Source organism: Aplidium turbinatum, chromosome 10 (genome assembly GCF_918807975.1).
Source record: "Aplidium turbinatum chromosome 10, kaAplTurb1.1, whole genome shotgun sequence".
Taxonomy (NCBI): domain Eukaryota; kingdom Metazoa; phylum Chordata; class Ascidiacea; order Aplousobranchia; family Polyclinidae; genus Aplidium; species Aplidium turbinatum.
The window spans coordinates 18,512,893-18,584,981 of NC_137481.1; the positions used below are offsets into that span (position 1 = coordinate 18,512,893).

The 72,089-nt window shown below is 37.7% G+C and overlaps 1 protein-coding gene across 1 annotated transcript; it reads left to right on the forward strand.

The window, feature by feature from the left end:
• Window positions 1-2,103: 2,103 nt before the first annotated feature.
• Window positions 2,104-38,816, forward strand: LOC145779032 (uncharacterized). The gene is made up of 23 exons (XM_082590613.1): window positions 2,104-2,252; window positions 11,533-11,590; window positions 18,852-19,033; window positions 19,508-19,598; window positions 19,907-20,092; window positions 20,689-20,820; window positions 22,546-22,662; window positions 23,021-23,212; window positions 23,512-23,586; window positions 23,992-24,209; window positions 24,872-24,965; window positions 25,433-25,490; window positions 27,402-27,509; window positions 28,045-28,259; window positions 28,840-29,008; window positions 29,905-29,968; window positions 30,515-30,609; window positions 31,135-31,200; window positions 31,322-31,546; window positions 32,016-32,247; window positions 35,593-35,773; window positions 36,378-36,494; window positions 37,837-38,816. The coding sequence occupies exons 1-23, from the start codon at window positions 2,104-2,106 to the stop codon at window positions 38,317-38,319; spliced, it is 3,507 nt and encodes a 1,168-aa protein (XP_082446739.1). The 3' UTR covers window positions 38,320-38,816.
• Window positions 38,817-72,089: the final 33,273 nt, after the last annotated feature.

Consider the following 72,089-nt stretch of genomic DNA (forward strand, 5'->3'; position numbering starts at 1 on the left):
TTTATCTAAATCGCATTGCAAGGACAGGCAGTCATTTATGGACTTAACGTTTTTATAGATTTTTGTGTCATCTGCAAACATCTTCACAGTGGTTTTCATGTCATTTGGCAGGTCATTAATATAGCACAGAAATAAAATGCCATCTTCAGCAGAACTCGGTTAATCCGGATCTTTGCCTAATCCGGATAAAACTGGAAGTACAAATGATTTGTAATCTTTTTCTTGAGAAACATCTTTGGATTATCCGGATTATTTAATCTGGATCTTCGCCTACTTCGGACAAAAGTTGCGCTTTATCCGGATTTGCCCAATTTTTTGTAAGTTTTCCTTAGAAACTTGTCTTCGGTAACTGTTTTCAAAAGTTTTGAGTGATTACAGATTATTCCGACACGCATGTCTGAAAATATAACTTTTGCCAGTGTGTTCTTGCGTTAGACGCAGAGTCTACAAATACATTCATTTTACATGCATATTGCATTTCAAAAGAACTCTATCACCGGGTCGCTAATGTGGTAATCGCGCGTCTCGGAATTGGCAGATTACCACACTAATGTGTTCAATTTCGGTGATTTTTACCGATACCCTCCTATCTAGGTAACGTCAGGCTTGATAGAACCGTCATCGGTTACTCCGGACCTTCGCCTAATCTGGATGGAATTGCCGGTCAAATCAAATCCGGATTAACCGAGTTCTACTGTAGCCTACTTTATCTTTGGATTGGGAAAGCTTTTTTGACTTTTGAGAGAGAGCTTTATCCTGGCAGTTTCGCATACTTGCAGAGTCTTTGACTCACTGACGCAGGCCAGGTCACCGAGATTGACAGAGTGAAGTTTCCGATTGTTAAGTGCTGTAACTGGGGATTTTTCCATCCATTAGCGGCTGCTGAATGGAAAGCTGTTGTTAACGTGTGTTACTCAAGCGCACATGCTGAGACCTACACCGGCGCCATGTGATCTTGAAGCTTCTATGTTCACCAAGTCACACGCTAACCAGCTGAGCAATCAAGGCAGAAAATTGATTATTGCGGAATCTTTATCGGAGAGAAAATAATTTTGAGAAAACTTTTTTGAGAGCTCTATCCTGGCAGTTTTGCATACTTGTGGAGGCTTTGAACCACTGATGCATACCTGGTCACTTTATTTGACAGAGTGAAGTTTCTTGTTGTTGTCTGTCAATTTTTCCATCCACTCAGTACCGCTTGAAAATGCATTGCTTAACACTAAAAGCCCTGAAATATTTCCCTATCTATAAAGACAATTGCGGTCATTTTTGACCGGTTGTATAAAATGCGTTTTTTTACCGTTTTTTCTTTATTTTAGTTCAAACATTGATATGAAACAACCAGGCAATCATTTTTTTGTGTTTTCTAGACGGACAAATACAAAGAAAACGCTATAATAAAACACTAGAAGCCCTGAAATATTTCCCTACCTATAAGGACGATTGTGGTCATTTTTGACCGGTTATATGAAACGTGTTTTTTTACCATTTTTTCTTTATTTTAGTTCAAACATTGATATTCGTGCAAAGATATACAAAGATGTACCGAAGTAGTACCGATACAAGATATACAAACAAACATTGTTCAAACATTAGAAATCTTCTTATCACGCACCGGTCATTTTTGACCGGTTGGGGCTTATAGGTAGATGCGTGAAATGTTCTGTTTGCAAAAGTTCTAGTGAAAAATTATTACAGCTACTAAAACTTCATCAAAAGTAGGGAAAACTTAAGGAGTATGACCAAGAAAATCGCAAGAATGCCCAAAATATGAAGCATCAAAACTCAAAACCGGTCAAAAACGACCGGTCAGGGTTTCTAGTGTTAATTGCACACCCCGAGAGTCGAACTAGCACAGCTTGATCTTGCACTTTCTGTGCTTGTATAGTCAGGTTCTTAACCAACTGAGCAACCAGGGCGTGTGAATTGTGTTCTTGTGTACTGTAGGTTTGTTATTTCTTAATTATGTTGCATTTTTTGCAAACAGCGGTAGCCTAGGCTATGGATTGTGGATATTACAGTAAAAATTAGCAGAAGTTTTAATTTGCACTTGCACAGCAGGTTTGTCAGTTAACAAGGTGTAAGTGTGTTGCAGACCTAAACATGTTACTCACCATTGAAGTAGATCATTCATATTCAAAGCATTGGTCAGAAAGCTATCTGACCAATACAAGTAATGTGCTTTCCTTAAAACGGCTTTTAGAGGTAGATGAACATAACGAATCTAAAGCAGGGAATCTTCCGTACACAAGGTACGAGCTAGTTTACCATAGATTATTTTTGTTGTTTGTAATAGTCAAAAATGAAAACAAAACTTAAATTTCTACTCTGTCTGTATAACTGTACATGATGCAATGTGATTGTGAATAATATTATGACATCTTACAGGCTATAATAAGCTATTTTTACACAATTAGCGTTGTCAGTACTTACCTATCCTACTTTTAGTTTGGCTGAAACAGAACACGGCCATCTCATTAACAGTAGTTAGTGTGTTCTCTAGTTGTTAATTGATGAATCTGGCATATTCTTTGATGTTACAAATGGCTAATGTAACATTTTCTGTTTTATGAATTGTTCTTATTTCATTCATGTATTGTTGAGACCAGTGGCACACGGTGGCCATTTTTTGGATGTGCCCCTTTTTTCAGCAGGATTCAAACATACACTAGGTTTGCAGTAAATAGTTTTTCAGATCATATCAAAATTAACTGGTGTGATATGATATAAGAGTCAACTGTGCAAATCAAGCATGTGTTTAAAGCTTTCTGAAAAATGTAAACACCCAAAAAAATGGTCACTGTACGGCGTACGCCACCAGTTGAAGCACAAATAACACCACTTATATAACAGATAGGCTGAGCAATATACCATACAACAAGTCAGCACAAAGATTAAATCAAATAGTCTACAAAATAGAAAAAGATGAAATCGCTAAAACAGTTTCAACAATTGTTGTGTGATAATAAACACAACATGTAGGTTATTGTGAAGAAAGGGGCGTTCTTCCCGGCTATCAGCACAAGGCTGAGCACTCACTAGTTCAGCGAGCAGCTGCGATTCGCCAACCATAACGGTGTAGCTTCCACGCTAAGCCATTCAGACCATCCAATCAACAATATGTTTCTTGGCAGCCGATTTGTAGCAAGAATTGACAGCGATAGACACGTGTTTCGCCCATGAGGCTGGGCTCATCAGTATCGCACCGTATTCTGCCACAAATTTATTCGACCACCGCTTTACCAGTCAGTTTAACTCTTATCTTTGTGGAAACAAAGAAAGAGCCAACAAAACCAGCAGGCGCCAGGGCAGAGGACATTGTGAAGAAAGGGGCGTTCTTCCCGGCTATCAGCACAAGGCTGAGCACTCACTAGTTCAGCGAGCAGCTGCGATTCGCCAACCATAACGGTGTAGCTTCCACGCTAAGCCATTCAGACCATCCAATCAACAATATGTTTCTCGGCAGCCGATTTGTAGCAAGAATTGACAGCGATAGACACGTGTTTCGCCCATGAGGCTGGTTTTTTTTTTTTTTTTTTTTTTTTTTTTTTTTTATTATTGAAAAGTAAAAACAGTTGTACAGTAAACAATACAAAAGAAGCAATTGGTGAATGCAATCATATCACTGATACCAATCTGTTGCACAGTATAAGTTATACCTGTAATAAGAGATCAAAGGCATGCGATAGATTTGGAAATTCATTGTAGCTATGATATCACTTTTATGTTTGAGGCTAGTGTTTTATCTCCACAATAACGGTCATCTAACAAGTACGTTCATACAATAGTAGCCCAAAAGATATTCTTATCATGCATATGCCAAAAGGCGTTGTTGTGTTCGACATTAAATCAGATGCATTGCGCAGGCAGGTAGGTAACACGTTACCAGTCACAATAAAAGTGTCTATGTTACTGTGCGTCCCACAACGCTCATTTGTAGCCAAAAATAAACAAATCAATAAGTAGGAATATAATGTAATGCATGCAATTGCATAAACGAAGAAAGATCTGCATGTTGCCTCATTGCTCTCTTGTAGTGCAATGATGCTACATGCAGATGGTATGTGTGAATAAGTATCATTTACTATGGCGCATTTCATAAAATTCACAAGTCAGGTACATACACTGCAAATGATAACAATTAATAGCAGAATTCTTTCGAGAACAGTGGGTTCTTGGTTGTCATGTTCGACTTATGCTACAGTGTGGGGAGTTTGTAAGGGGCGTCGGTATTACAGAGGTGTCACTTTGAAGATATTCTTTAATTTTTGTTTTAATAACCCAGAGGGTTGTTTTGGTAAATTTTTTGTTGTCCCACATATATTTATCTCCAATGTCTAGTGAAATTTTCTTTTTAATTATGGTACTCTTAACTGTATTTAGGATCAGCAGAATCAGTAGGTTGTCTGTCTGTCTGCTTGGAAAATGGTTGTATAGGATTATATCAGTTGTAAGCTTAATCTTTTGTTTTGTTATTGAATGATATAGCTTTTCTATTTTTTTCCAAATTGATTTCGTGAAGGTACATTCAGTTAACAGGTGTTTTATATTGTCGACAGCCATTTTGCAAAATTTGCACTGAGTAATTTTGTTCTGGCTGCAACGCCATGAGTTAGATTGTTTGTAAAAATCGCCCCATTTAAAAGCTGAATGTGCTATTCGATAGCAGATCGATATGTCAGAGTTTGAAAAGTATGGTTTGATATTTTTCTTCATAAGGAGCGTTTCTGACCAGCTTATTGGTTCATTGTTTTGGCTCTTAATTTCAGTTTTAGTTTCTTTTTGTGTTTTTAGGGTTGTGTATATTGTATTATATGATATATCAGTCCAGTCAAGATTGTGTTTTCGGAGTTGGAGAAAAGTGCGGAAAATATCAGAATAAAACGAATTTGGGCAATCAGAGTGTGGTTCACTTAGGTTATATAATTTTTGGTTGATGTGCCTTATTTTATAGTTTAGATTGTACTTTGCCCACTCATGCCATAGTTCTGTAGCTTTATTGAGTGTGGACAGGTGTCTAATTCTGTCAGCTCTACTGGTTTGAAATTTTGTTTCTATGTCAATCATTCTTAATCCTCCGTTTTTAACTTCTGCAATGATTTTTGTTCTGCTTAATTGCTCAATTGGAGATGGATACCATAGAAAATTGTATAAGATTTTGTTTAAGGATTGGATATGCTTTTTTTGTGGGTAAAGAACCCTTCCCATGTGAAGAGATATAGGCACGAGGAGAGTATTTATTATGGTGATTTTTCCTAGAAGGGAAAGTGGTCGAAATTTATGAATGTTGGCAGTCGTTTCAGTTTGTTTTATCACTTTTTCCCAGTTAAGAGTGTCTAGTTTTTTGTTGTTGTTTCCTAGCCAGATTCCAAGGATTTTTATTTCATTTTGAATTTGAATATGTGGGTAATGTTGCTGTACTTCACTTTGTAACTCAGGTTGTGATACAAGCATTTGTGTTTTGTTTTCGTTAATTTTTTGTCCTGACATTTGTTGGTAAAGTTTTAATTCTTTAAGTATTTCAGTAATAGAATTAAGGTTATTTGTGATAAACGTTGTGTCGTCTGCGTATTGTTCGATTTTTACTGCTTTTTTATTTATGGAGAAGCCTTTTATTGATGCATTGCTCTCTATGCGGCGTGTGAGTACATCGGCGCATATTATAAAAAAGAGCATGCTCAGAGGGCATCCTTGTCGGATGCCTCGCCTAATGTCGATTTTTTTTGTTAGTGCTCCATTCATTTCAACTCGACTAGAGATGTTTGAGTATATAAGAGTTAAGTATGAAATCATCACTGGCTAAATCCAATTTTTTGCAGTATTTTGTACAGAAAAGAATGTTCCACTCTGTCAAACGCTTTTTCAAAGTCTGTTACCATTATATATAATTTTCTGTTTTTTAGTTTTGCTGCTTCGATGGCTGCTTGAATATTCATTGTAGCGTGTTCAATTCGTCTGTTCGGTAGACCACATTTTTGGTTGGGTTGAATCAGTGTTTTCATTAAGGGGGTGATTCTATTGGCTAGGATTTTGCTTAAAATTTTGTAATCCGTGTTCAATAATGAGATTGGTCTCCAATTTTTCAGCGATGATTTATCTCCTTTTTTGTGAAAAAGTTTAACTATGGCTTCTCTCATCGTTACTGTCATAGTGTTTTTTAGAAAACAGTTAGTATACATTTCAAGCAAATCATATTTCAAAATGTGCCAACATTTTTGATAAAAGATTGCGCTGAGGCCATCCGAGCCGGGGGCTGAATTTTTATTTAATGTATCAATTGCGATCTTAATTTCATCTTTTGTTATTAGTCTTTCATTTTCTTGTGCTTCATCTGCATGTATTGTGGTGTGGTTCAAAATGTTTAGATATTCATCTTGTTCAGTTGGATCAATTTTTCCATCAATTCCCCATAACTTATGGTAAAAATTGTGTGTTTCTGTTAAGATGTCATTTTTGTTGGTTACAACTTTATTGTCCTCTGTATGTAGTTCGGTGATAGTATTGTTTTTACCTCTTTTCCTTTCAAGATGAAAGAATCCTTTGCTTGTTTTCTCTGAATCGTTTTGAGGTATTTTACAGCGAATTTGTGCTCCTCTTTGCGTGTTATTGTGAAATTGTTCAATAACATCGGTAAATTTTGCTCGATCAGATACCGGTACTAGGTTTGGATGAAATTCGTCTTCAATCTTAGAGTTTAAGATCTGGAGTTGTTGGTTTGCTGTGTCATATGCTTCTCGTTGCATCGTTGCAAGTTGCTGTGAGAGCTCTATCAGCTTATTTTTAAGTATTTCTTTTCCTTTATCCCACCATTCAAGAGTATTTTGAAAGTTTGGTTTTCTTATTGTCCAATTGGTCCATGTTGTTTCTATTTCGGATATTACATGTTGATGTTGAAAGATGGAGTTATTTACTTTATATGTGTGTTGATCCCATTTTATGTGTGTGTGATAGCTTAATGATAAGGTTGGTGCATTATTATGGTCTGAGTACAAATTTGTGTGATGTGTAATGTTTTCAAAGTGCTTCAAGGTATTGTTGTTTATATATATTCTATCTATTCTTGTTTTTGCTTTTGGGTGTGAATATGTATAGATTGCTTTGTGTGGATGTTTGTATCGAAATATGTCTATTAGTTGAAAATTATTTACTAGTGTTTTAAATGTCTTTTTGTCGTAGGTGTTTGAGAAGGATTGAGGGTTTGCAGTATCTAGAGGGTCTGTGATCAGGTTAAAGTCACCAAGTAGTATTATTTTGTCATCATTCCATTTTTGTAAGTTTGTGGATAGTATTTCTGATAGTGATGTTTTGTCTTTATGATTTTGTGGAAAGTATGCATTGATAATATGCATATTTTCACCATTAATATTGATATGTAGTTGGTGAAGGTGGTTGTTCTTTAAAATAGTATGTCTGGGTTGACCCTTTTGATATATTTCATTTTTTAGTATTATCATAGTTCCTGCACGAAAGCTTGGAGAATCAGGGAATATGTTTGAGAAAAGTTTTATGTTATAAAATTTTTCCCAATTTTCTAATTGTTTAGGTGAAAGTCGATGAGTTTCCTGAATAGCTAAGGCAGAGAGTCTATGAAGCTTAAAGAATTTTATAATGTTGGTAAATTTTTTGGAAATTCCATTTATATTGATTGAGCAAATTTTAAGCTTTTTAACTTGCATGTGACAAGTTTGACTCTCTGCCTCAGAAAGCATTTCACTAGGTGTCAAAAGTATGATGCACAATCACATTAGGCTATATTATAGGCTATTTAACACTATGATTATTATTACCTTTTGTTTTTTTCGGTTTTTAGGCGATAAAAGTATTCAATAAAAATTCGTTTTAAATATTATAGTTAGTAAGTATTTTCGTTGTCTCTTGGCAGCTCTTCTTCTTTGTTTGGTTCAAGGGTAGATTTTTCATCGTTTTCTGATGGCGTGAGAGGGTTTTCATCTGTCTGATTCTGGGATGATGTGTCAATCATCAGAGGCATTATGCTTTGTTCTGAATCGGAGGATGAGTTTTTTGAGTAGTTTGGATCTATTTTTTGGGTCTTGTTTTCTAAGGGCGGACTATCTTCAAGAGGTCGCTTATTAGGTCTGATGTAGGTGGATGTTGGTGAATGGTGACTTTCAGGTGCATTTCTTGTTTTAGATATCGGATGTCTTGGTTGATTGTGTGTTGTTTTCTTTTTCTTTTTCTTCCTTCGTGTGCTTTTCTTTTCCCATGGGTTTGATGCTATGTCAGTGGACTCTCTATCTGAGGATAGTCCTTCTGTGTTAGGGCTTGTAGTACCACTTTCTGTTTCGGCGTTTCTTTGTTGAGTTAGGAGGGCACGTTTTGGGCATTCCGTACCTTGATGTCCTCGGTGTTGGCAATATCCACACAATATTCTCATGGGACATGTTGCATCGAGGTGGCCCAGTCCTTTGCAGAAGCGACAAAGATGACGTTGGGGTGTATTGTTCATTTTTTGTGTCGTTCGGCATTGTTGGGTTGTGTGCCCCTTCTTTTTGCATATATCGCACTGGGCGCAATCTGCTGCCCAATGACCTCGCTTTTTACATATTCTACACAGGGGGAGATGCTCCTCTCCTGGCTTTGTTATATATATCCATATACCGTGTACTTTGATTTTGTCTGGGATGTTTTCCAGGTTTATATCCCTCAGGTGGATATGAACATATTCGTTTTTTATGTTTGGGAACTTTTTAAATCTCCCAAAGAAGATTTTTTCGGGTTTTCCCCACTTACAGTCGTTCGCAATGTCTCTTGAAAGTTCTACCGGCCACTCTACTGGAACTGGATACAGTGTGATAATGTCACAGGGTGGTTTTGGCTTCCACGCTGTGATTGTTATTGTAGTTCCTTGGAATTGGTAAGCAGTGGGAGTTTGGTGGTCTTTTGCTAGTTGTTCCAGGTTTTCTTTTTCCTCTTTAGTGTGTGTAATCACAAATTGATGTTCTTTTAGGTTCAACGTGCGCACTCCTTCAAGTCCTTTAGAATATTTTCTTAGAAAGCCATCTTCCATGAAGAAGCTAATAAAATTGTCTATGCTCAGCCAACCTTGGCATTCAGCTTTCACTATCAGTCTTCTTTGGAAGTTGTATGGCTCGCTTGGTATCATTGTTTCGAGCTACTATAGCCTACTGCTTTAATTCTCAGATCACAATTGTGTGTACGAGTATTTGTTAAAATTTTTAAAGCAAAAGTTAAACAGTTTGTAGTATTATAAACTAGCACTTGCAGGTTTTGCCACGTTGGCAGTGAGAACGCTGCTGGCGCTCTAATTAGTTACACAAAAACTGCCAACCTTTTCGAAAGAAACCGCTTAAGGCGTTTCTTTCCTTTTCACAACAACAAAATAAAAGTTTTTCCTTTTTGAAGAAATCAGCAGAAAGCCTCAGGGAAAAGAAGCCAGCTGATTGCCTCAAAAAGGAAAAAAAAGCAAAATACAAGTAAACACTCCAGATCAGCGGAGCCCAAGGCAGAGTCCACCGATCCAGCTGACGCAGGCCACTCTCCTCACCTCCACATATCCACTATCCCAGGCCAAACCAGACAAAACACAAAGATCACACACACATATCTCCCTTTACCACACTAACCCTACTTTAATCACGAGCCTCTCCCATGAGGCTGGGCTCATCAGTATCGCACCGTATTCTGCCACAAATTTATTCGACCACCGCTTTACCAGTCAGTTTAACTCTTATCTTTGTGGAAACAAAGAAAGAGCCAACAAAACCAGCAGGCGCCAGGGCAGAGGACATTGTGAAGAAAGGGGCGTTCTTCCCGGCTATCAGCACAAGGCTGAGCACTCACTAGTTCAGCGAGCAGCTGCGATTCGCCAACCATAACGGTGTAGCTTCCACGCTAAGCCATTCAGACCATCCAATCAACAATATGTTTCTCGGCAGCCGATTTGTAGCAAGAATTGACAGCGATAGACACGTGTTTTGCCCATCCGCTGAACTAGTGAGTGCTCAGCCTTGTGCTGATAGCCGGGAAGAACGCCCCTTTCTTCACAATGTCCTCTGCCCTGGCGCCTGCTGGTTTTGTTGGCTCTTTATTTGTTTCCACAAAGATAAGAGTTAAACTGACTGGTAAAGCGGTGGTCGAATAAATTTGTGGCAGAATACGGTGCGATACTGATGAGCCCAGCCTCATGGGCGAAACACGTGTCTATCGCTGTCAATTCTTGCTACAAATCGGCTGCCGAGAAACATGTAGGTTATTGCTAGCATAGGCGCCGACTTTTATTTTTGCACGGGGTGGCGGATAGCACAATATTGCAACCTAAAAACTTTCAAACTGCATGTTTTTGTTTGATTTTTACTACAGTAAGCGTGTTTCGTAGATGCAATTGTCTTTTTACACCTGATTTGTAGCTCGATAATTTACAAAGCAACTTTAAAACAAAGCACAGGAGGTATATCGTAAATTTTATTGTTACGTTGCTGCTCTGACACTTAACATTTGGCAAAAGTATTTTTGCAAACAGCAGCTCTGTCTATCCAACTGTTGATCAACTGGTCAAGTCGTAACCGTGAAGCTTCAGCTTGATAAACATTTAAAATTAGGACGTGGTTCAATCGCTGTTGCGTCATGGTAGATCGCAAGTAGGTTTTTATGCGCCTAAGTGCACTAATCGATCGCTCCGCCTTGCAGGTGGTGGAAGGCAAAAATAAGTATATTTTCAAAAATTTCTTTTCAAAAGTATAGCTTTCCTCGATTAGAATCATGTAAACGTGTAAATTTGCAAAACGTTAAAACTGCTACTTTACTAAGTGCACTTTTTAAATAAAACTCAAAAAGTTTCGAAAATGGCATTTTTTTAATGAAATTTGAAAATAGATATTCATTTATTCATTTAGGGACGGAACTATCAATCATCGAGATAATTTTATTTCCAAGTATTTTATAGCTGTCATAATTTATAGCGATATTATGAGCAGTTTAAAATTTTTCAAAAAAGATTTTTGAGGGAGGCAATGGAAAGATCGTATTTTATTGATTAATAAATCCCATTGTAAACCTAACAAATGTAACAATGACTTATGACAAGTGACAAATAAAACGATCGCAACAACAAGGAAAAACTCGTAGCCACGTGTTGCGTAATCTTCACATAGCTTGCTTGATGTTACGCGAGTATCATGCTTGTGACAAAAACAATCATTTTCTTCGCAATACTGTATTGGTTCAACTCTTGCTTTATGTTGACTTGAAGCGAAAACCAATGATTAAAAAAAGATTTAAACGTCCGCTCAAATTACATTTATTTGCAGTGAGTAATGTAACCTAAACGAGGTGGCTGCCACAGCGGTTACCGGGTGGCGTGGCCACCCCGTAACCCCGTAAGTCGGCGCCAGTGATTGCTAGTACACTGAAGTATTTAAAACTTTATTTTGCTTAATATGTTCAGCATGTACAAACATGCTGCACAACTGCACATTCTCAACATGTCGTACTGTATTTGGAATATCATAATTTTGCATTGAAATTTAAAGATTGTCAATAACTTTTTTTTAGTTCATGGGAGAGAAAATATCGATCAGGGAGTGGAAGTCTAAGTGGTTCAGATGAAGAGGTATGGTACTTATTGTGTTCCATAGCGTATGATTACCGGGCTGCGATTTTTTCTTTTTGTTTGTCGAATAGTAATATGACGTCATAAGAGTCAGATTATATGCGTATTACCACACAAGTTGTGTGGTATCAGAGTCACTTACTTAAGTTTTTAATCGCACGCTGGTTGAGTGATTGCAAAGGAGTATCAAGCGCTAAGTTATGTACCTACCGGACATGTATATTATTTGTTTTGCTCCATGGAGAACTGTTGTAAACGCGAAACTGAGGATCGCAAAAGAAAAAATCCCTTAGGCCAGGGGTGTGCAACGTGCGGCCCGCGGGCCAAATGTGGCCCGCGAAGAAAAATTATGTGGCCCGCGAAGATGTGCCAATTTTGAATTGTGTGCGGCCCGCGAAACATGTTTATACGGTAATTTAGTTTAGTCTGGTACGTTTGAACAATTCATTGTGGAGTGGAATATTGTAGATTTCGCACCTTCTGTTAACCATTTTAGAAGTCTCCCACCGGCCACCGCCAATCCATTGTATTTAATTTTCTATTCTGATGTCTCTGGATTTATTAATATTCAATTGAACACTGAGAATATGTCCTTATAATGTTTGTAATGTATTGTATTGAGTTTAAAGTTAACCGTTGTTATTGCGTTCATAAACGTAGTTGCACTGATGAGAATTTAATATTCGAAAACGCGTTCTGCAACACTGTTTTTACACTCTGTAATGCCAGATGCAGATTTATCTGTAGCTTTCCATCACGCATTGAAGCGGTGATCTGATCATGAAATTTTCTACGGTTCGAGAAAAAGTTTTCTCTGCCTATAAAACGTTGAATGGTAGTTTAATCAATTATTTTTAAAAATGTATGGTCACATAAAAGGCATTATGAACAAAGTACGACTTTGGAAAGCTCACATACAGACAGGACATCTTTTCCACTTTCCAACTTTGAGAGACTATGGAATGCATCCGGAGAAGAAAACTAAATTTGAAAAATTGTTGTATGAATTTTTGGCTCGTTTCAAGGACTTCAAATCTCATGAACATTTGTTTGGTATATTCTCTTCGCCATTCAACACGGACATTGACAAAGCACCAGCTGATATCCAACTTGAACTGATTGATCTTCAAGAGAAAAAGGATTTGAAAGCAAAGTATTTAAAAAAGAATCTTGGCGATTTTTACCGAAAACATTTCAACCAAGATGACTTTCCACATTTCAAAAATCCATGGCTTCAAAAATGGCACTTTTTGGCTCAACGTATTTGTGTGAACATTTTTTTCTAAAACAGGCGTCATGAAATCTCCCTATTGATCGGTTCTGACAGACCAACACTTGGAAAATGGACTTCGAATTGCGATCACTTCCATTAAAGTAAATTTGGAAAAGCCGTCAGGAAAAGAAGCCAGCTGCAAACTTCTCACTGAGCACGTTTAAAGACAGTGTGACAATAAATTTGAATAGCAGTTTTCTTCAGAAATTTATGCGTCCTAACTTATCATTTCTGGAAGGAGATAACCCCCAATATAAGAATAACATGAATAGCAAGAAAAACTACTCTTTTGTGCCTGCAACTACTAGAAATCATATGTTAAATAAACGTGCGGCCCGCGGTTTCACCCAATTATTTATATCTGGCCCTCCTGTAACAAAGGTTGCACACCCCTGCCTTAGGCTATACACCTAGCGTAGCCTACTGTGAGAATTTTTCCTTTGGCATCTCTTTAGTCTCGCTTGGTACGTAAATGGTTAGGCACGTACCCGCACGCAAACACAGTTAGGAGCGAAATATGCAAGTTACCAAGAAACACAGCGAAGATATAGCGAAAAATGAACTGCAGATAAAAGAAAAGCAACAATACTACAATAATACAAAACAATGGCGTAATGTTACAGCGTTTAAGGTGTGCCGAGATGGCAAACAAGCCCCTTCGTAGTCGTACAACATTGCAACTTTAGACCGAAACCCAGATCTTTCGATTGTTGGTGGTACTTCAACATGAGAGGTTGTTTCAACTTCCTGATGAGCTTAAACATCTAGTGAAGCCGTGCTATCGCCAGGGCCTGACCTTGTATTTGCAGATGGTAGCTCACCGACCGAACTGCTTGTGCAAACTCAGAAACGTCATCACTGTCTCGTCGAGAAAAGAATGTAGGCTATCGATGCGTTGTTTCTTGTGCACTTGAACGGGTTTATCTATAAAATTTTATTGTTGAAAAGTGAAAATGTAATAGGCGCATTTTACTAAGCATGCTTTTGCTTACCACTATTAAATTAAACATGTTCAAAATTGAGAATGCTTTGCTACTAAACGCTATTAGCCGGAAGTTTACCTGAATGATAAGTTCCAAAGTGACGTGGCAATGCTTCTCTCGATAGCTCCTTCTAACAGATCCCATACTTCACTCGCTGTTTGCTGAACCTTAACCGCTTCTCGGTAAGACCGACCGAAGCTTTTGCCATCCGTGTTGTCGGAGGATTCTTTCGTTTTTTAGTCATTATATAGGATACTGACTAACTGAAGGCTATCCTATCTGTAGTTGGGCAAAGCTATGCTGTTCTTACAACTTGCCTATTACCTTGCCTTGTCCACTCCCAGTGACTACCTACTATTCTTCTAGAAGCGAACTCTTAATATAGCGACCTTTCTTATCTGTGTTTCTGATTCTGAACATCTGGTCGGAAACTAGGCTATTTTCTTGATGTAAAAAACTTGCGTAATTAGTAGGCTTTATTGTGTTTTTTTATTGTGTGCTTCTGCGATTATTTTCTCCTGTATCAATCACCTGCTTTAAGTTATATAACGGAAAGGAAATCTTAAATTTGTTTTCATCATCATGCACTGGCTACATAAATCCATCATTGTTTTAATCTTTCAAAGGATGGCATCTCGCCTGGTGCGAGACAAATTTCCTGCAGATGTCCAGACTTCCCATCCAGCAAACTTGTTTATACATGTCATGCATTGTGACTCAACGTCTGCAGACGTTGAATCAATGTAAAAACGACGGGTTTGGTAGCTGGGTTGTGTGCTTTTGTGAATGTGCAAAATTGCCTAAAATTACGTAATCACAGAAACTCTTTTAGTGGAAGGAAGTCGAGTTGCAACCGTGTTTATCTGTCTACTATTCTTTATTCACATTGCAAAACATTTCTGCAATCTTGGAACAACAAGTGCATGAGTCAGACATAAATACAAACACGTTGACAACTAAAAGTAGCCTACTTCGGTTATTTTATCTATAAAAGAAACCGGTTGTGTCGAATAGCACGAAACGTGTGTGGCGAAATGTTTGATGGCAGGCGTTAGAACCAGGGAGTCGAACCGTTTGATTTTTCCGGTTCGGGTCCGGTTCTGGTTCAAAGATTGTTTCAAAATTGGGTTCAGTTCCGGTTCAGGTTCGAAGAAACTTAAAACCGGTTTTATAAGTTCCGGTTCGGGTCCGATAAAATTAGGCCTAGGCCTACTATTGCCCAACTACTAACTAGCCAAATTGGGCGTGAAAACCGCAAGGTTGGCAACACTGATCTCAACACTGCTTTGCTCAATTAACTTGCCTTTGTTGTTTGTTGCACAAGTTACAATCAAACTATATTGTCTATGATGTCACAGAACAGAAGTTGTTTACCTCAAAAAATTCCTCTCCAAAGCATCGATGATAGTGGATCGTGTGTTACGGAATAGGCTATAATTCATCAGTACAATGTGGCCTCCAAGATAACAACATGCTACGTACAACTTCACTTACCACAATGCGAACAATGACGTAATGCTGGAGTGAACCGCTTTTTTCAACCGGTTCGGGTTCGGTTAGGGTTTAAGCTAACTCAAATTTTCGGTTCAGTTCCGGTTAAGGTTCAGACAAAATCGCACCAAAACCGGTTTACAAAAATCCGGTTCGGGTTCGGTTCGACTCCCTGGTTAGAACTTCGATCAAAGCATTTTCCCGCAGTGCTCAAAATGTTCTGGAAGAGAACTCCTTTCCATAAAAATAGCGGCTTTTTTCATCTGTATTTCTGAACATCTGGTCGGAAACTAGGCTGTTTTCTACATGTGAAAAACTTTCATAGCAAGTATCCAACAGTCATTTTACCGGTTATAGGTGAATTGTTCGTAAACAGTTTTTCCGAAAACAATTGTTCGTAAAAGCAATTCTTCGTAAAGCAATTCTTCGTATAGGTGAATTGTTCGTAAACAGGTGATAGGTCAATTGTTCGTGAACAATTTTTCGCAACAGCAAGGTTTGTCTTGCAATTTCCGATGAAGGTGCATGATGCAAATTTTCCTGAATAACCAAGTTACGAGACATAAACAAATAAGCACAATGAAAAAGCGCATTTTTTGTTATTTATTGGAATACAACAATTGTCTGTGTTTAGCAATTCTTTGCTTACACTACCAATACTACTTTAAGTAACTTCGTACAAATTGTCCACAAGCCAAGTTTAGTATGAAGTATTGTGTGCAATTCCACGCAAGTAGGCTAATCACAAATTTCATCATCTTGAAAGTCTTGACGCCAGGTTCGGACGACTCTAGTTAGTCTTTCTGCACTGTCCTTGTACTTCTTCTTTGGAGGGGGTCCTGCCTGGCCACTGACATACTGTTCAATGCGAACCTCATTTAGGTTTTGCTCTCGCTTGATTGCAGATATGAACTTCCAAATATCTGGATGATTTGCAGATACCTGGAACATGAACCCTCTGTGCCATCCTTCAATGCTATTATTAGTTTTGGGAAGGCCACTGAGGACGCCATCATAGCAGTTCCACATTTGAATTGCAAACATTAGAGGACGGCGCCCTTGACGACGATCTGGGCGCCCAACCCAAGTGTCTTCAAAGTAGTCAATTACTGGCTGAGCAACATCTGGTAATACATTCCCATCGTTTTTCTCCAAATGCACTGGCACAAATGGAAGAACCAGCCACGGTGAGTTGAAAGTGGGTACTCTCTGCTTACTGCATTGACCATGGCCATCTCAAAGTCAGTCATGATTGTCTCTGGAACAGCAACAGCAGGTAACAACTCCATGAATGTATGTCCCTCTCCTTTTGTCCCCCAGCAGGGCATACACCAGAGGCACTGAAGTGTTTTCCGTCAGTCCGTGTATTGTGTAAAGCTGTTCAAACAGTGAAGGCACTGTCTTGAAGGTGCCGTCAGCATACCAGTGCTTTGAACGGGCAAGGAGCTGCAGATTTTTTTCAGTGGCACAATTATGTGTTTAAGCACAATTAGCACATCTCTAGCATATAGGCTACCCTAATTGATTGTTCGTAAACAATTGTAACTGTTTTTTAAAAAAAAAGCTGTAGCCTAACTTTTATGAACATTTGTTTACGAACAATTAGTATTACGGTCAATTGCATGCCCGAAGAATTGCTTTACGAAGAATTGCTTTACGAAAAATTGCTTTACGAAGAATTGCTTTTACGAAGAATTGCTTACGAACAATTGTTTTACGAAAAACTGTTTACGAAGAAAACGTCGGACACCCATTTTACCAGAGCAATATTATTAATTGGCTCAAACGGCGAAATACAAACTGGCATAGACGTTGACAACTTAACGTAGCCTAGGTTATTTCATCTATAAAAGAAACCCGTTGTGTCGAATAGCACGAAAAGTGTGTTGCGAAATGTTTGATGCCAGGCGTTGGAACTTCGATCAAAGCATTCTCCTGCAGTGTTCAAAATGGCAGCGCTGACGCCTTGGGAGTTTCTCGTGTGAAGCGTCGCTTTTAGACCTTGCTTTGAAGTACCTGGCGCAAGAAAGTTTACGCAAGTCAGCACTTTTATGATTGCATCACGTGATGCCCCCCCCCCCCCCCCGATTGTTCCTCGACCTGACGACGTTTAGTCCTCTCTCAGTTTTTTTTCCTTTTTGTTTTCCAATTTTTTTCGTTTTTTTTTTTCCGTAAGGCACGGCGTTTGTCGAATAGTGATGGCGCGTGTCGAGTGACCTCGTCACCGAAAAAGGCAAAAATCGCAGCCCTGCGTATGAATTACAATTCTCTAATGTTTCTCTTGAAATTTCATTGCCAGCATTGCCCGCAACATAATTTGAATGTTTTTTTGAAAATTAACCTGGATAAGTTTATACGTCTTGTAGAGAAAACATCTATGAAATCTGTCCTCATTTTGAAGGAATAAATAGCCTAGGCCCTAGGTACATTGTTAAAATTAAACAACAATGTTAGCATTGTGGATAATTTTCTCTTTAAATTTTTCCTACTTTTTTCCAAACCCCTTAAGACAAAGTCATTCTTATGCATTAGAGATGTACCGATATATCGGTATTGCTGATATTGGCCATTTTTTGAGTATCGGTATTAGCAAAATTTGGCCGATACTGTGGCCGATACTAAACATGCAAAAAAGGCGTTTGCTGCGGATTTTCTACAGAAGTAAAGATATAGATTTTTTAAAGTAGTAACTAACGTCACGTGTGACATTGATGTAGAAAAATAACAACCTGTTCAAATTTTTGATACCTCACACTCCCATAACTTCATGTGTGCACCTTTTGGCATTGTTTGCTTACAGTGATTCTTTCACTCAAACAAAACGTTTTGTTTCAGCAGTGTTGCGTTGTTCGATTCTTAAGTTGTGAAGGAGACTCAATTTTTCTAATATTTATCATTTGTGTTTCTTTTTTACTTTCAGCAGAGGATAAAACCAGGCCAAGACTACCCAGGTAGCAAAAAAATATAATTTTGCATCGTTTTTACGTTGCTAAACGTTAAAAAAATCCACGTAACTTGGTTGTTTTTAGTAAGCTGGTTTTATCAGTTTGTGATTTTGATTTGTGAGGAGAGTTTGCACAAACACGTAATAATTTTTCAGAAACTCCAATTATGATGTAATGTTTCTTCCCTTATACCCCAGTCCTCAATTACGGTGGACTTTCATGACTAAATCCTACTATTATGACACAACAATGCAGTTGAGATTGGATTTTTGAATCTTTAATAAATTATGCCAATTGAAAGCCTTTTTTGATAGTTTTATGCAAATAAGGTAAAACTTAGCATTTGATATAATTCCTTGCAAATATCAAAATTAGTTCTTTTTGTAACACCAAAGTATCGGCCAAAACATCGGTATCAGTATCGGTATCGGCCTAAAAAAATGATATCGGGATCGGTATCGGCCAAAATATTGGTATCGGTTCGTACATCTCTATTATGCATGTTTAACTTTCGTTTTTCTAGGTTAATAATAATCATCTACTATTTTAGTGATCTTCTCTGGTTTCAGATTGATGTTTGTGAAGTGGAAGAGGTCGACACTCGTATTGGATCGTCATCATGGCACTGTGTAGAACAGAAGGCCAGGAGTCAAATGAATGAATGTGAAAGACAAGTAACTGGCACAAGCAAGCACGCAGGGAGTCACTTCAGACAAGATTGTGAATCGTATTGGGAAGACAACATTGACAAGTTAGAATAATGCACTATTTAAAAAAAAATACTATATACACACCTATTTGATTAGGCAATTCAGTTGTTTGGTTCTGAACAATAAAACCTCTACTTTCAGTTTCATCTATAAATTATAGATGCATTATGTGGGAGATGCTATATGCTTTGAGCACTATTTGAGTGAGGAATGCATCGTGTCTTTTTCCCAAGAACCTAATGAGCAATGTTAGACATGGGCTCGGATGTGAAGAATATGCCTTTCAATCTGGAGGGCACTGCGCCAGTGGATAGATATAAATAGTTGTTGGTAATCACATTAACCTTCTATTTTGCAAAAAGTTTTTTGTATGCTGATACTTCACCGTTTTTGACGAGTATTGTGCACCGCTTAAAGAACTTTCTTCAAAAAGTGTTGATCTCAGTTTTTAACGAACAAACGATGATGTTGAAGTTGTTTTTAAATTTTTTACATTGTCTTGCTTTGTGTAATAGGTCACATTGGAATGCAGCAGAAGCAAAACTATTCAACAAGGTCATTAAAATTTTAAATGGCGAAAAATTGGCTAGATTGGCTTACAAAGGGGTTAGTAAAAGATTATTGCCATACGTTACGTTACTCGTTGTTTTCTTAACATCATGTTTTTGGAACTTATGTAAGAAATAGTTTCACTCCAAAAGCATAGTGACAAACTTTGTCATAAAAACCAAGAAATGACTGGACAAAGTAAGTGACATCGCATTTGAACATGTTTTGTTGGGAATTCTTCATCCAATCCAGTGGATGCAACAGTTGATTGGCTACAATACTTCAAGTGCAAATTTCAAATTTTTAAAGCTCATTCACCTGGTCAATGTCGGTTTTGTGAACGTATATTTAAATCATTTTTGCAGAATAGTCAAGATATTGTGCTTCGGAGATTGTCGGTCGATCGATCTTCTGCACGTCTACGTAGCGCGCTGGTGGATGTGGGCTGGAAAGTGAAGTTAACACAGTGGCTCCATGGGTTGCTCATGGAAAAGCTTCCTCCATCTTTGTTATCCTGTTATCTTGACGTCATGCAAACGCTCCGCTCAAAGGTATGACAGAATGACAATGGATAACCCTTGGATGAGTTTTGGTTGTGTATGTGTAGTTCTTTTTCTATTGTGGTTTTTCTGTGAGAATATAATATATCACTTCATAATTCGGGTCTGCTACTATTCGGTGAGTCCGATTCGGTGAGTTCCCTATTCGGTGAAAGCCTTTTTCGGAGAGTTCCCTATTCGGTGATTTTTTGAAATTTTTTTTTGAAAATTATCGGGTACCGTAGCCTAAATATCATTGCCGCTTTTACATCGTTTTAACGTCGCTAAACGTTGAAATAAGACCCTAACAACCCTAACCCGAAAACGGCAATGATAATTAGGCTACGGTACTCGATAATTTAAAAAAAAAATCAAAACATCTCCGAATAAGGAACTCTCCGAAAAAGGCTCTCACCGAATAGGGAACTCACCAAATCGGACTCACCGAAACGGGCCATTCCGTCATAATTCTTGCAACTGCTCTGGTTTTGCCAAACAAATTTAGTTTTTAATGATCATTATGTCACAGAATCACAAAGTAAAACACAACAGACCTTCTTCATCTAACTCGAATCCTATGTTTAAGCGTCTAATCATCTCTTATGCAGGTGCCGACCCTGATTGAACGGATGATCATGCCATCCCGTGATGCTGGTGGTGCATCCTCCGAAAGACTTGGAATGCTCCTCAAGCGTCCTTGGGATCCTGCAGTCACTTCCGTCGTGTCTGATATGAAGCAGGTGATAATAATTGTTTACTTTATAGACTGTGTATACATATAGCTTCCGTGGATGGCTGCTCTGTTTCGTACTTAAAATATTTAACCCAATATACTAAGTATGTGTAATAGCGGATAAGGCGCTCGCTTTCCGACCATACAATCCTGGTTCGACTCTCTGCTTATGCTGATTGTTGATAAACATCGTCCACGTCTACCCAAGGTATAATAAAGGGGAAATTGCTGAAGATAAGACGGGCGAGAGAATGAAAATAGCCACCCAACTCTCGTTACTGATGAGTTAACATAGTAAGAATCTTTTCTTCTTATTCCCCAATGCTTGGAATCAAGCATGGGAACACCTGTGTACTTAATATCCTTTCAGTACGTCAACAAACTAACTTTAAACCAGGGGTTCTTAACCGGGAGTGCTCGCATCCCTCTGGTGTGCGAGAGCTGTTCCTAGGAGGTGCAGGAATAATAAATCGTTTGGGTTAGTTATAAAGGACTAGTTCGAGAATCTTACAGATACACTCTTTGAACATTCATACACTCAAATACACTCTTTGAACAATTGAACATCCATACGTACTCAGCTACACTCTTTTAACATTCATACACTCAGATACACTCTTTGAACAATTGAACATCCATACGTACTCAGCTACACTCTTTGAACATTCATACACTCGGATACACTCTTTAAACAATTGAACATCCATACGTACTCAGCTACACTCTTTGAACATTTATACACTCAGATACACTCTTTGAACAATTGAACATCCATACGTACTCAGCTACACTCTTTGAACATTCATACACTCGGATACACTCTTTGTTTCAAAAATTGCACAACATCTACAATTACTGCTTACTTCAATGGATAGATATTTCTCTTGTAGAAAGATACAAACTTGTGATACACGGATTCGGCATCCTTTCAGGATGAATCTAGAAGATATTGATGATCACAGCGACATTACGGGAAGTCTCGTCGATGTGCTAAATAACTGTGGATTCCAAATCGATTTTTTATAATAGCAGCCTGGAGCACTATCAGGGTCTTAAACGGGAAACGCATCCTGTACTGGCAAAAATGGTTCTCGCTGTGTTGCTTTCTTTTGTGACAACCTACCTATGCAAAACAGGATTTTCCTGCTGCTTCACATCAAAATAAAAAGCAAAAATTTATTAAATCCCTAAAATGCGAGTAGCACTCAGCACACACACAACACGATTTGCTGCCATCATCAACAGAAAGCTAAGAAAAAATCGACGCCTATGGTCACCAAGATAGCAGAAGGCAGGCACCACATTCTGCATCACAAATTGTCGGCAGTTGGCTCAAAAACTACCTTTATTTTGTTAGTTAGGCCTACGTGAAAAATGCAAAAAAAATCCTCAATGGTGATTAGCCTAAGCAACAAGCTCAGTGACACACAATGGTTTCCTTATTTACACATGAAAACAACATTACTTTTGAGTCATTCTAAATGGGGATGCGAGAACTGGTCAGTAATTCTAAAGTGTTGCCAACAAGGAAAAGGTTAAGAACCACTGCTTTAGACAATACGTTGAAGTATGACACATGGTTTTGGCCATTTAAGAAAAGCTCTCGTGCAGTACATTAAGTTATGCCCTTTTATAATAACAATAACATTGATTTTTCTTTCAGAACGATGTATATTTTTACCGTTTGCCGTAAATTTAGCAGTGGTAAAAATAACACTTTAAATGTTCACAGAAACCGGCCCATTCGGTCTTGTTCATCGTCGTCCAATGCGCTGCCTCGCAATCTTCCATCCCGGTTACGTCTTGGAGATTGAGATTCTGGAATACTTTGCTAAGTCAAGTGGGAAAGGTTAGAGATATAATAAAAGTTGTTTTCGTAATTCAGTACGAAATCCATTCAGTTGCGTGCACTAAATGGTACGGAACCTGTGGAAAACCTTGTGTGAATTATCAAGGTTTTTATGAAACATATCACGCTTCAATCAAAATCAACAGGACTTTCATTTAAACGAGATCATAGTTACGGGTAATTGATAAAAAGTAATTGATCAACAATAAAGTTCTACTGTGCATCGATAAAATACATAGGTTGTGCAATTTGTAACGTCGCTTTTACAGAGGTAACGTTTTTTGTTTCATTTGTTCGACTTTACAATTGATTCATTTACATTGAATCAACGTAATTTCTACTGAAATCAACGCACCAGGTCGTCCAAGTGACCGCTCCATCAGACGATAGCGACGAGCCAGCAGAAGACAGAGCTTCACAGACGGTGGCTGATCTTGCACGCCGTTCCTTCAAAACCGTCTGTAGGAAAGTGAAAGACATCAGCAGTCGTCATCCTCACAGAAAGGTGGTTCTGATTGGTTGGCACGCATCCAGTATTTTGAATTGTCATGTGAGTGGACAACTGTTGACGTACAAACAATATATCGTTGACTTAACGTTATAAAACATTGTGCTTTCCTAAAAGAACCATCTACTGACATTCCAGGTCTTGCGGAGAGTTATGTTAGTTGCGTTTGAAAATGTGAACGTAATTTAGGCTACTTCTCTCCTGTTTTCAAGACCCTTTCTTAGCCGTACTGAGTTAGATCAATGTATTTAATCTTAGTGTCTATCTCCTGGCTTCAATGTTACTGAGGTGACACATTGCATCGGTTACTTGTCGTAATCTTTATTGTGGTTTATATACAGGTTGCCCTGAAGGAAGAAGTGTCCGCCATTGTTTGTCTTGGGTTTCCTATGTTCACCATGTTCGGAAAGAGAGGGGTTCGTGTTTTTACATGCTAAACTTGCATTCAGTAACAGTGAAAATTGAATGAGTGTGCTCACACCAGGCATCTAATTTCAAAACATAACCAGACAGCAAAATACATCATTTTTACATTGATTTAACGTTTGCAGACGGTAAAAATTACGAATTTTGCTGTCAGAGTAGTACACTGTTGAATGGCGATTTGTCTCATTGACGAAACTGTGTAATTAATACGAATGGTCATTTGCAACACCTTCTGATAATTTAGCTTATTTTGAAGCAGATTTTACTACGTTTTTAATTTCATATCAGTGATAGCGATTTTTATAACTTGATATGTCAAGCTGGCACAATTTCTTTCCGCATTTTTTTCTACTCTAGGACTTAGGTTCACATGACAAAACTCTTTCTCTTTGAAGGCGATCGACGACGTTCTATGTGACTTAACCACGCCCACTTTATTCGTCACTGGAGATCGCGCCTCTTTTTGTGACGTCAACGACCTGGAAGATGCCCGAGAACTGACGTTCACCGACGCGGTTACGTCCGCGGTTGTGGTGAGCGGCGCTGATGATTGGCTCAGGGTTTCCGAAAACAGAAAAAGAAAGTTATTTCAAACCCAGTGCATGATTGACAGGTGAGACATCTACACTTTCATTTATCGCATTTTTATGCTTGCTAATTTCACAGAAGAGGTAGCCGAAATCGCTGCAATGACTTTGCTATTCTTATAATTGTTGAATTTTAATTTTCTACTGCAGAGGCCACCGAACTTAGCCAGGTGACTGTTACAAAAGATGCTTGTGGGCTAAATGACCGTTTTGTTGAACCCTATGCAACCTGTGGAGTGATTTATTACGTTGCAGGCGAATGAGTTTTGGAGAAAAAAACTCATTATTTTATTTCAAATTCCCAAAACCGCACACACTTCATCTTTCAAAAATAACTTATTTAAAAGTTTTGATAGAACATACGCACTGATTCGGCAAATTAAATGCTTAACAGTATAACACTTTATACCACAGCGTTAACTATTGATGGGATTTTTACTTAGTTTATATGTCACATTTTTTGCCCAGTTGGCGGGCTCGGTAGACGAACTTTGCCAGCCGGATCTGGCCGAGTGCCGTAGTTTGGTGACCCCTTGTTCTAATCTAGAGAGTTCTCTGTTATTGGACTGTAAAAATTGCGAAAAACACAAGAAATTAACTTGCACGAGAACATGTGAAAAAGTCTCAGAGAACTGTAGGCTATATTTATAACAAAGTTTGAATTGCTGTATTTTTCTCGTCATTTAAGAAAAATCTTGGAAGAAATATGCGACTTCCTGCACACAATATTTCAACCTGCCTGCGAACGAAAAGAATCCTTCTGGTCTTCTGCCGACTGTGAAGTAAGCTGACAACTATTGACATCGTAAAGGAATTGTTGCCCGCAATTTCATCTGCCCTCTATTATTTTATACGAGAACACTCCAAAGAGGTTTCCATCTCAAGATCACCGTTGCGTGTCTTTATTGTTTTAAAAATGAAAAGGGACTGCATTCCAACCTTCAACACGAAAAGTCTCGCGCCAAGCTCTCTTATTTAATCGCTAGTGCTGTCATCAGTGAATGCCCGCTAGCCACCGAAACTACTGCTGATGTCCAAGACTTTGTGTTTCAATAGTTCTGAATTATAACTCCCACAATGTACAACTGAGCATCTCTAAGATTTTCAAATATGAAGTAGGCTATGTCTTTATGTTACTGATTTTTTTTTTAGATTCATGGCTGGTTAAACAATTGAACCCAATTCAGATTTTTCTGCTTTATTTTAGAACGTTATCTAAACATCTAAAATCTTTACTAATGTTTTGCAGAGCGCGTTATCGAGAAAGCGACCATCCAGCACCGGGGACATACACGGAGCGAATAGCGGTACGAGAGCTGAGTGTCATTGTGATGGCAATAATTACACAAGAGACTTTTTCTCACAATGCTAGTTATTTTTTGTTGTTTCTCACGTTTCCGGCAGCATATCACCATGTCATGTCTTCATGGTTGAAGCGAAACCTCACCACACTGATGCAGTTTCACAAGGCGGTCATGTCACTGCTGGCAGATGGTCCCGAAATATGTTTCCACGCCACTCTATATTTCGCTGTTTTCGATTCAAGTCATGTGGATTTTTTTTTTCAACCCCATCTTGTTGGTCTTCCTCTAGTATTCTTTGATCGGTGTGTTGATATTTTCATTCCTGATCTTGTTCTTTTTGCTAACATTGCTTCTCTTTATGTTTCTTTGGCCACCTGTCAGTTTTCTTGATTGTCTCTGTATAGGTTAATGAGAGTAATGTTACTTTGTCCAAATTTTTTCGTTTCAAACTGATTGCAATCATTTTTTTCTTCAAGAAAATATGACAACTTATAGCCAGTATAGTTTCAGCTTTCCTAAAAACATGAACAGAGCCTGTTTCATTGGGATCCTCAGAAAAAGTAGCAACCACCTTTGCTGTAGAGAGAGAGAGAAGAGAGAGAAGTTCTTTTATTTGCATCAACAGCACATGTGGAAAAAACAATACAAGATTACAATGTGAACTAGGTTGTTTTAATGTTTGCTGACGATGATGGGAGTGGCAGAAGGACCGAACTGGTCATCAAGTCTGCCACACCCGTGTGGTGTCATAGCTTATTTGACATGGAACGGTGTCGGAGTTGAACGCAAATATATATTGTATACATTACAAAATAAAAAACAATACACACACGAAATTTAACAGTACAATATAAAACAGGAATACAAGAAGCGATGCAGAGATACAAAATGGCATAGGCTATACATACAACACAGCATAGGCTACTGGTAAGGAAAAAGCGAATATACAGTAATTAGCGAGATACGGTGAGAATAAGTAAAAACAGTTTGATGGCACTATATCAGTTACTTAATTTATACCCAGACATTAAGTGCAGTTTTAATTTTTTAGAAAACATACTAATTGTTTGAATTTTTCTTAGCTGTTCCGGTAATTTGTTCCAAGTGTTTGTTCCAAGAAATTTAATTGAGCGTTGACCAAGCTTTGTATGCATTCTTGGTTTAAAAAGTATATCTTTCTTAGCACCTCTGGTATTATAGTTATGAGTTTCATTACAAGGACGAAAGTACTCAGAAAAAATTGCTGGTAGATGTCCTTTATTGCTTTTATAAACAAACTTACATACTTCTATTAAAAACATGTCTTCGACTTGTAGCAAGTTGCTTTTATTGAACAGAGATTTGGTGGGAATTCTGTCCTTAATCTTGGTGAAGTTTAAACAGCGAATTATGCGATTGTGTATCAGATTTAAAGGATACAGTTCCGTTTTAGAAGCACGACCCCAACGTATGATACCATACATTAGGTGGGAGTGAACTAGAGCATAGTAAACTGCTTTTAATGTCTGGGAATTTACGCACTTTCTTAATCGATATAGAGCACCACAGCTTTGAGAAAGTTTTGTTGAGATTATATTGATGTGCTGTTTCCATGATAACGACTCATCAAATGTTATTCCTAAGTATTTGTAGGTGTTTGTGCGTTGCAAACTGGTATTTTGAAAAGTTATTTCTAGATTTGAATTTTCTCGAACAAACTTTGACCCAAACAACATGTATTTGGTTTTGCTTACATTAATTGTTAACTTGTTTGTATGCATCCAGTTTTGAATCATTAGGAGGTTAGAATTCACTTTTTCTTGCAATCTAGTAATCCGCTTTACTTTGACATTAAGCACTCTTTGTATAGTGTTGGTAAGATTCATTGCATAGTGCAACTTACTTGCAACCAATTTTGTATCAAACTCTGTGCAGTGAAACGACAACGATCTTCGTCCCCACTGGTCACGTCTCAACGCCACTCGACTAACTCCGCCCAAATCAATCAACTTTTATCCAATCAGAAAAGAGCTACAGAGCAAGGTATTCTTCTACTACTTGACTCGTGTTTGTTGCATGACTTTCGACTATATTACCCAGTCAACAAAAATTCCCATTTTACGTCGTTTCAACGTCCCCGTACATTGACAACTTTTGTCAGCTGGCTTTGTCATTACAAAAAATATGCAACCGTCTCGAAATATTTGTTGCCAAACACCACTTGTGTTATTTATCTCCAAACCACTGGCCGGCGTGTCAATACAATTGCCTGGTTTATGATTTTATTTACACGCCTTTAGAACTTTTGGCTTGTTTGGTACTTTGTTATACCTGTACTCGGAACTTATGACCGTAAAAGTAACTTATACTTTATCACATTCTATGGTGCTTCACTACATTGATTCAACGTCTGCAGACGGTTGAGCGGTGAATCAATGTAAAAAAACGACTCATTTGCCTTCTCGGGTGTGACAGTGAGTATTGTGGATCTCTCACCGGAGCGTAGAGTATCGAAGTTAGGTGTAATTTTAGTCATTTTGGGTTGGAGTTCTTGCAGTTTTAATCTTCTCTATTTTAGATGGAAGTTCATCAAAGCTGCAAGGTATATCGTTCGATCTTCAAACTGGTTCCGTCAGTGGATTATCTTCCGTTCCTACATCCAGCTCCGAGATCAATCGGAGCTTTTCCACCGGAGCTCTATCACTGCATCAGCAATCTTCAGCTCCCAAGTGGAAGAATAAAGTTGAGCCCCAATCTTCTTTGTCTAGAAGCATCACCATTGACCTAACAAAGGTATACCGCTTATAACTGGTTTTCACCATCATTTGCCTTGTAAATTTAAGTTGTTCGAGCTGTCTGAAGAGAATCTGTTCTTTAAAATCATGCGAAGCTATATTTATTTTAGTTCAGTCATGTTTTTACGGCGTTCATATTGATATTAACAATAGGAAGTCGTGTGGTTTGAATTTTAAACCTGAAACTCATACGGTTTTGGCAGCTGACTAATATGTCAAAACGAGGCGAAATATTTTACCTTCATTTTTCTGTTGAACTAACACCTTAACCTGCTTTTCTACTGTAGAGTAGGCTGAAAGTTTCAATTCAGGCAGATTTTTGCAACTACTGATACCAGAAACTAAGCAAAATGGTTTGTAGCCTAGTATACTGTACACAGAATTGTTATTTCTCAGTAAGTACAACTTTTAATATCGTGCGTCTCTGCATGAAAAACTTTACTCTTTAAATAACTAAAGCTGAAACAATATATTTTCACTTACTTCTGCTGAATTTGTGTTGATAATAAGCTTCAGCTTCGCTGCAAAATTTTTCCAATTTCAAAATCTTATCAATAATAATCTTCTGGCTCTTCCAGGACCCAAATGCCCAGTTATCATCAGCGATGTCGAAGCGCAAATCTCAGCTCCTCCACCCGACAGAGAGCCAGACAGAGGCTGCTGTCGCTGCCATACTCGGAGGAGAGACTGAGAGCAACACACCGCAAGAATCTAACTCTGCCAACGACAAAATTGTCACCTCAACCGGTAAACTGTCTTACCACGAATTGGTTGTGTTTCTATTGTGCGAGTGCAAAAAAATTCTTGGACTTCTTGGAGCATGTGCACAAACTTCCTACTTACCAAGCGCTTGATGGCACGTTTGCACTTGTTTGTTTATTACACAGAGCTAGACTATGTCGTATTTTTGCGAGGTTTTTAAATGCTTTAGTTGCTTTTGTTTTAAATCTTTTCAATAGGCAGTCTTCTTTTTGTGTCAGAAAATGAGTTCTAAAACTTACAACGTGTTAATTCGTGATGTGTTTATTGTTGAGGGAATATTGCGCTGTATTCTTTTTCTTGCTATGATGCCACCCGTTAGATAGATGAAATAACGTAACTGCTGAAACCTCATACCCAAAAAGACCCCGTTGAAAAAGAAAAAGTAATCTTTTTTTTCTTTCTAAATTCTAAACCTTAAAATCATTTGGCAAGGTTGTCACCCAACACAGTATCTCAATACAGTTTATTTTTATTTCATTGAAATTCTGTAGTGAGTGATAGCTTAGCGAAATGATTTTAAGTTTTAGACTTTAGAAAAAAAACTATAGATTTGTTTTCTTAGTGGTTGTTTTTGATTATTAGGTAGATTGCCCATTTGAGGAATTTTCATAGTATCAGACCGCTTTTTTGTTAGCTTTTCCCACTTTTGGCCGTTGACAATTGTGTATGAACCCGTTTGCAAAACATTTGCAAAGTAAACTTAGACATCGCTAATCCGACCTACCTTGCTTCGTTCATTGCTGTCGCTTTAGCGAGGTTGCCAGATTGTTAGAATTGATAGAAATTCTGATGTTGAATTAATGTAAAAAGAACCGATTTTGCTAGTCGGCTGCTGACGTCATAATAACATATAAAATGCAATTGCTCATTTCTTGTTTTAGCTTCATCAGCAAAGCTGACGCCATCGCAAACTGCCATCATGTCTCCGTCTGCAAGTCTGGGAAGGTAAGCGGGCAGCTTGCGTCGTTACAACGTTGATAAAATGTAGAACGATCATTTCATGCAACTGTAGACAAAAAGCAATTCTGTAGAAGAAAGTGTATGTATCGTATCAACACTGGCGAGACCTGCAAAGCCGAAGTAGTAGAAATGAAGTCGTTTGCCGTTTTTATCTTGCACATGTTTTTCTGGCTGAGCTCGAAAGTCTCGTCATATGCCCAGCCCGATTCATAACCGCCGCTGATTTCAGTTGATCGTATTCAGGCTTTCGAAGGCAAGGAAGCCAATCTTAGTGTTCACCTTCAGGCGTACTTTTTAGTGGCCTGCCAATGACACAGCCGCATGCTCTTGAGTGGTGACATCATCAAGGGCTCTCACCACTCGGCTATGTATCCGGCACCGATTTCAGTGATGAGGCCGAGCTGACTGCTACTAATTTTCTTCTGCACTTCACTGCAGATGGATGCGTTTATTTAATGTTTTATGATATTATTTTACGTGTAGGGCGTGTTTCAGATTATTTATCTAATCACAACCTTGCTATATTTTTAGATACGCATCCACCAACAGTGTCCGTACCACCTCTTCAAGTTCTGTGGGCAAATCAATTGCCGCTGCAACTGAAAAAAGGTTTTCACTGACGTTAGGTAACCTTGCAAAAGCAGTAGATCATAGCATTGACTTTTGCAATGCTTTGGAGTTTCATTTTCTCTGCAAGATAATGGGCAATATACCGGATATAATTTTGCACCGAAACAAAACGACATTTTGTTTAAACGAAGGAAACATTTTTGCATGCGTCAGCAAATCCTAATTCCATTGAGAACATGGCGCAAAGTTACTTGCGACGCATCCTCGGCTTCTAGGTTTTTGTGCGTTTCGAGTTCACAATAATTCCAAAGCACAAAGAACTTTCCGTCAGATTGAAATATTTCAACATACATTTGCTTTCAACAGCCTTGCGTCTCCAGCCAGTTGCTTTCTTTTTTTTTACTTTCTCGATTGCTTTCTTTCAACATACAGCCTTAGCTAGTTTTTTCCTTATAGGTGTTCATTCTTGTGAATCGCTTTGGAATACAATGGTTTGTGTTTCGGTTTTAAAATGCGGTGATGCATTTCTCTTTTAATTGGTTAAAGATCGAACTATAACTTCCAAAACTACGTTGCTTCAGGTGCCGGTATCGGAAACATTTCTTCTAAGTCTGTGACAAGTTCTGGCATGTCTGGTCTCAGAACAGGTTAGGTCTGGTTTAATCTTGCTTCTAGGAGGTTCCCTTAAAGCAGTAGTGTGTTAACTCTACATGTTTTTACTTCTGACAAAACTAAAGAATTTGTGCGACGATGACCACTCCTTTACAGGCTTCAAACCGGTACGGGGCGGTTTGGGCAGGTTTAACAGCGTCGATCAGGCGTCCGTGATCGCTTCCCGCAGTCGAAAAGACGACAGAGAGACACAGCAGGCGACCGCCATCTTGGAGCAACTAACCAGCAGTCTTGACGCTGGCATGGACCCAAAGAGTCGTTCTAACTCTCCGGAGAGTTTTGGAAGCGAATTCAAGACTCGAGCCGGCCGTCCACCACGAAGTAAGAATGTTTTTCCTGCCGGAACGAGTTATGTAATTTTTTTTTAATACGATTGTTTTCTCACTAACGGAGAGTTAAAAACAATTTTATCTTGATGTAAAAACTATAAAAATCACGACAATTTTTATCGAATCACAATGAAGATACAATTGACTATATGACTAAGATACATTGTACATATGACTAAGATACAATGAAGATACAACAGTAGTCTAGTTTACGATTTAGCTTTTCATCATCTTGATATCTTTAAAACACAATTTCAAAAGCATGTACTCATTCATCAAGAACCTAGCACTTTTTCCTTAAAAGCAACATCACTCACCGCCCCGTGGCGAGCGCGGTCTACAGATTGTAAACGCCTGGCTTAAGACTTTTATGTTGGATAAAATGTAATCCCTGCCTGTTTTATTGCTGTTGTTGGGAGATAAATGGCAAATTCGTTACCACTTTAGTGTATTTCTTTCAGGAGGCGGTATATCGTCACGCAGAGGCGATAGGCATTCTTTTGATTCTTCAGCGCCTCCGCGTGGTTCCAAAACAGTGTCAACTAGTACACGCACTCCCGCCGGCAGAGTGCGCACGAGAGGCAGTCGCAGAGGATCCCAACCTGTCAATCAACCAACCCGATCAACCACCCCAGCAACCAATCAACCGAACACTCCGACCGATTCGCTGTCGGCATCTAAGCCCATTGTCAGGTGGAAAATTACATTTTGAATAATTATTAGCGTCTTTATCCTCGGACTGAGAAAGCCTCTTTGGAAGCTTAATTCTGAAAGTTTCGCACACGTACTTACAAAGGCTTTCGATCTCTGACGCAGGCTCGGTCGACGAGATTGACAGAGTGAAGTTTCCTCTTCTGGAAGTGTTGTTGTCATTTAGTTGTTTCATTCACAAAGTATCACTGGCTTGACATACCCCGAGAGTCGAACCAGCGTTGCTTGATCGTGACTTTTCTTTCCAGACAGCTAAACCCGTCAACAAAATTACAGCAAAATTTATTCAACGTCGTTGGATTAATGTAAAAATGACGGGTTTTGCTATCCGGGTTGTTTCAAATGATGCAGTCGTAACGTTTCGCGTTGAAAGCGTAATTACAAACAAAGTGGACCTGCAGCGATGATTGGTTTCACGTTCAGGTTGCTTCATATTGAAACTAACGCTCGAACGTGTTGACCAGGAATTGCACAAATTGGTTCACACTGTTTTGCATTGTTGTAACATCGCTTTGAAAACCGGTTCAAACACAAAGTGCAATAATTGCGATAGCAACGGGCATAAGGCAACTTATTTCCGCATCTTTAGCAGCGTACTTCGTACGAAAAGGCAAAAGGTCGTATACGACTCGCTTGGTCCAGTATGGACTTTGTATCGTTCATTGGCGGTTGCCATATGTCACGTACGCGTTGGATAGTTCATTACAGTCTGTCATCCAATCCCATACTTTTTAATTAAACAATGCGTCTGAACTCAGCAAGCTACGACCTAGGCAGCAAATGAGTTCTTTTTCTACATTGATTCATGCAGTCTGCCCATGTCTGCAGACGTTGAATCAATGTAGAAACAAAACTGATTTTCCCCTTGGTAAGCCTTCTACTTGTTCGTTGAATCAGTGTAAAAATGGCGGATTTCGCTGTTGTTAACACTCCAGTGAACTTGCTTGCGGAATTATCATTTATCACTTACAATCATTGGCGAACGAAATTAAATGGCGATTTTATGTTTTATTTCATCACGTCGGCTGCGTTGCCGAGTGGTTTGAGCCTTCATTCGACCCTCGAAAGGGTGCGGGTTCGACTCCAAACGAAAGCATGCGCTCTATCAACGACAAGCTTAAAAAAGTGGACATGAAGATTTAATTTAAATCGTCCACTCAATACTGTACAATAAAAACCTTAACTATTATGATAATGATCTTATGGACTTTTAATTATGTTTAATCAATGGTAGACTTTGTAGCCATTAAATTGTAAAAACAAACCTTATTTCAAGCAAAAGGAAATGCTTCTACCATAATTTTATGCCTTGTTAAACTTTTGTTTATTACTATGTTTATGAGGTCTGTGATTATCTCTCCCCAGTGTTGGAGTTCGTGATGCTCACATATAAATTTTATAAAACTCTCTTGAAAAATACTTGTAATGCATCACGATTATTGCATAACCATTGAATAGCGTGCCCGTGGTTCTGGGTTAACAAAAGTTTACATTCATCTTTTCTTTGAATAATTGATCGAGTTATGACAAAGCATGCACCACGATCAAAGAAACCGTCTTGCTATTTTTGTTTCTTGCTAATGAGCATGGATGGCTCCAAGGAAGTTTTCTTTCTATCACACTATGAAATCACGTTATTTCACCTTATATAGATGTCCAATTGACCATTTTCTTTTTATTTATACTTTCTGTTCAAAACTAACGATTATCTCTCACAAGCTTAATATGTCCCATACAAGTATCGTTGTATTTTCCTTACACATCGAAACTACGTCTTTATGAAGGATATTGAGTATAGCTGTATGTCAGCGTAATATCTTAACCGAAATTTGAAATTTTACTTAAGTTTCGAAACAAGGCTGCATTTTATCTTCCATCTATTGCATACGGATTGCGGGTACTCTGCGACGTAGAATTACAGTTTAATTGATGATGATCTTTGATAATAATGATTTGTTTTGTGATGATCTTAGCCTTGACCTTATAGGTCAGCCAAACTTAATCGATTTGAGTTGAAACTGCATGTCATTGTGTTGGCTCTTGGTCACACACTTATTGGCTGGGAGTTTGCCCACGAAAAAATGATGTTGTGAAGTTTTGCACTTAAAAGGCTTCTTAGAAGACATTCACTCTTGGCTGGCCTGGTCAGTCTATTTTTATGTTATTTTTGCTCGTTCACAAGTTTTTATTTTCTCATCAGATCAGGGTCGAATTCAGGTCAGAAAATTTAATTTGTTTTCAAATTTCGGATGAAAATACATACAAACACCAACATAATTTCTACGTCAGATGATGCCGCACACACAATGAATGCGTGATGTCAAAAAAAAAACACATCAAGCCACGAAAAACAATCACAAACTGCCTTTAATGGGAAAGTTTCTTTCATAATCAGCCCTAGGCCGATCGTAGGTCTTCCCCTGGAAGTTCATCTATAGGTCGTGAATAGATTTCCTTTAATTAAGATCATGTTGTGGTCATCAAAGTATACTTACAGACATAAGTTTAATATCATTTTTAGTATCAACTCATCGAGAAAAAGTAGCTGTTTTTACATCGTTTAAACGTCGGCAGACGATGTGAGAACTGCTGCTTTGTCTTGCTGAGGAACGACGCCCCACCAATTGCCTTCGATAGTATCGCTTTAAAGTTCGTGACCTTGAATCGTGACATCACTCCTGGCAGCTTCCTGAGTTTGACAACTTGGACGGAAGATTTTTCTTGATTGCGACTTCAATGTTGCATCGGTTTTTGTCTTGCGCCTATGTAGAAAATAAACTTTGTTGCTGCTTATGCCTTTTACTGTATCGGGGCTATGGAGTCGGGCGAAAAATATACGACTCCGACTCCTCGGTTTACAACTGGCTGGCTTAAGCGTTGCTAGAATTTTCTGAATTTTGTCCTTTTTCTTTTCTTTTTTTAAAATTAATTTCACTAAATTTATAATCAAAATTGAAACGACGACTTTCACAAAATTGACAAGAACCAACTATTCTATTTTATGGTAAAGGTTTGAAGGACAATACGGATAACAAGAAACAATATTTAGAAAAAAATGTATTGCAAACAAAAATTTCATTGTTCATCGTGTTTTATCAGTCGGAGTCGGCCGTTTTTTTGACGACTTCGTCCCGGACAAGCCAAAATCTCTTCGACTCCACAGCCTTGTATTGTCCCGATATTTTTGCGTTAATTCAACATTTACGAGACGCAAATCAACGTCTTGGGAACACAAAAAGAACAAAATAATTTTCAACTGTTTTTCAGTATTTTGCAATCGTCCGCAAATAAGATTCGTCATCTAACGTCACTATGACGTCGTTTCAGATATTTACTGACGTCATCGGGGTTGAAAGGAGTCACCTCTGATGGGAGAGACGTGAGGAGCTCCCGTCAAGTTGCCTTGATGCCGGAGCGCAGAGCAATTCCGGAATCCTCCTTATCACCAGCTCCGCCTATGATCTCAGCAAAAACGACTCCCCGCATCTTTACTCCCACCTCAAGAAAAGTGAGTGATTACCGCAGAGGCAGTGAGAACGTTTGGAGTTTATTTATTTCATTGTATAAACCTGACAAATATGTCATTAAGTAAAGTCTGTCTCATATTTCATAAAGGTTATGCAAAAAATTGGCTTGATCAACGGTGTTTTGTGACTGGAAGGCCAACACCTTTGCTTTTGCTCAAAAACAGATACTCATTCAACAAAGTGGTAGATTACCGATATGGAAGTCGAACCCCGGTTTGTAGCATACAAACAAGCAAGCCGTTGACTACACCATCTTGTCACCGAATGCGCCATAATACAATATGCATATGTCTCTACATGCGTCCGCTACTCTAACTTGTACAAGACATGTGCGGCATTTAGCAAGGGAGTAAAATGACTGGCTTTATTGATGTACTTGTGAGCTGTTAATCCTTCAAATGCGAAAAGGGCACGTCCTCTGCTTCTTGCATGATCACTAATCACATGGTTATTTGCAACAAGGGAAGATTTTATAGCGGATAGAATCCTGGTTTCACTTTTTACGTTTTAATTTTCTACGACGTTAATCTTTTTTGATTAATTTGCTGTTTTGACTAACCACCTGCAATTTCTTTTACCAATCAGCATACCTCTCTTCTCTCTGAGGCTCCTCGCCAGCAGAGACAGTCGCCACTCAATGAATTGATGCTGCATTCCGTGTCTTCATCCTCGCAAACGAAGCCTCTTCAAAAGACCCCCGGAGTAAGATCCTAACTAAGCTGAATCCGTTGTCAAGTAGGATAAGCAGCTGATTTAGTTGAACAAACCCACCTTTTAAACTCAGTTCAATCATACCTTTTAACGAACTGAACGTCTTGCTTCGCTGGATTTTGTCTGATAGTGCCTTTGTTAAAGGCACACTTGTTTTTGTTTCCAATCGATGGCACGCTAACAGCTCATTGTCGTCAACGTCGTTTGGTTACAATGAAAGCAGAATTGTTAACTGCTAAGTTGCCGCACAAGCGAGCAGTCGAACTGTGTTCTTCTGCACGTAGAACATTTGAATATTGATACGTAATCTGTGACGTAATCACTTAGAAAATGATGTACGACTTTTTCCAAAATAACTAATTCGACTTGAAAATTTTCCAAAAAAAACTTCTAGTCTCGAAATCAAAAAATTGGTTTCCGTCATTTTTACCACTGCGTAACCATAGCAACAAGTGCTATTTAACTTTTCCAGCAATGATTGCATCTGATGAATGCGAAAGTGAAAGCAGAAACATAGGAGTTGTTTTAATGCTGCACTGACGTTTCGCGCATTATGGCAACGCGAATCCTCTGAGCGAATAACGTTCAACATAAAATTTTCAAACTTAGATACGGCAATGCGGTTGAAGGTTAGAGAAAAAAGTTAAACATGCACGTCTGCAGACGTTGAATCAATGCAAAAAACGACTGATTTGCTGTATGGGTTACAATCTACATGTCAACCGTTAACAAGACAAGTCACAAGCGACGCATATGCCTTTTCACGTTAGATTACATTGAATTGAGGGGTACTTGTAAATTTTCAACTGGGTGACTGTGATTATATCATACAGTAATTGCCCAGACAGCAAACCAATCATTTTTTACATTGACTTACCGCCTGAAGACGTTGAATCAATGTAAAAATAGTTGGTGTGCTGTCTGGATAGCTTCACGTGCCCTTAACGCTTTACTCTCTCTTTATTTTTAAAACTTTCTTGATACAATGATTAATATGAGCGTAACGTCTTTGAACAATACCGATGCAAAGACCAGGGAACATCTTTCAAGTAACTACCAGACTTTCCCGTACAATATGCTGATTAAATTTTCTATCGGCTATGACGTCATGTCCATATGTCGGTTGTTTTGCCACGAAGAACGTAAAATGTTCAATGTGATTAACTGTCGATGATCGCGAAGTCATGAATTCGATTTTTATAAAAATGTTACTTTCACCGTTTCACATTACGCATTTAATGCATGAAAATCTATTTCAAAGTGCTGTGTAATCAGTTACGTAAAGCAGCACGGATATCTACATTTTGACAATTTATGTCGTTTTTATTTTTAGAAACTCCCTTCGACGACTGTCTCAACCGTCACAAAGTCTTTTGCCGGCAAAGTCCATTCCAAACCTCAACTAAACGCATCGGGTATTTCCCTCGCCGGGTCGCAACAACTCAAACTCATCAACAACCCCTCTGTGATCTACCCCCGCAGAAAAGTTCACCCTGTGGCTCCCAGCGTCCAACGACTTCCAACGATCGTGAAGCAACAGACTTTGCTCGCAAGCAGCAGCAACAAAGCGGTCGGGACTTTAGTTACGAGAAAGAACGGCGACCGGGCGTTGCTGAGCATCACACGACCGAGGGCTACGTCAGCAACCACAGTGCATGCCGCCAAGGTCCTGTCGGTAACGAGATCCACATCAGACGCCACCTCCGAGAAGTCGAAGACGGCTTCAGTTGGAATGCCTTCGCTTGTTTTAACAAAGATATCAAAGGGATCAACTGCTGACCAAAGGCAAAACTGTAACGACAAGTCCACCCTGTAAAGTGGCTGACAGCTGTTTGTCATCATAATCTGAAGTTTACAAATGGAGAAAAACTACAAAAAGGCATCCTCACTCAGAAAATTGATTCTTGTTTACATTGATGTAACGTAGATGTCAGGTCCGTAGTTGCTGAATCAATATAGAAAAGGATTGATTTACCAGTTAGGTTATTTCCATGTGAACTTCGCCCAATACCAACAGTCTGGACTGGACAAAGCTCTCTCTCTGTAGGTATCATGGCTGATACAGCCCTCGATGTACAATGATGTTCCAGTTTGATCGATCTCGTGCGTCTTGCCATATTTTAGTAGGGTTTTTGATATGTAGTTGAAAATTGTGCAAAAGTGTGAATCAAAGGACAAAGCTATTTGCTTATGACCCATTGTTTAATAAATGTCTTTTCACAGACAAAAGTTTTGTTTTTATTAAAACCAGCTTTATTAAATGCACTGCCACGAGACGAAAGCGTTAATTAAACACGTTTCTCTTGCTTTTGACCTGCTGACGTGTGGTGAACACAGATAACGGCTCTGTCGTGAAGTGCTAGATTCTTCGATTCGTCATAAACATCAGCCAATTAACATCTTCCCACACTACCAGACTGTGCAGTTTTTGATCACGTTTTAGTAATTGCCTGGATTTTCGTTAAATACCTCACGACCTTTTCAATACCCCTTTCTTGGGTCACAAACATTACCAGCCCCCAGTGACATGAAAAACACTCTGTCTTTTTTAAATATTGACCTTCGACATACTTAAATGTGGTCTGGAATTTGGAGCCAAAACGATTTTACAACATGTTGGCATTTCGTACGGTTCCGGAGTTCTCGTTAATAGAAACAACAATTTCACCTCAACGGTTCAGTCAAGATATGTCACGACTAACACTACGAGAAAACACAATTTCAAACAAACTAATCGCCAAGGCGTTCACATTCCAACAATTTTTTTGTGGTGATTCTTTGCCGGTTGTCCTTGAAAAATGTCGTATTTTTTTGTTTAAATGAAAGCTTGTGTTGTGTTTAAGGTACAAAATAGCTCCACTGACTGGGCGGAGCATGCTCTCATTGGATCACCGAAAAAAAAGCATGTAACTTTGAATTGTGATATAAATCTTGATGACAAAATTTGGCTTCTTTTCAGTCAAGGGATCAATAAGGAGAACATTAGTTGTCGACCCATCCAATTTGTAGAAACTCATAGCTCACCTTTCACCTATGTCCTAAGGAGCGCTTAGGCCTATTACCTAACTTTTGTGCAATTGAGGTTAAGCAGGCTGCTAAATAGCAGTCATTCGGAAAAAGGTCAGTGCGAGACTGAGTAGGCTACTTCGACACCATTTGTAGGCTAATATTATAATTTCTTCACACGATCCTCTTCAAATTAAATCATGAACGTGACACTTTGAGCGGCTTTATGGTAGGCCTAGGCCCTTCAACATAAAAAGTTTGGAAGAGAAATAAATCCTTGGACCAAACAGAAGTTACAAGAACAGCGTTTCAAGCAATCAGATGTTGCAAGGAAAACAGATAAAACGTTTCTGATATGAAGTAAGTTAAGTCAATGATTCGTCGTCCACAGCTTGACGTAGAGGGTTAAGGCAGTGGTAGTCATTTCGATTACGCGTGTTCGATTCTCACTCAAACCATAACTTTTTTTTTCTGTGATTTCCAAACAAAGTATGATCGACTATTTGGCTGAATGCTGGAAGGGTCACAATTGGACGGTGGTCACTTAAACATGTTTTGATTGGTTGGCGGTGTCATCTGGTCTTACAGGGAATTGTCATGTTTAAGTGGATACCCTAGTTTATGGGTAGTGTTGCCCGAGGAAACATTTGCGTTCTACTATTCTTATTAATGCAGGGGTTCTACGGAAAATAACAACTATGTCAGCTGTGTTAGTAAAGTCTGTTTAACGCGAAAGCCGCCATCATGACTTTAAATATGTAAAGTAGGTCAACTACAGCATTGAGAGGAAGTGCAAAATGTCACTTTACCGTGTCCGTATGGTGAATTTATGAAAAAACACGCCATGGCCTGGTATCCTTTGCGATGAGACTCCAAACGTTTGAAGGAACATGGAAGCGTGGCTTCAGTGTTTTTTTTTTTTTTTTCTTTTGTCGGCCTAATAAAGCTTTTGGGTGTGTTTTCGTTATGTTGAAGCACGCAATTACAATGCGTGGTTTGAAAAAAATATCAATTTTTGGCATAGACCGAGTCAGTTGGAGCAGCTTTTTCAGTAGGTGAAATTTTAAAGCTTTTGTAAATGCTTAATCAGTCTTATGACTAAAATTTTAAAGTTGCTGCCAGTTCAGTTACTTTTTTATTTCTGCCATCAAAGGCTACTTTCCGTAACATAACAGAAGCGCCTGAAGACGATGTTTGTAGCGTGTTCCGGGATCTGAATGATATACCAGGTAGAAAAGATTTTATTTTGGTGGCCTATCTCGGAAACGAATACGTAGGTAGGCCTATCTAGGCAGTGCTGTGTTAAGGGGAGGGCCAAGGGGGGCGCGGGCCCACCATCTCAGGGGGCCCACAAATAACAGACATTTGCGTTTCAGTGAATTTTTTTTGTTATTTTCTAAAGTTTACTGCGTGTACTTGTCCATTATAAAGATGGTTTAGGTCTTATTATACTAAAACATCTCAAATTTGGGCCCTTACTACACTGAAACATTTCTAAAAACACTATTACTATCTTAAAAGAAAGTTGAAATGCGACAACGTTAGTTCTGGTAACATGATCTGCCGAAATATATTTAACATATATATAACAGGTGGGATGCAATTGAATATTGAATTCAAGAAGGGCCCAATTGCCACAAAGTGTTTTTGCACAACCGTTTTAATTATTTTGGTCATTTACTTTTGTGGTGAAACTTCGATAATGATTTTATGCTTACTGGTAAGAAGCATCATACCTAATAAGTTCACTCGGTGAAGATTCTGTGGAGAAACTATTTAGAAGTTGAAGTGTACTTGATGTAGTTGGGCCCATTTCAAAATCAATGGAAATATTGATAGGGTATTTTTTATGTGTTTACCGATAGCCTATGTTTGAAAAATTTGGCTGTTTTTTAGTATAATTTACAAGACATTGAAACATGGACTTCTAAATAGTAGCATCTGGACTGGAAACGCAGTGACCAACAAAAGGCCAAACAGTTGGTACAACAGTTGGCCAACAGTGAGCCAACAGCCAAGTATCTAACCCTGTTGGCCAACTGTTGTACCAACTGTTTGGCCTTTTGTTGGTCACTGCGTTTCCAGTCCAGATGCTACTATTTAGAAGTCCATGCATTGAAAGAACTTGGAAAGCACAAATAGTGAAATGAAAAAAAATACTAGAGGGCCTTTTCTGAATTCACGTACCGGTATTCAATTTCTTTTGATTGAAAGAAATCGGAAAGCACAAAAAGTGAAATGAAAAAAAAATGGAGTTGGACCCTTTGTGAATTCACATACCTATAGCCTATATTCAATTTATTTTATGATTTATCATTTCATTTTTAACATTTACAATACCATAATTATAAATATGTTGACTAGTGATGTCACAAGCAGAAAAAACCTGTCCGCTGCCGCACTGCACGTGTCTTCCCGTACACTACAACAAGGATGCCAGAGCTTGGTTTTTCCACCTAGATCTGGGTTTTTTTGACCACATCTGGGTTTTAAGTTTTTTTATTTCAAATTTAGGTAAATCTAGGTTTTTTTGGTTTTTAACTTTGTACAGAGCTTGCGCGGTATTAAGGCACTGGGATCTTCGATAAATGGTCCACACTGCAACACAAAAATGATAAGGTACCGGTAATGTTTTTTGCATCAGCTACTGCAGTCAGTGAGGTACAGGATGCTGAAGAAATGATCCAACTTTATGAAAATGTGGATGACTAAAAATTGGAGTAGTACAACTATTTGTGTCACTGAACATTTATTTATTGTGAATTTGAGTTATTCTTTTCAACATTATGTTCAAATTAAAAAGGCTAAGCAGGGTTTATTGCTAAGAACCAAGTTATCGTAGTTGTACACCAAACTGTAAGCACTAAGCAGGCATGATGATTCTCCTCAGCCGCAGTCTACAACTCACACAGCCAAAAGTTTAGTTCAAAAGTCAAAACTAACCTTAATGGCTAGCCTATACACTCATACATCTAGTCAGTTTTAGAAATTTTGGTTAAACACACACTGAACCTTGCTCGGAATGGCCCGTTTCGGTGAGTCCGATCCCTATTTCCTGATTTTTTCAATTTTTTTTTTTAAATTATTGGGTACCGTAGCCTAATATAAGCATGTATATTGTATAATTATATATACGTGTTACTATTTGTAGCTTTCTGAGGCTTATGTGTAATGATTTAAAATGGTGCTGAAAGCACACGCAGGTTTTTTTTTACCGCTTTGCTACATATTTTCTGGACCTGGGTTTTTTTCGCCTCATCTGGGTTTTTTTTAGCATAAAATCTAAGTTTATTGGAAATTTGTCGCTGGCATCCCTGCACTACAACGCAAAACATCTCGAATTGTCATACTGCCTCTGCAGTCTGCACCATGAAGAATAAGAGTGCACTTGTGCAAGTGCACATCAAATGCAAAGAAATCTATTAAACAAAAGCAAATTTTGGAAAAAAATTAGGGCCTATTTAGGCAATTGAGGAACTTGCACCACTTGTTATCCACCTTTTATAGCTCATCTGAGTTGCTTTTTATTGAATGATGGATACTTTTAGCTGAAACTTTCTTCTGTATTTACTTTTTTCTGAATATATGCACATGAAATTTCTCTTATCTTCAAATACTTTATAGGCCTGGCATATCACATGTTGTATGGTAGCCCACTGAAATTGCTTTGATCCAAAATAAAAATCATTCTTTCACAAGTGACCTCAGTTCAGTTCAGTTCAGTTGTTTTTTTATTTCTGACCATCATATCAAAACAATACACATCAACATAGCAAAGGTCAAGAAAAAGGTAGAAGCGACAAAACGCGAACGTTAAAACGTGCTTGTGATCTGTTTAAGTGTTTAAGTGTTTTGTTTAAGTGTTTATTCTGTTTAAGTGTTTATTCTTGATACTAACCAAGGCTACCATAGCCTACCCTAAAAACTTTAATTAACTTGAATGCCTGCATAAAATAATGAAAGCTTTGCCTTGGAATGAAATAATGTTAAATAAAAATAATTAAACACCTGATTCTCAAAACTCTTGACACTGCTTTTGTTTACAGATTAAAATTTACAATCACAATGTTTTTACCTTGGTTGACTGAACAAGTAGTGTTGCCAGATAAACCATAAAAATGGTGAAAACAATAATGTTACCAGACTAGATGACCAAATCTGAATGAAAATTAATAATTTCTTCAGTTTTGGTTTTTTCCTCAGATTTCATCGCGTACCGCAACGCAAAGTTCAAACAGTCAAAATTCTGCGCGGTACGGTGGTATTACCGCGTCGTCTATGGAAACTGAAGCGCAGCGAAAGTAAAACTGTGACGGCAGCCTTCCATCTCAACAACCGGGAGGCTAAACGTGATCTGAAAGTGACCGTTAACGGCAAAATTCTGCCGCCCTGCCCAGAACCAACATACCTTGGGGTCACACTTGACAAGTCACTCACATACCGTCACCATTTACAATCACTACGCAAAAAGCTGACATCTCGCGTCGCCCTGCTGAGACGTTTGGCAGGCACAACTTGGGGTGCAGGTGCTGACACCTTGCGCACTGCAACCCTGGCTTTGGTTCACTCCACTGCTGAATACTGCGCCCCTACTTGGTGCCGCAGTGCCCACATCCCGCCTCATCGACAGCCCAATCAACGACGCATTGCGAACTGTGACTGGATGCCTGCGCTCAACTCCAACAGAGTATTTACCAATCCTTGCAGGCATCCAACCTGCTGAGCTCCGCCGAAAGGGAGCCATTATACACCTGGCTCGCCGGGCGGGGGATCCTAACCACTTGCTTCATGCAAAACTCAACATCCCACCTCAGGAATCTCCCCGGCAATTAAAGTCTAGACACCTCTTTGTGCCAGCTGCTGCTGAATTACTGCATCCATTCAGCAATCACGCCATCAACGCAGCACACTTCGTGGAAGACACTTGGAATGCAGCGTGGTGCGCCACCGACACCAAACTACATGGTTTTATACCTCACCCGGTGGCGTGCCCCCCTGGTATGGACCTGCCTCGACCGAATTGGGTCAAGCTCAACAGAATCCGAACCGGAGTAGGTCGCTTCCATTCCAACATGCACAAGTGGGGCCTGGCTCCCTCATCGGCCTGCGAATGCGGCGCGGAGGAACAAACTGCTGACCATGTCGTTCTCGAATGTCCCATCTACAAGGAACCAAACGGAACGCAGGGTATAGCAACGCTGGACGAAGCTACACTCACCTGGCTCTCCATCATCTGCCCTGAAATTTGATTTAGTGTCAAACGAAAGACGAAGAAGAAAGAAGAAGACCGCGTCGTGACTATACTCCATTGCCAGTATTTTTTTTATTAGAAATTGTTAACACTTTTGGCTTTCATTCCGAGCAAAGGTGCAGCTAAGAAATGATAGACCTGTGTTTGCGGTTACTTACACTTGTGTTGTTTTCTAAACTGGTGAGAAAGTCTATTGAAGTGAACCACATTTCCATATCAGTGCAGTGAAAGTATACACAATACTATAGGTCTGCTTGACGATGGAGGGCCTAAAATTATTCTGGCCCCGGGGCCCACAAAGGGTTTAACACAGCACTGTATCTAGGTCAGGGATTTCTTTCTTAGTACTCTAGAAAAAGATTTTTATATATAGCTAGCTAGGCTATGCCCGCCAAAACATTCCGGTGGGGTACGTAGAAAATAGGATAAGACGAGCCATTCCACACGGGCATGACAGTTGTTTTTCATTGTCAGCAGAGCTTGACATCGGTTTTGGAGATTTGTGTCAGCTTTAAACACAAAACTCAGACTTGGTAAATAGGCTGCTTACCACACCTTCGTCTTGAAGTTACTGTAGGCTCGTAGATCTACGGTCTATGTAAATATCAAGTTGAAGCGCAGATACGGATATAACACAATATCAGATTCCCAGACAGCCAGGGCCGGATTTAGCCTAAGTGCTGCCCTAGGCAGATAAGAAAAGTGCTGCCCCCCAAACATTTTTTTTGATGGTGATTTTCGATACAACACAGGCACTTGAGACAGCAAACCAATTTTACGTTGGTTCAATGTCTGCAGATTAACTTTGATGCAAAACGAGGACAAGCTGGGTTCAGCAAAAGTTTAAGCTCGTTGATCTTGCCACCGCACACTTCCTCGGAGAAATCTCTGTCAATGTTTCAGCAATCATCTGCCATCATTTTTTCATCCCATTTGCCTTGATGATAATCTTCCAGGAACAGGAAATCCTGGTAGAATGACTCACATTGTTCATAACTAAAATCCCGGATGTTGTTTGGAACTTCATGAAAGTGACTATTACAGAAATCAAACTTGATACCAGTAGCCTACTCATATTGCACTCGTGTCGTGAGAAGTCTACAGCGTGAAAAAGATATCAGCATTGCAGTACCCAGAACTTTGTGTTACCAACAAAGCTTCGTAAAGCTTTTCAGAAAAGATAGACAACTTCTTTTTCCTTGTTATCAATTTTTTAATTGGATCTCATCGTGCAGCCTACAAGAGCACGAATTTGATGTCCATCAAATACACCTCCAGGGATGAACCACGTGGGCCTCGTGGGCCTGGGCCTACCTACTTTATTTTCTGGGTGGGCCTGGCCCACCCACTTTTGAAAGCCAAATTTCTTTGAAAAGGTAGCGAAAGCGGCAAATCAGAGAGGGAGTTCCAAAAAAAGGTCTTCACTTGTTTAATACACAGTAGTTTGATTATCTTTGATAGCTCAATGATGAAATCCAATCGTTAAACTTTTCTGTTGAGTCCATTATTGATGTGCAGCACGTGTGGGTGTGGTTGCGTGTGACTGGTGGAGCAATCTATCAATCAATATAATTATTCTCTATGCTCTCATGGTTAAAACAGTGATATCATTACATATGCACGTCCTGTATAATGCTGCATATTATTACTCCCAGGTGGCATTATAACTGTGTGTGTATTGTTGCCTTTTTATTTGTGTGTAGGCTACATCGCCACATGTTGTACAGCGCTATAGAGCAATGCAACAATTTTGTAAATTTTTTTAATCAAATCCGGCCCAAAATGGAAAATTTTGCCGTTGTCACGAAAGGCAATTACGAAAACGCAATGTGTAAACCAGGGGTCGACAACCTTTTTCTAACAGCGAGCCAAAGCCAAACTTTACATGGTCTTGGCGGGCCGTAGCCTATTAATACCAGTTTTGATAGATTCAGAGGCATGATTTCAAGGCGTTGACGTAGCCTAATGCTTTCAAATATCGGCTAGTAATATCCTTGACGGGAATCAGCTGAACAAATTCTTAAACATCAAACTTTTTGTTTACTGCACGCACAAATACTGCCAGCTCAGCTGTAGGCTTCTCTGTCGTGTCTGTGCTTTCATCTATTGTCATTGCGAAGAACTGTAGAGTGTAAATATACAATAACTTTTTGCTAGATGTTACGTTCTCCGATATCTCTTCTTTTCGTCGAGGCACGGTTTTTGTTGAAAAACTTAGGCCTATATCTGAAAAGTAGTTTTTTTTTCTCTGGACATATGTTTTCAATAACATCCATCTTACACCTTTTCCTAAATTCTCCATCACTATATGATTTCTTGTCTTTTGCTATTGATTGTGCTACCTTGTAGCTAGCAAAAGAATTTTCTGATTCATTGGTTTTCCTTTCCTTTGTAACAGAGAAATTTGCTGTTTTAAGGCTATTTTGAGTAGATTAATTTTGCCGTTCCTTGTTTGACCCATTAACTTGCAAAAAATAATATGTTTTGTATCATAATGGCGCTTTATGTTGAGTTCTTTGTTTATACAAACAGAAACGCTGCAATCAAAGACGTGGGCCCACTAAAATGATTAACGAAAAGTACTTGTTCTTCCATTCGATTATACCCTAATAAACCACTGGCCTGGCCACATATTATTATAATTTGGGAGAGGCGAGCCGGATGATTTTTCTTGGCGCGCCGCAGGTTACCGACTCCTGGCGTAAACGATTTCAAATATTAGGAATGCAACAAAGTTATGGGGGGTCGCCTCTGGGCCTACTTACTTTTAAAATGGTTCCTCCATCCCTGCACCTGCCTCGATTTTATCAAACAAAAAGTTGAAAAAAAAAGCAGAAAAAAAATGCTGAAAATATTCACTATCGTTCCTTGGTGATGTTACAAACTATTTTGAAAAGCGAAGTTTTATGTGGAATCGATTGTTGTTGTTGTCGTATCTAAGCTTACGCCCGTGATTGAAGATGTAGATTAAGTGAACAGGAAGGCAAGGAAGCCAATCTTCGTCTCCACCTTCAGGGATGCCTTTAAGTGTTTTGCCAAAGACACAGCCACGTGCTCTTGAGCGGTGTCGAACAGGCGACGTTTCGAACGCCGACCCAGTGCTCTCACCTCTCAACTACGCAGCCGACCATCTTCGGAGTCGGTGAAAACCATCTTCTCAAAACTTACAAACAAATTATTATTACAAACTCTTACATCTTATATTACAAACAAGTAAAGGAGTTGCACATGTTTTCCATTTCTATCACTAATGTTTTAAGGCTGAGCCACTTCTTTGGGTGTTGATCTCGGCTGTCCCACATAGAAAGATAGCAAGGTTTGTAAAGAGAAGTGAGTTTGTTACTGTAGAATAGATGGAGCGCACCAAGGTAAGGTTAATTAGGTCTAGCAATACTATAGTCATGCACAAATCCGTTTCAAAAAAAGATTAAAAACTACTGAAAAACTAGAGCAGGTAAACAAAAACCGACTCCATGTAAGAAATCAAAGCAGAAAACCTTTTAAAAATGAGTTAAAAAGTGTCATGCAACAAAAATAAAAGTGTTTATCTGTAAGCCATATGGTGGTTTTGACAGCATGTCAGTAGTTTTGCTTGTGTAGTAAACAGAGAAACACATATTAAATATATTTTGTGGTAAGGGTTTGACTTTCATAAAAGCATTTGAAGGGCCAGTCAACTCCCTAAATCTTCAAAAAATTAAATAGGAGCCATGAGAATTCCTACTGCCGATTGACAAAGCAACTGGCATCGTCACGCCTTCTCAATCGCTGGCAATAAATTTTAAAATCTGTTGACGTGTGATCGTCACCTGCCCCAGCAAAGATCTTTTCAAGTGAGTCTTCAGATGTCTGTCTTGTCTCTCAGCTGCTTCAACACTATTTATTGCCTTTCGTGAAGTTTTTCGCTGAGATTTTTTCAGAGTACGGTATGTCAGCTTATTAAACAGGAAGGTGCTGCAGGCTTGCAACGAGCTACAAATTGTACTGTAGGGTAAGTAAACTTTTTTTAGAATGACTTTAAACTTATCATTTAGTGTTTGCAAACTATACAGGGTGGGTGTGAATGAATTGCAATTTAAACAGAGATTGAATACTCTTTTGAACAATGAGCAACTTTAGTGAGCAAAGAATTAAGTTGTTCGCTACAAAAAAATAAGAAAACAAATTAGCACAGTAAATGCTTCTTTTGTTATCTGACAGGAAAGAACTGGGTTCGGCATAGGCTACAGCAAATAAACTAAAAACTTTTTGTCAGCAATTTAGGTCTATTCGATTGAATTCAATTTCAAATAATCAACACAAATAGAAACAGAACTGGCCACTGGACCCACCTCCGTACAAATCGTCATTACCAACCTGTGGTAGCCCACTGCAAGGCAAAACCTTCTCCTTTGCTTGCCAATCCACCCGATTGTGTATTTTGTTATTTCTCTTGGTTGTTGCACATTCTTTGCACGCTGTATCAATACTAACTTACTAAGTCGAAAACTACAAACAAGAAATTTCTTTCGGTTTGACTACTTTCAGTGATTAAATAGCTTGAATTGGCATCCCGTAGTTTTAGCACTTTTCCGGATAAGACCGACATGAGGGCTCTAGACAGGGCTTCTCAAACTATGGGTCGCGACCCCAAATGGGGTCGCGTAATGAAATTTTGGGGTCGTAATGAAATTCTAGTGCCGGTGGGTTGTAGTCTTGCCATGATGTCAATTGAGCGCAACCGTCGGTGCGAACTGTCAAACGATAAAATATAATCAATCGTAACAATTGATGCATTGTTACGCTATCATTGCTGTAACGTGCTGACCAAAAGTAACCTTAACGCTCGCATTATGATTTCAGAGTAGCTTATCAACTAGTTTCTGAAGGAACCAGTTACAAGATTAATTGACTATGGATCAGTGGTTAGGTTTCGTAGATTCATGCGGTAACAATTGCAAGCACAAAGAAAACAATTGATAAGTCAGAAAGAAAAAGAAAATATAATGATCAAAATGATCCGTTTTAATGTCATTAACGTGGATGTCCCCATAATGCAACAAAACTTTAATTGCAACAAAACTGTTGGTGTTTTATTTAAATCCAAGATGTTGAAACTTGACTTTAATCCGATCATATATTTAAATGAAAAACGTATCTGCTTTGAGACCTAGTGAAATATTTAGGAGTAATAATTAACGACTTGCTATCCGATGATGAAGACACGAAACGACAATTACGGTCGTTGTATTGTGCTGGAAACATGTTAAAAGCAAGGTTTTCCAAATGTTCGATTGCTGTTAAAAATGTGTTGTTTCGTTCCTATTGTATGCCTTTATATGCCTGTCAACTATGGTGCAACTACCTTTCATCCAGTAGTAATCGCTTACGTGTTGGATACAATAATTGTTGCAGAATGTTGTTTAATCTGCGGAGACGACGCAGCATCACCTCTGCATTCGTTGATAACAATACCACAACTTTTCAAGCTCTCATTCGTAAAAATTATACCAGTTTGTAACACGATGTAACTTGTTTTCCAATCAATGAATTAATGAAATAATGCCAACAGACTGTTACTATCAATCTTTGTATGTGGTACAATGCAACTCAGCTCTTCGGAGTTGAGTATCTGCTTTGTTTCTACATTTTATGTTTGATTGTAAAATGGACCATGTTGAGTCTGATGTAAATAAATAAATAAATAAATAAATGGGGTCGCATAGAAATATATTTTTCAAAATGGGGTCGCAGAGCAAAAAAGTTTGAGAAGCCCTGCTCTAGGAAAACAATAACTGTTTTAGAAAGCTAATGGAAGTGGATTATTCATTCAGCGTCCGGCGTCTAGAGGCGGATGAGGGAGTAGTACTCACAGCTGACAAAAACTTAATGCCTTTTCGAGTGGGATTACAGCACAAATTTCTCACGATTATTATTCGTTCCTGCTGAGCAATTACAACATCTCACTGCGCACTTTTATAAGAACAATATTTCAGTTTGTGTGTTGGTTTTTGTGGAATAGTTGTTGCTTGTTCAAGCAATTTTTTGCGGTTGATAAAATATCCCTTACGTGGTTGTTATTGTTTTACATGTTCAGGATATGTTCTGCTTCATCTTTTTGTTGTCAGGAGTTGTCCGTGTTAATGTTCAGGACTACTGAAGCAGTAGACTTACGAAAGTTTAGTTAGCTTTCTTTTTTACGGTAGAGTTTAGATGAGTAGTTTGCTTTCAGGGATTTAAATTAAACGATGAATTTGAAAACAAAAAAAAATCTTTCGCTAATTTGTGTCTTTATAGTTTTAAGTTTGCAGGTTGGTTGCACTGACGCAAACACATTTATTTTAAACGCGTCTTGTTTGCGTGTAGTTTGATTTGGTTAGTAATTTTCTATTTAATGCTAATTGTTTAACATTGTAAAAGCACATTTACAAAATGAAGACCAGTTTTGTAACTTACAATACATAAATGTGTGTGATTTGGCCCTTTGGTTAATAGCTAGTTTGACTTTAACCTGTGATATTAACTTTGACCTACTGTATTAGCTTGAGATCTGTTTGGAATTTATGACCTGTGGATCTGTGTTCACTTTTTAACACCATACTGGTTTTAACTGTTATTCTTCTGCAAATAATACCATCACTAGAACTTCGGATCTTTTTTTCTAAGATTCTTTTAAATACAGAAAAAACAACGAGTCACAGTGCATTAGTATTTTATTTAACTCACACAGTGATGAATCTATTACATTGAATGCGATATATGACATGCTTTCAAAACTTATAAGTTTTATACTGGTTCAAACTTCCAATGCCTGTGATACAAATTACACACAGCATGCACACACACACAGCTTGCACACAGCATTACACAGAGCATGTGCAATTTGTACCACATTACCCAAGATTGAATAAACAAACTTTAATTGTTTTAATTGTATTTTCAAAAAAAATTTGCCTGTATGTTTGCTCTGTTATATTCGCATAAATAACAAATCTTTGGACATGTCGCTTTGAATTTTTGTCCTGAAGGGGTTAAAATTGCACAGGTTTTTCCTATGTTGAAACTTCCATTTAACAATCAGGTTGGCATTCAAGATTTTCTTCATCGCTTGTTAACTAGCAAACTTCAATTCAAGTTCATTTTTTCATATTTCACTAAAGTGCACGACTGAAAATGTGATTTAAAGTCACGTTGAACAGTTGTCCCTATGTTGTTCGTAACTGCGTTTTTCCCTCCACAGCGACTTTTAAATACAGTTGAGGAGCATTGACGCAGGCTGTTGGTATGAATGCCGAGGGTATGTTCACCCATATTGACGTATATGGGTTTGAATGGCTTATGTGAAAGCAGATAAGATTGCAAATGCTGTCGGTCGGTGATGAAAACGTATTACCCGAATGTATTTTATCTGTTCTTTCAAAATGGCGTATGATTATTTTACTCTTTGAGATACAGCATAATTGCAATATTAGCTATATTAGCCTACTTGTCTCTTCCCAGACAGCAAATCAGTCATATTTTACATTGAATCAACGTCTGCAAACGTTGAATCAATGTAAAAAATGACTGATTTGCTTTCTGAGTTAAAGGAAAACCTGCGTTGTATTCTTAGTTTTCGATTAATCATAATCTATATTTTGGTATTGTGCTACCATATGAATAAAATAAATAAGCATTGACTTTTGAAAAAGTTTAGATGATGATACAAAAATTATTACAATGATACAATAAAACGCTGAATATGACTGCAAACTTGTTATTGTGTAATCATTTGTGGCGGTAATGCTTTTTGTCTCTGCATAAATCTGTGTAAGAGCACAAGTTAGCATATAGAAATAACACAGTGTTGTAATGGAAGAAGTTAAGTTATTATTGCATTTTAATGGCTTCTTTCAATGGTTATGCATAAGATATACAAATACAATTTTACTGAAGGTTAAATAAATATAGGTAGACCTACTGAAATTGAATATTCCGTCATTTTGCTATCATATAAGTGTAGCGATTTAATGATTTGACATTTGTATAGTATGTTGTTTACGTTTCTTCTGTTACTCTGTGTTTGTGTATTCAGCGATCATGCACCATATCCTTGTATGGAAATTTAATCATAATACGACATTTCACAGCATGGTTATTTTGGCTCGTGACACACAGAGTCAAATAGTTTTTGTTTTATTCTGCATTTAACAAATGATCTATGTCAAATATTATAAATTTATGTAATTTAATTAAACTCTGAAGGCATGATGTTAACCTATCGTTGCAGAAGGCATTAAAATTACAGTTTCAAGCCAAGTGATCGATTTAATGCTTTGAAACTTTGTTTTACTAAAGATAGGTCTATTAGTCTATGCTGAAAGCTATTTTTGTAGTCATTTTTTAGTTATAGAACTTAAAATTAATCAAAATTTACGGAAACAAGATTATCCTTGTTCACTCCTTTTGCTCTAAATATCATGAAAATATATTTTTAACTCTGCTAAGTGGCAATTTAAAATTTTTATCAAATTCTTTCAAAAAAGTGTCAATGGTATCTTGTTCCACAATTTCCCAACATTTCAGTTATTTTCATAAATTCTTTCACGTTTTCTGTCCATTTTAAAAGCCAGCAAAAGTCGAACGAGGTTGAAGTCGAATGGTTCAACTCTTTTTCATCATAATTGTTCCTAACAATTCCATAAGACTGTTAACACTAAGACACTATAAAAAGCCCAGCCACTTCTCGCATATTTTGTTTGGTAATGCTCTAATGAAAGAAACAAGAGAAGTATTTTGCTTGCACTTCGGCTTCGAAACGATCCCAGACAGCACAATCCATCATTTTTACATTGATACAACGTCTGCATACGTTGAATCAATGTAAAAGTGACGAATTTTGCTGTCAGGAAAATTTTGTGTCAATGGCAAATATTCTGGCCTTTCTACGCCAATTTGACTTTCTAAAAGTAAAGAAACCGTTTGAAACGGTGAAAATCAAAACAAGTAATTTTCTCTTTTTAACGTCAATCACAAGAAGTAATTCTGTTTATTGTGGTAGGCAACTTGCTCAGAAGTTACTTCTGTTCATATATTTTAAAGTTATTTTTTAGAAATTTTGTATGTATTAGAATATACTTTATGATAGTTGTACAGTTGTACACTGTACAGTTTTTTTCGGCAAAATAATTTTTTTGACAGAAGTTCTTGATTGTAGCTTATATTTCTGACCTGAAGATTGCAAATAATTTTTATTTGGTAATGACCTCATACAATAACTCTTAAAGAAAATGGGTTAAGGTAAAAATTATGACTAGGTTGAAATAACAAGCTTCTGATTTTTTGCATTACATTTTGTGTCAAAACAGGGCATGAAGGTTATAATAGGCCGTCGAAGCCTGCACCTGTTCGTAATTGCTATTCTTATGAAAATCAAATATTGCATAAAATTTGAAACTGTTGTGACCTGTGATATTAACTGTCGCCTCATCATCACGCCAGCTGCGCTGTAAATATTGGGTTACCAAAATACGGCTTTTTGATACCGTCTTTCAGCAGTTACTGTTACCTTTGCAGAACGAACGTTCCAGATTTCAAGGTGAAAAGATTTCTACTTCAAAATTAGTTTTGAATTGTGTGTGATAAGCTACACCGCTACAGCTGTGAATGAAACAAGAAAAAAGATAAAGTGAATGAAAAAGGTTACGTTCATTGTGACAAGCGAAAATTTTATTAAAATTGGATGGTTGTATTGGCTTGTTATCCGTTGTAGCAAAATCGCAAAAATTATACCTGGAAAAACTACAGGGGTCATTTCCATTTTTCAAAGTGATTTTATATCAACACTACAAGATGTACTGTAAAACATCTTAAAATTGCGAGGTACGCAAGTATAGCTTGGTAAACTCATTTTTCTAACTTACTCTTGCAATACAAACTGTGGTAGATACGTTTAGCTCAGATGCATATTGATCGTTGCATAAAAACCGAAATTGAAATGAGTAAAGTTGGTTAACTGTCAAGTATCATTTAACTAAAACGTTTGGTTGATACTATTTTTGTACTTACAAATTTCAGCCACCAATTTTCTGATGTCAACGCTTAACAGATGCATTAGGTTGGTGGTTCGCTATGGTGCAGGAATAACGCTACTTTGTTTTGTGTCACAAGATCCAGATCTCATGAAACTGCTATTTCTATATCCCATGGCCAAGTTTTTCTACAAAGAGCGGTTTGCAGAATTTTCCCCTCTTTTTAACGATCTCTCTCTCTTTTTAAAGTTTTTCAAATTTTGTTCAGATTTTGAAGATTTTTACTTCATTTCAACGAGAATATAAAATACTGGAGAACTAACATTAGCAATCTAAAGTCTTTTGCGCTTAATGCTGAATTTGTAATAGTTTTACGACAATTCTTCCAGTTCATAGAGTCTAATCTAAACTATTGTACGATATAGACTTCAAACTTTGAGCCCAATCGGTAATTTTCAGAGAGAGGATATCCTGTAATCAGAAATACAATTGCACGTAAAGTCTCCTTTAGATCATTGAAGTTTAGCCTTGGCCAATTATTCGAAACGAATCTAATTTCAATGGATTTCAAATTGTCAGCTACAGCTCACTTCCTGTGTTGCGATCGTGATTTAATTGTTAACTGAAATTTATTTTCACTTTGAAAAGATGCAGATGATTAGGTGAAGATTAGACGAGCTTCTAAGACTTTGCAAAACTTCAAGTCTTGTTGAACACAATGTTAAAATTGATGAAAAACTGCGGAATACGAATTTGAATGCGGTCATAAATCAATTGATAGTAAAGAACACGTTTTTGTAAATAGTTTGTGAACTTTAGTGCACTTGGATTAAATTGATAGTGCTTGTGGTCATATATCATTGATTTTGTGTTGAGTTTTGATCGCAGCACGTAAACTTTTTACCTACTTTATTGCTCATTATACTTCCTTACCGTGCAATAATGGAGTTGCGATTGTAAGTAAAGGTTGATAACCTGGTCAAGGTAATTTCGCTAACCATTTTTAGAGTTAAAGTTGATTTTTGTGGTGTGATAAATTGTTTAAAATTAAACTATAAAGCTTAACAGTAGCTACTGCGGTCGAATAATAGTATCATTGACCATTGAGTAAACGATTCAACAGTAAAATGTGTATGTCTCAAGAATGTCAGGATGCCATAGAATTACGCTTTCCAAAGATACGCAACCATGTTCCATCTCTGTCAAATGTACAACAGCACAATAGGGGAAAGGGGTTAATTCTAATTTCAACTTTAGCCCTGATTTTAAAATACAACAGTTCATTCTCAAACCTCGAAAAAAAATTTTTTTTTAAATTTACATCAAAAAAAACCTACTCTGAAAATTCTTTCCACGTAAAATTGTCTTGTCTTGCATTGACGTCTCTTTTTGTTTATGACATTTGAACTTCAAATATTATTTACTGCTTTACCAAGACACGTTAATAATGTTGCAAAACAGTCGCAAACAGTTTTCCTGCTCTTGGTTCATCGTAAAACACAGGAAATGGTCATTTCGATTTGTGTGCATGACTACGCGCATGCGTAAAAGCGCACCGAAAATACAAATATTTTGTATTGAAGAAATAGAGATTTGGCTACCACATTAATTGATTCAAGTGTAGTGTACAGCTCTTGCCACACAAGTATGCCTTCTTAAGTAGCCTACACTTATCATTCTTACAAAAGTAGAACTTTAAACCTTCTTTGATAAATGATAGATATGTACTGACGAAGCCATATTTGTGTGACGAAAGCTTCACACTACACTTAAATTTGCAAATTTGTGCGAAAGCCTACTTTAGTATTGATGGCAATACGCATCCATTTGGATCATTTATAAAGTCAAAAAAAAAGATTAATAAGTTCATTCACGAAGTTTTGTTTGTATTGAGCTGGCCAAATTAACAAATAAAATAAATATAACCATATCCACTTAAAATCCGTTTCAAAACTTTCACAGACGTTTTGCTCTTTTGTATAGCGCATAAATATTTCAGTAGGCTTATATTATGTTTGTGCGAATGGGCTACATGTAAAAATTTACTCCAGATTAAAGTTCCTGACGGTAACAAGTTTATCATAGGCCTGACCATGCAACCTTTTCTCCCACAGTAGAAATAGCCTACTTTGGGGCAGTAATAATTTTTCGTACAACAACGTCGGGTTTTCTATAGAAATAATTACCTGGAAATTTTTTTAAAAACTACAGCCGTTTTAATCATTTGCATGTTGTATCATAAAATTACTTTTTAGACACTGTGAAAAGTTTAGTGACAAGATTCATTTTAGCCTAGGTCATGTCCAGGAGTAGGCCTAATGTATATTATGTAAATTAGTGATGGTTGCTATAGCCTACTATTGCCATAACAGATGGTGATGGCAATCGCCTACTTGTCACTATGAAACTAGTCGAATGTACACCTATGAATAATATAGGGTCAAGGTAGTCAATATCCAAGGCTGGCTGAGCTATAGATATAGTGCCAAGTGGCTGGGCTTTCACCGGTGTACAGGTTAACCAAAAACCGTGGTGCCAAAGCTCTCCATGTTTGGTTTTTGGGTCAAAAAACAATCGGGAAAACACGGTAAGTTTCAAGAAACAGTTCATTTATTAATGTTGCCTTTTCTTGCCTGGAGTGCAATGCTGTTCATTGTGAGGGAATTTAAGGAAAGACCTTCTGAAAGTTCACTTCACAGGGTTAGCGCATTGTGTAGTGTCCTTTTGATGAGCTTTCTCAACAACCACGTCGCATCGACAAACATTTATTACAACAACTTGCTTTTGAGAATCATCTTGAGCAGCAGTTGTCAGCCAGAAGTTTTCAATTGGTTGTTGCAGCAGATGCATACCAAAGGAAAATCAATCTACGCGACTGAAATCAGCAGGTAAAATAAACAAGTAGATAGACAGGAATTGAGCGGAGAATCTCAGAATGAAAGCTTTAATCAAAAATGCAAAGTAAGTGTTTGCAGACAGAAGTCAAAGACGTTTTATCAGTTATCATAACTAAACAAACTAAAAGCGGCTATATTTTTTGAAAAGTAGTTTTTGGAGATAGGTTTTGGTCAATTTATGGCGGCTCAACTACAACCAGTTTCATACAAGTTGTTTGCTTTAATGTCACGCTATTGCGCATGCGCGTAGTCATGCGCACAAATCGAAATGACCACTTTTCCGTGTTTACAATGAAACCAAGACCAGAAAATGTTTACGGCATTCTTGCAACATATTTAGTGTGTTTAAGTACTGCAGTAGCAAATAATATTTGAACTTTAAATACCATAAACAAAAAGAAAACAAACTAAACAAAAATCAGAAAAAAAAGTGACGTCCATACAATTTTAGGTAATTAAATGCGAAAAGTAACTTTCAAGGTGGGGTTTGGATGGAAATTTCAAAACAAAATTTTCAGAGGTCTTAGAATGTACTGTTGTAGGCCTATATTAAAACTTTGGCTGAAGTTGGATTTGGAAAAAAAGCCGACTCACTCCCTCCCCCTTATTACAATAGCAATAGCATCTGTGGAGCTTAATTGTTTGCTTGCGTCACCGACATGCCGTAATTCAGCAACAACTACAGATGAAGAACAGGTAGCATTCGAGAATTTCATCAATTTTTGTCTGCTTGTGAGGTTTGTCACGTCCCCTTCATGGATTGCGAAATCTAGTCTTCGGCTGCAGTCCATTTTTGTACGCGGTGAAGTAATATCTTGGTAGATGGATGTTTTGAGATATCAAATTCTGTAAATAAACCAGCTTCAATCACAGACAGACCAAAAGATGTTTGTAATTTGTTTTTAAATGTCAACAACCCTCATCTCAATTCAAAAGAATCCGTCTGACATCCATAAATAGCGGGGTGATCCAGACGAAAAGTGATATGTTATCGGTTGGGTTGTTAGTGATAACCTTCTTGTAACATCGAGTTAAAATGAAAAAAGTCTTTTATATGTAAAAGCAACCTTTATATTGGGTCTTCGTAAGAAGAAACCGTACCAACTAGTCTAATGTGTCTTAGCCATGACAACTGCACGTAATTAAGTAAATTAGGCTAACTTCAATTTGGTACTTGAAAACCAAAGACAAAATTACACTATACCGTAGAAAAATCGTGTCCTGCAATGCCGACATACAAAATAATATTAAGACGAGGGTGACGCATTAATGACAGTGCAAGTAACATCATATCCTTCATTTTATGCGTATAATTGTTTTTTACTTGATAAAAGACAATTAAATTACACTGAGGCTGTACGACGGAACGACATTGGTCAAGACAAAAAGTGAATAAAACCGTCTTGAAACGTGTGTAAATTGGCATTTCAATCACATGATTAAAATTTCAGATCATGTAGAAAATTGTTAGGTCAAATAAAGTTAAAGGCCTGGTGTACCTGTTTTAAGACGAAGGCATTTTCAAATATTAACAACTTTTACTTTCCAGATAGCATATAGCTGAATATCTGTATTTTAACTAAACGATATAAAAATAAAATGCGATTAGAAATATTGCTTTCCATGATCACATTAGACTTTAAAACGATAGTAACCAATGTTTAGTCAAGCAATCAACCATAAAATTTTCCGAACCACCATTTTAACTATACTCTTTTTTGTCAAAAATAAGGGTCACAAGACAATTTTGGAAATTAAAAAGGGAAATGGGTCGATAGCCTTGGTTAGCAGCAATAGCAGGTGAAACAGCTAGTTTATTTCTTTCGATTTTTACAGATATATACTGTTGCAAAACATTTAAGGATTTTAAACTGCTAATTCTGGTAGGCTAAACATTATCCCTGAAACAAGACCAATTTTTTTCTGTTTTGAAAAAGCCGAGGAACGTAGCTAGACAACAGTGGTTAAGCTCTTACACCAAAATACTTTATTGTTTTGAAATTTTTATTAGAAGTTTGACAGAGTTTAAAATTTTTCAACAAAAGTTCAACCTTCTGAAGTTCTATATTTTGGAATTTGTTTATTTAGAAAAAGGTGAGATGCTAAAAAAATGTCTCACATCCTTCTTTTCCGAAAGGTAATCTGTCTTGTGGCCCTGAAAGCAACGACGTCAATTGAGTGTGTTTGATACGTTTCGATGACTTCCGCATTGAACAGACACCAATTCAACCGTCAGCTACCCAGACAGCAAAATCTGTCATTTTTACATTTATTTAATGTCTGCAGACGTTGAATCAATATAAAAATGATGGATTTTGCTGTCTGGGTAATTTTCCCATGAGCAGTAACCAAACCACATACAGCTTGTCAGTTTCATCAACAAAACTTTGTTTAAAGTAGGGGTTCTTAACTAAGGGGTGAGAGACCTGTTCCCAAGGAGTAAGTGGATGATAAATCTTTTGGGTTTGTTATGAAAAGATGCAAGAAGCTATGTTTGTTTACAGGAAGTTTTAACCAACATTCTGAGTTACAGGCAACTATTATTTTTCAGCCATTCTAAAAGGGATGTGAGAACTGGTTAGGGGTTTCAAAGTGGTGCCAACAAGGAAAAAGTTGAAGAATCACTGGGATAGAGTGGGCCACCGAGACGTTCAAACGATGCAAAGTCGCAACACTTTCCTGTTGGGCTTTTTCATTAGTTCTACACGTATAATTACGTGGCCATATACAAAATAACAAATCACTCTTTTAAGAACCGCCTGTGGTTAATGACTATACATAGCTCACAGTCTAAAACAATTCAATGGACAACATTAGCTTGATAAATCTTAGAGCGACTCATAGTTTTTTTCCTACTTCAAATATACCTATTCACATTTTTCTTAATCTGTTTTCTATTTTTGTACCATGACAGGCTTATAGCCTTAGCATGACCTTTAGTCAGTGATACATTGTAGTGAAATGCTACAGACAGCCTGTGAAGAAATGCTACCAATTCCAAAACTCCGCCTCTTATGCGGTTGCTTCAAAAGTCCCTTCTTCACACGTGGCTTCCGTTTGTTGTGGGTGTGAGTTTATCGGATATGCGTCAGCCGAATAGCCGTCACACGTTTGTTGTCTGCGTTCCAACCAAATCGTAGGTTATCTTCAAATGACTCAATTGGAGATTAAACAACAAGGTTTACCTTTGAGATACCACGAGAAAGTTCGCATTGCAATGAAAATCATTCCTCCGGCGTAAAGAATTGTATCTCAAAACAAACTGGTGTCAAAAATTGATGTGCAATAGCCATCTAGTATGAAAAACACTAAATTAGCAAGAAAAGTGGAAGGCTTTCACTTGACAGTTGGCTACCCGAGGCTAGAAATGATGATGAGAATTTTGGAACATGCAATGGATCTGTTGCATCATTTTAGGTTAATGGTTATTATCCTTGCTGCTGTTTTGTAACATATTTTGTAAACAGAAAATTCGGTTTAGTTCTAGCTAGATTGATTTACTACCTTTTGTTTTTGATGGCAAAACTTCAATATTTTTTATTACAATATTACGCAACAGCAATTACCATTACATGCTGTCTCAATTACCATTACATGAAAAAGTGTAATTAACTACTCTACGTTCAATTACATTGCAATTACATTGTAATTGATCCAATTTGTTGCCAGTTCCTTCTTTTGGCCACCTTTTCTTCAGCAATTACGTCTTCCCAATTTATTAGCCTGGGTAGAGGTGAGCGGCATTCCTTCAATAACCAATTAAAAACGGAAGTCGAACCAGGATCGCATGATTGAAAAGCTAGCTTCTCATCCGCTGCGCTATCCTCCCGTTGAATGCCGCGACAGGGTGCTGTAAAAAAAGGCTAATGCTGTTTGCCTAGCCGTGATTGTGTGAGGTGACAAACAAACATTGTCTCTAAACTGATGTGAAATTTACATAAACGCTTTCGAATTTTGTCATAATGATTGGTTTTCAACTACGACGTTATTGTGCCTTTCTGTTGGAGTGTAGGCTAAGTTGTTGCAAAACAACAGAATAAATCTATAGGACCAGAGTAGTTGATAAGCTTGATAATCAATCTGAATAAAAAGTACACAACTCAACATGTTTAAACCACATTCATGGTTCAGTAATAGTTTTGAAGCTGCACTAAGCTGTTAACAACTGTAGTGTTAATATTAAATAGATGAAGAAGAAAATATTTTTGTTTTGGGGATCACTGTTAAATCATGAATTTACTTTTTATACTGCAAGAGGCTACAGTGCATATTGAGTTTTGTATTTGTTTAGCTGTCAAAAGTTTGAAAAATATTTCATAACAAGTTTTATGCCTTTACAATTTCTTTTGTCAGGATTTGTAACAGAATAATCATAAATGTACAGTTACTGATTTATTTCTTGCTAAAGTTGGCCCAACAACGATTCAAGTTGAAATCATGTGTGCATTGCCTCACGAAGAAACAATACAAAAAAGTCCAAGAACTTTTAAAGCAAATTCTCCATTCTTCAATTTCCAGGTAAGTTTGCTGTGTCTTCTTATTGAAAATATAGTTTTAGATTTGTGGCTACAAATTTGAAACTTTATGGCTAACCATCGGTGTCAATAGAACCGCAATAGGCTACATAGGACAATTCTGATGTTAAAATTGGTGTTGTAGGTTAAAAGATTTTTTTTTATCATGTTTGAAGCACCAAAAGTAAACTACAGCAGTAACACAGTATTTAAAAAAGTAAAGGAGGATGTTGCTTTTTTCATGTTTTATAGTTGAATCAAATATTACAAAGGAAAGGATGTCTGTCGAAAATACAATTGTTTCAGCTTCGGCACAATATTTATCAAAAATTCGGATAACTATACAACAGCTCATTTTAGATTATTTTTATCACAAACTTACGTATGCCATCAGGACTTCCACAGGATGTTTTCCACAACGAAAAGTTACGGAAAATTTGAATAAAAACTACTTAAATAAAATCATCATTTAGTTGGGGAAGCTTACAGAAGCTTATGGCAACATTGATACCGGCAGACTTTTTTTAATTTGCTCTATTTGGAAAAATTTATCGTAGTTTGCTGATGTCCGTTGTTAAGCCAAAATAGTATTTGAATAAGTGTAGAATTACCAGAAATAGTAACACCCGTATCATATAGTGGTCAACTTGGAAAAAAAACTGGTCGTGTTCTGCAGTAAATGTTGTTATGTTTTGTAAATCGTCTTTGAAAAAAGGTGAGGAAAAACGTATTTAAACTTTTATTTAAAATAAAACCTGTATTATTTTGCAGTTGAAAGTAGAGGCTGGCCTACAACGACCTACTCCAACGTATTTGAATGCTCTACGTCAGAGTACTAATAGTCACTTTATGAATATTATGATCACTATGTTTTGATTAGACTGGTTTTCAAATAACTTAGTTCACTTGTTGACGTAAAATTAAACTTTTTTTTGGCCGAGCTGGAACAAGCCCAGGTTAGACCAGGAACTTTTTCATTTGTGTCCGGAACTTCTGTGTGTAGCCTATACTATTTGTACCTTGTAATTGCTGCGATTATTGCTATTGTTTCGGAGTTTTTAAGTCATAAGGGTTATTTAGCTTAATTTTATTATTAATAAAAAAAAATACGCCTGGTGGATCACTGGCTTTGTTCTGGAATTTCTGCTGTTGAAAATTAAGCACTAAATTCGGTTTAGTTGATTTTTCTCCCTCACAACAACCATTCGATCTGTTCATCTTACCTTGTCTTTGTCGCTAGAATGACCAGTGACGTCACTGGCGCTTTACAAGAATCTTTTAATGAATGACATATACAAAACTGGTAGTGCTTTATTGGAGTTTGAGTGATGTTTCAATAACGAAAGGTAATAAATGGCATTGGAGCTTCTCTGGGAACATTTTGATATGAGCATATCACTTGGTTTCCTAAACGAAGGGTTGTGATATATTCATGTCATTATGATGTATATGGAAGTAATTTCGACAAATGCTCTGATTTCAAACCAATCTGAGAAAGAGCAAGCTAAAAGGCTGGTTCAAGGGGCGGTACATATGCCGGGCGGAACAAAAGCGGTTTATTCAACACAGGCTTAATCGTACTTGACCCTTGGTTAAACCAACGAAACGCCTGGGATAGATGGCCACTCAGACATACGGACTATTTTGTCATCATTACTCACTGCCACTTTATAGCTGTCAATCAAAAGCTGTCCTAAAAGCTGAAAATTCCTTGAAATTTTCTGGAAAGCTTTCACTGAAAGCACGAACAGTTTTTTAATGACGTCACGTAATCTGTTGTCAATGAGACTAAAAACTCAGCCAATTGCTAATTTTTGTGTGTTCAGAAGTCACTGCTAGGTATTTCAATAATGTGATTTTAATTGTAAAAATGTTAGATCAGCGGCACTTTGTTACATGGAAGAATTTAAACCACGCTTGCTAAGTAGGTGAGACAGTTGTTGGAAGAATAAATCGATTCTCTCTATTGTCAATTCTTAAAGTTTCTACAGAGTCAATATACTAGGCTATGTTTTGAACGTTTAGAAAGTGATGGCAACATGGTTGAGTATATTTAGAACTTACAGTTGTATATTTCGGTGCAGTTACCTACCGCGTATTGGCTCTCGCTTTGTGATTTCATAACTTTTAAAAAGACTATTTGCACACTTTGAGAGTTAAAGACAAAGTTTGAGTTAGGGTTAAGATTTAAGGTAGAGTTTGGTTTACAGGTAATATAATCTTAACCCAACGAAAAGGTGGGTTAATATCACAATTATCACATGAGATTATTGCACACGAATGTAATTTTTATGGAACAATACTTATCTAGTACTATAAATTGAGTTTTGAGTTGGATTTTGGGTTGAAAGGGGGAAACCCTTAACCATACAAACTCAAATTCTAATCCAAATGGATTAAAAAAAGTTAGCATTTGGCAAGTCAGCTTAATTTCGAAATTAATGAAAGACTGCTGCTCTGCTATCATGATTGGTCCCACAGATGTATATAACCTTGGTAGACCAAGCGAAAAGGTCGGGTTAGAGAGGCTAGCACTCATCAATACTTCAACGTGGCCTGTGCTTTCTGAGGTTAAGCTGTCAAGGTGTCAAGTTTTTTACTTCGAAAATCGATGTGATTAAAAGTTCAAAAATCGATAGCCACGTTTTTCCGGTTTTATTTGCAAGAATTTTTCTGCCTAAAATTCTGCAGCTAAAGTTTTCAAAGTCTAAAGAATTTGGTATGAGCTTCCCTTTCATTGCCATATTTTATTAGGGCTTAAGACCAACTTCTCTTTTTGAGACTTGTTTGACATCACGATAATTGGATCGATGCTAATGGTATTATCGGTGTAATTATCGTGACGTCACACAAATGATATTATGGAGGATTGGGATTTACATTCGCCCCTTGACCCACCTCACTGCTTAGAAAGAAATAAAAATAGTACAACCTACAATTAGGCCCAGGCCAAATAGCTGCTGGTAGCACAGCCATGAAATTTATGAAAAACAATGCAACGGTTATGTATGTAATTTCACCAGATGTTTAATGAAATGTATTTCTTTGAAGTATGAAGTGTATTTTTTTACGAAGACTTTATTTTTATGTGATATTGGTTTCAAAAAGTGCTGACAAGAATATTAAGAGTTCATGATATATGATTCGATAAGTTGTTGTTCTTTTTAAGACGAAAATACCGACCGGTTTTAATCAGATTCGATTTTTTGTGAATAGTCATTAAAAACACTATTGAGTTTAATTTAACAAAATGCAATGCATTGCTCAGTTTTAAAATTTTGACAACTTATTTCATGCTGCTGATCGGTTTAACTGAGTGCGGTAGAAAGCAAAAAAAAAAATCGATTTTTTTTGGATGGAAACCTTCAGTCATCACTTCGAAACATATGCGCCGATGTCATCAGGTCACTGGCTACTCGCGACCCTAATTGAGTGAGACGAGGCGCCAAATCTACAGGGTGTTGCCTGAAGAATTGATGTTAAAATAACTTAATCTAGTCAAAAGGTTGCCAAAAAGTAACGGTTTAAAACCTTTTCAAAAGACCTGTTGACAGAAAATCCATTGTAATTGCTTCTGCTTTCAAATGTAACTATGCGTAACTTTTCCTTTGCAGCCATTTCAAATGCAGTTACAATCCGAATCGAACTACTTTATCATCAGCTATTAGACGTCGTGGTTGGCACGTCTGTGGACGTCATATGGTCGCCAAAAGACCACCCTGATTCTATCGGACTTTTATCTAAAGTTCGAGTGTCGCTATTCAAAGACCGTCTATTTTTTTCATGCTGTTCTGATATTTGATATTACTACATTTTCAACTTGCTGGGTAACGTTACTTCAATGCAATCAGACCTCGATCACATGTCGACTGTGAATTGCAGCAAAGCCAATTCACTTAAAAACTTTTTCTAACAAAGCTTTTTATGAGTTTTACCTTCGGCATTTTGTAAAGCACGGTAGCTTTGAGGAGTGGCAATTACTTATTTCCCCCTTTACAAAACCTGCTTGTGGTCAAATGAAGAAGATAAATGAGGGTTGCACTTTTGACAGGTGATTTCAAACCTAACCATCTCTGAATAATTCAATTTGGAATTTTGGTTGTAACCTGAAACCAACAGTTTAGAAATGCTTGACCAGAATTTGATTGACGTATTTGCTATTTTCTTTGCTTAAGGTTGCTTGAGTTGTCGATCTTTTTTTATTCTTTTGACATATTTGAAGAAGACGGATAGCTTTCCTGATGAACTAATTGTTTTTATAAACGGCATACCGGTGCCTGCGATATGCAAACAGCGCTGTACACTTGTAACAATTGAAACTTGTAACATTTCAATTGGCATTTAATTACAGTATACGTAATGGATTTGATTGCGCGCGAATTTTACCGTCTTTGCTTGACCGATCGTATCTCGGCCAGCAGACCTGCAGACGAAAATGCTCGCCATTTTGAGTTGACTTGGAACATTAGTTATCAGTTGATTTCAAAATAGCATCTTATAAATCAAAAGCGGTTATTTCCTGTGAACGTGAGCTTGTTGCTGTGTTGGCCTAAACCTTGTTTTCACTTTGTGGGCGACGTATTTGCCCAGGTTAAGGCTTTGTCGAACGTGTTATTAAAGTTTAAAGATTCATGTCACAAAATATGACTTCCAGTTAATAAAGAGTTTAGCAGAAAAAGTTAGCCTTTTGCCTACAGTGGAATTCAAACGACATGTTGGTAGCTTTTACAACCAAATCAACAAAGTTTTCATCCATTGGTCCACGAAAATTCATCTGGAAACACCTGAAGTTGTAGAATTAATTAAGAGTTGTGTGTAACTCAACTGTGATTAAATATGTGAGAAGACGTTCAAAACGTAGTTTAATCCTTTAAAATTTTGAAAACGCCTTTGTCTGCTTTTTTTTTTTTTTTTATGTGATAAATAGAGCTTTTAATATTCAAGTCTTTTAAACTCCAAGTAAACGCTCTTTGCAAAATGACTTTCACAAAAGCAAGAAATTCTTGTATTTCAATTGTTCTAGTCGGCAGCGAAAATTCCTTGCATTTACTTAGTTTTTATTGCAATATTCGCTGTGTTTACACAACGCAACATCGGCTTATGTTGCTCTTTTTGGCACAATAGCTACACGGCTCACGGTAAACGTGAGAGGAATTTCCTCGTATCACTTTTGAAACTCTTTTCACACTTCCTGGCAGTAAAGCTTGTTAGCAGAGAAAGCAGAATCACCTAGTTTCGTGTGTGGTCCTAAGATCCAGTTACCTTTTGTTAATTTACGATTGCCACTGTCACCAAGTTGAATCCGGAAACATTTTTGACTGCTTCTGTTACATTTGTTTGAAATTTTTTCGTGAGTTTTTTCTAGTTCAGGTGTTTAGCCGGTTTTCGTCGGTTTTGTCCTTTTTAACGTCAAACCTATGAAAGAAATTTATGGTTTTCAAACGTCACAAGTAGCCTACGAGGCGCCAATTAGAATGAGCATCACAACATACGCAATTTGGTTCTGGAAAATGTGTTTATGTTTTGGCCTGCAATAACGCAAACAAAGTCCAAATTATCGCTAGCAATGCAAGCTTTTAGATTCTATGCTTCAAAATCTTTTTTTCAATCGGCGAAATTTAAACTCTAAACTACAGTACATGACGAATCCGCGTGAAAATTTAAATTTATTTGCCGCCCCTACCCCAGCAGCCCTCGTGCCAACATTAGCAGACTTCGAGGCCTTTACCAAAAGAATGCGATTAAACACCTGGTTTACTCTACAATGAGAACCTATTACCTTTTTCATACAAATTTTCATACGCCATCTCCAGATCTTTTCCTGCGATTCGATTCAACACACTCCGTCGTGCCAGCTGAGCTTCGTCTGATAGAGTCATCTAGCGTTTGCTGTACCAGCATATCACACTTAAACATGCTGGCACATGAAACACGTAATGGTTTACCACTGACCAAAGATTGGAGCTTCTTGAAACACTCTAAATAAGACTGTACTCAATAGCATTGACAGTGGTTTCATATGGTACTTTTAGGTTCCGGTCTGGGATAATTGTAAGGGCCTGGAACTTTTCTAAGAGCCTCGGAAACTTGAAGAAAACTCCGCGTGTACTTTTACAGGAGCTTTATTATGTTGTTATAGGAATCCAAACGTTTAAGTGGTACCGTGACTAAAATATTTTCAAAACCCCCCTGACTATGCCTGCTCCGTTCCATGTGGGTCAAGTTAAATTCACTACAAGTATGAGTTAGCATCCACTGGGACGCGCACAAATGTGGTTTAACTATTGGGCGGTCTGCAAACGCACCGTTGAGAGCAAGCTGTTGATCACGTCATCATTATTTGAGTACCCATCAAGGAACCGACAAACAACCAACTTGAAAGCAGGGGAAGAGAGTGCTTGATGGAGCTATCCTGACTAGACGGAGCGAATGTTAGACGATATTAACCCTCTTCTTTTAACCTTTAGCCTACCCCAAGCACAAAAGTTACCTCAATTAGTAAGGTAATCTATTCTTTCGACGTCATCTGGCTTGTGTCGTCTTTGTGTTTTCACTTGTGAATTTTTCTGCTTTGATAGCAAAGACAATCCAACAGGACAGGTTTGAACACAATTTGTGTTGTAATATTAGCCGTCGCGAGGTCATAGAGCAGTTACATGGGATTTTTAGTGTTGACAGTTTGGCCACACCGTGTGAGCAGTGGGCTATACAAAAAGGAATTGCGTTTTCAGGATTTGGTGTTTTTCTTTGGGTGCAATGAATTACACTTTGGTAATAAAACTTTTCAAAATTACAAAGAAAGAAAAATATAGTAAAGACATTGTGGCATTTGCATATAGTTCTGCTGTTCCATGTCTGCATAGAAGATCTGCTGTTGTGTTGAAGCCTTTCAAAGTAAAACATTACTTCCGATAAAACAATAATATGTTTTATTTCTGTATCAAAAAGAAACAACCTTCTACGTCGGTATTATACAAGTAGTTTGTCTTGTGATAATTATTCTTATGACATGATATTAATTCCTGCGTACAAGCTTACAATATTGTTTGTTCAATATCTTTCAACACTGATTGCGCATAAGTTTAGATGAAAATAGAACTGAGCAAAAGCGACCTTTTACAAACCACTTAATTCTCTGAAACATGTTTCATGCTAACCACTATAGCCATCACATAATTTTGCTTATAACATACACGCAAATAAAAACATCACCACATTGTAATTCTTGTTCTATATTCCCAACACGTCTCAATAAAAAATAACATGACAACTAATTGATAAGCAATACTAAATTGTCAGATCTAAACGTTATGATGATTTACGCATCAGAATTGCGGTTGCCTTTGTAATGAATTATAATTATTCCGCAAACTGCTTTATAACATTAAAATATACGACTCAGACAGCAAAATCTGTTCTTTTTACATTGATTCAACGTCTGCAGAAATTGAATCAATGTAAATATGACGGATTTCGCTGTCTAGGGAGCTGCAGTTCTGGTAATGTTTTCTCTGCAATATCCGGTCTACAAACTGAGATTCTTGTAAGTCAATAAAAGGTTGACCGAGGCTTGTTTTCCCTTTGTCTTGATCAGTTTTGTAGTTTTAACCAATCAATTTACACAAAGATTCATAGCAGAAGGTGTGTTCACCGAAGCAAGAAAAGGTTATTTGTCGATTCATCATACTCTGACGTTCGGTTTATGCTGAAATAATGAAACTATTTGGAAATGTAAATATGATTAAAATTATGCACAGTTTGTATAAGAAAAACAACGGTTTATTCTTAGCAAAACGGAAACTTCTTGTGGGTTTTGAGGCTTCAGATGAACACAAATTTAGTTCACTGAATTTTTGTAATATTATTGTTTTGTCATTGAGTGCGTACGTTTGAGTTGCTTACATTTTTTTTTAATCATCAAAATGCTCCATAACTTCAACATAACTTTCACAAAATATGGCTTGATCAATGATCAAGCTTGGGTAAAGTTTGAGTTATTTAACAGGATACAAGAAAATAAACGAAGATGTAGACTTGGAGGGGTCCACTATCTTGTACAAAACGTTTTATTTTTTAAATTTTTCACTGTTTTATTTTCTTCTTTGTTGATACGTCATGCTGTCATATTTAGCTTGCTGCCCTTCAAATTACAATAAAAAGTTTTGAAAATTTTATCATGTAAATTGCCTACAACCAGCCTATTTAAAAGCAATTAATAAGCAGGTTTTGTCGTTTTCGACCTGATGACCCGAGCAATCGTGACAGACCATTTACGACAGAGCCAATTTACTAACCAGTGTCAGCCAAAGCGCCTGAAATTACGCTACGCTTTTTTCACTTGCATTTCAGAAATAGATTAATTTCAGCTTAAGCGTACAGAAATTCCACAGCTTTTGGTTCTAGCTCTCAGATTCCCACTGCTCAGTTGTGGAAAGATATTTGGTCAGGGCAGATGGTGACTGCTTAGCGGTACGTCATAGTGACGTCGATATGACGTACAAGACGCCGTCAGCATGTCATGTGGGAAATAAAATGCAAATGAGAATTTTATACATACTTTGATTGTAGTTGTCGCATTGGTTGCTGACTTGCTGTTTGACATCAATGTAATTTTAAAGAAAGAAAAGCTCGTTTGCCTTGGAACAGATTTTGCTTTTGGCGGCAAAGAGTCGCCAGCGTCTTTCGGTTTGAAAGAACCAAAGAAACGATCCATCATAATCTCATCAATTGTACACACCGCTAAGCAGGCGAAAATGCAAAGCAAAGGGTCTGTGTAAAGAGAGCATCGCTCTGATTGTATTGACACTAAGCATCCACAATTATGAACTCTGCTTGTGTTTTATCAATCGGTTGTCGTAGTGCCTATTATTTGAAGTGGTGGTTTCAAAGCACTTCGAGAAGGTAGAATACAGATTCGTCAGATTGGTTGCTTTAGCCCAAATGAGCTAGCTTTTTGGCAGTTGTTGTAGGCTACTTGCTTGTAGAATGAGTGCTGTTGTTGCGGTGATTCGCATGCGAATCGCAGAAGGGCATAGATTGCAAATTAAGTCAGTTTTTTATTTGAAATTTTAACACTTTGATTGAAAAGAGATTCTCTTAGTCCTCAACATATTTTTTGTATTAATAGAACATTTGAAAGGTATGCTTGCTTTTTAAACCTGTGGTTTTTCTGGGCGAGGTTAAAAGGTGGTATTATAGTGAAGGAGATGGCATTTTGTGTGAGTAGTGAAGGGAATCAGTGTTTGCAATGAAGAGTCGGGACAAAAAAAGTTCAAACCTTTTTAGGTATTTGAGTTTTGTAAATATTTTTAGAGTTCAGAAGGTAAAGTTGGGTTTTCATTTTTTCAAGGCTCAAGAAAAAAATCAAGTTCGCACGCTTTGAAATCATGGTTGGTTGGAGATACTGCTAAAAGCTCAGGTTATTTAAAGGCGTTTTCATGTCATACACGTTTTAACAGTTGGTCTGGTATGTTGGACTTCTTATGGCCTCACTCAAAAATTCAATATTTTGTCGCTTCTTGAGACTCAACCTCACCCTGACCCACAGGTGAACTTTTCATTCACGCTGTTCAGAAGTGCGTGGCCAAGTGCTTGCGTTACAGCTGGTGTAACTAATTTTCTTTTCATTGACTCAACGTCTATGAACATTCAAAAACGTACAAAAGACACTTTACTGGCTGGGTTCAAGTTGACTGCGCAACCGATTTGAGGATGTCGGCTGGTGTAAAAACTAGCGTTTATAAGTGCCCTCAACAAAGTACATTCCGCGGGCAGTCGTTTTGTAGATGTCAACAGATGCTTCCACATTATTCTAATATCAGCAAGTCTCGAAGGAAAAACACTTGTATATTTCAGAAGCTCTCGCGGGTTTACGCACGTGTAACAAACGGAAACATATTGTGCATTTTGTTTGCTTTTTACTTCACGAA

Coding starts and splice junctions, on each gene's coding strand:
- LOC145779032 (XM_082590613.1), top strand. CDS start 2,104: ATGTTACTCACCATTGAAGTAGATCATTCATATTCAAAGCATTGGTCA. Junction 2,253..11,532: donor GGGAATCTTCCGTACACAAG/GTACGAGCTAGT, acceptor ACTTTTTTTTAG/TTCATGGGAGAGAAAATATC. Junction 24,210..24,871: donor ACCCAGTGCATGATTGACAG/GTGAGACATCTA, acceptor TCGTCATTTAAG/AAAAATCTTGGAAGAAATAT.